This window comes from Gadus macrocephalus, chromosome 22 (genome assembly GCF_031168955.1).
Source record: "Gadus macrocephalus chromosome 22, ASM3116895v1".
Taxonomy (NCBI): Eukaryota; Metazoa; Chordata; class Actinopteri; order Gadiformes; family Gadidae; genus Gadus; species Gadus macrocephalus.
The window spans coordinates 18,011,765-18,083,853 of NC_082403.1; the positions used below are offsets into that span (position 1 = coordinate 18,011,765).

Here is a 72,089-nt window from a genome sequence, read left to right on the forward strand (position 1 = left end):
CCCACAATTTAACAGGTTGCCATCAACAAACTCAGAGCCTCAGCTCCAGTCCACTTAACATAACATTAAATACCACGGTTGCCATGGCAACTGTAGTGTTTGTGCATGAGTAAATATTGAAACATGATGCAAACAGCCGTTGTCTTTCATCGATTTAAAATATATATAATTTTCCGATGGAGGTTCATATATCTATATCTATATCTATATCTATATCTATATATATATATATATATATATATATATATATATATATATATATATATGTACTGTATATAATGGCAGTGTTGGTATGGGTGGTTTCAATAGTTTAAGTCTGTAAGGCTTTCTATATATGCCATGTATCTTTTTTCGAGGTATACGATCCCCCCCTCATAGATTTTATTTTGTGTCACTCCTAGACTACCCCCTACGAAGCCCTCCACAGCCCAGAGGTTGTAAACATGGTGTTGGTCCAGGTGTAGTTTGTAGTCTGGATCTCAGGCTCTTCTACATACACTCCACCTGGGGGATAGATGATCCAAGCTTACCCCTGCTGCAGTCTGGTACAGAAAGAGATCACTCCTTCAGACAAGATGGATATGGTAGACGCTGGTTTGGTATTTCTTCTTCTTGTACTGTTGTGGATAAAAAAACAACACTTAAATACTTTTACAAAATACGAGAGGTCAAGAAGGACAGGGTTTAAAAGATAAAGACTTTATTATCACTTACTCAGATGTAACAACAAAACTTGAGTTGCTTTGCAAGAACTCATGATCTGGCATCAGGCTCCAGGTTATATTCCTACACGGTGTGGCTTTTCCCTACATGCACTGGCCAATCACAAAACTCTTTGCTTCAGGCCTAGAACTTTTACACCTCTGTTTCCCCCATCCCAGTTCTTATTACATTACAGTGTAAAGAAGTTACGACTTAAAAATAATATCATATGTAGGGCAGCATCATACTCTGTGATTTAAATCAACTTGTGACCTTATTAATTAAACTGATTTAAAACGGACATAATAAACCACATGTGCTTATAAGATCATAACATGAATTCAAACAATTGAGCAGGCGGAAAATAAAGCTCCCAAAGAATTGTTCCTCAGTAAATCATTGCTCCAACTATATTTTTTTAATAATGTGATTGTCACATTAACTATCTTTATTTTCTGCATGCTTTCCAACTATTTTTGGTCTGTTGACAATAATTTTGGATGATATTGGTGATTCTTGTTTAGTTTAATGTGTCATAGAATTTTTGGGCAGAGCTCAGCGATTCCTCTCTATGTTTATCGCATAACCCTCCATGCTTTAATAAGGATTTCAATCCGCGATAAAAGACGCCTGTATGGTCGTAAACTAGTCTGCCACATGGTCATATTCTAGAACTGTTGTTGTTTTAACTCAAATTATTCAGTATCTTTCATTTCTATATCAGATTCATAAGTGCTGCTGCAATACGTGCACAGTAACGTTAGGCTATTAGCCTGTTCTTAATTCTTACTCATAATTAGTTTAGTTGTTTTAATGTTTTAAAGTTTTAATGTAGCAAAAAAAATACAGAATAAAAAAACATTGAAATTGTGGGTGCAGTAATAGAGTAATAAAGCAGGCAGTGTTTGACTAACTGTAGTATTCTTAACAACCTCTAAGTCAGTGTGAGTAACATGAGAGAAAGACCGCGGGGCGGTCCTCTCCCCCTTGTGTACGTCAAAGCCCTCCCCGCCTGCTCCTCTCACGATGACTTGGGCCAGGAATAGAGATAACAACTTTTTAGGGGCCAATTCACAGTCAGCTAAGTAACCGAGGTTCATCTCGGGATCGGCAAATGGGCAAATGGTGTGAATGAATGACAGGTGAATGTCGCTCAGGATGTATTTGTTGACCTTTTCTTCAAAATAAAAGCAGAGGTAACCATTTGACAGCCTCAATGGCTTTCTGAACGGATCAATGGCTTGTTAGTGGATTGGCCGAAAACAAGACCTCATTCTTTTAGAATTGGACCTGGATATCGTAGGTTGTGGCCCATATATTTGGATTGAGTTGATGATGAGGTGGGGAGGGAGAGGGGTGGTGCTGAAGGATTCAGATCCCAACAAGCAGCAGCATAGTGGTGCAGCAGCAGCGCGAAAGAGAAGGAGGAGACGCATCCCTGCTGAGCGATGGGAGAGATTTCTATTATCACACACTCGAGTATTGCTCACTGAACAAAAAGGAGCAACGATGTTCTTTGGTATGTACATTCAATGCTGCTCTTTCTTGTTAATTAAAGACAAAATGCCAACATATTGTGATTAATCCGAGTTCTGCTCCCTGTGTGAAACACTTGTTGCTGTTGAACTCAACGTGCAGTCAGTCACGAACTGTGGGACTCCAGATGACTGACGGTCTGTATGGTTAGACAGTCTGTCAGTACCGAGCAGTAATGCGCTCATATAGGCCTATTCAGGTAGCTATTGAATGTAAGCATTTTGTTTCGCTGATAGTCAGGTAGTAACATTTCAAATTCTTACTGGGAACAGTAGGCTGCCTGGTAACTGTAGCGTGGCCTATGAGGGGGGAATGTAATATAAAGTAATATTATGGACATCCTGAACGTGTCTTTCATCAAAAATAAATAGTGAGGACGGACCCGGTATGTAGTCGATGTGGACTGCTCCATATAGCTGATTTAAGGACTTTTATTTGGATAGCCCTAATGGTGGAGTGGTGCTATTTTGTTATTTGTATTACAATGTTGATTATTGTGATTACAAACCCGCTCTGCTCCTCCCAATCAGACTGGGATCAAACGGTAAGAAATGCGCGGATGTTTTGTTTTGTTACCACAGTTCTAAAAACGCCACGCAGCACAATCAGCACTAATTACCAACCACTTATTCATATTCCACTTATACATATACAGATTGCCCACGCACGAACGTTGATTATGCACGTGTTGAATGTGTGTGTGTGTGTGTGTGTGTGTGTGTGTGTGTGTGTGTGTGTGTGTGTGTGTGTGTGTGTGTGTGTGTGTGTGTGTGTGTGTGTGTGTGTGTGTGTGTGTGTGTGTGTGTGTGTGTGTGTGTGTGTCGTGATAAGTCTTCTTGGGACGCTCATGTCTCATCATAGTATCTGGAGCGCTAATGCTCATTCATTGGGATCATAGTGGGAGACAACAACCAGTTTACATGAGCCCAAAGTTCTCCAACTTCGGTTAAGGAGCTTGATGGCACTTGAGTTGAGTTGTTAAACGGTATTATTTTGAATATGTTATCTATTCTGATAATTTGACTCCCTCATAGTAGTAGGCTACTATGCGGGAACTCTGTGCCCCTTGGGGACTTTATTGTCCCCAAGGGGCAATTTGGTTTACAAACAGCCAAGTAGTCAACACAGACAAAACATCAAATAAAAAAAACATAAAAACATCAATATATATAACATACAGTAGATGTCATACTGACATTGTGTGTAAAATAGCAGTTCGGCCTACAACTTGTTTAAAAACCCAACAGCTAAAGGAACACATTATCTCAGGTATCTATCTGATTTGAAGTCCTTTTGAAAGTGTCTCCTCCCTGATGGCAGGGGTCCAACCTCTGCATGTAGAGGGTGTTGAGGGTCAGCAGGGATGGCCTCTACCCTCTGAGTGGCTCAACTTCATAAACATGGCCAAGATCATTGAAGTTGTTGCTAATAGTCTTTTGCAAAGTTTAAAGGGGACGTATTATGAAAACAACACTTTTCCTGGGATTTGGGGTGTTGTTTTGAGTCTGGTGCTCCCACACGCACACAGACTTTGAAAAAAGTCCTTACATGATTTTTTGAGTGACATATGCATTTCTGAAAGTACAAGATCATTGAAGTTGTTGCCAATAGTCTGCCAGAGTCAGTTTCGGTTCCCCCTCATACGGAGGAAGGGGGAAGAGTTGAATATTACCTCCCACTTCCCCACTTCCCCTCCAATCAGAGCATAGCTACGATTTTGTGGACCAGTGGACGAGCAGCTCCCGCGGCAGCTCAGCTCCGGGAGTACAATAGTGGTGGATTGAATGATTTGTTTCCGTGACCCAGTTCGCGTGATTCAGTTCGCCACGAGGAGTCGTTCGCGAATCGTTCGTTCGTTCAGTTGAGTTTCCGGTAGCACTAACTCCACTGAGTCTGACTGACTCAGCTGAGAACCGTGCAATGGGGTCCATTCCATGATGCGATTTACCGCTACCGGAAACCAGGCTGAACGAACATACGATTTGTGAACGACTCCTCCCAGTTCAGTCGAGTTTCCGGTGAATCGATTCACCGGAAACTCGACTGAACGTGGAGGAGTCGCTCGCGATTCAGCCTAGTTTCCGGTAACGGTGAATTGCATCATGGAATGCACGCCATTGCACGGTTCTCATCTGAGTCAGTCAGACTCAGTGGAGTTAGTGCTACCGGAAACTCGTTTGTTCGTTCAGTCGAGTTTCCGGTGAATCGAATGGTGAACGAGACGACCGAACGAACGAGAGAGACGAACCGGTTCGGTTTGTTCGTTTTAAAGACTCGTTCATTCAAACCGGTTCGCGAACGAACGAGCCAACACTAGAGTACAATCCCTTTCTCTGCCAGACTGCCGCCGAAGCTGCCGGACTGCCGCTGAAGCTTCGGCGGCAGTCCGGCAGCTCCAGCGCGGGGAGCTTGGCGGCGGGTTCACCAGCTCAGCTCCTGGGGTACAATCCCTTTCTTACCAATGTCACGGTTCATGGACTTCAGAGAGTCAAGGCCAAAGTTCCTTTCTCCCAATTCTTCTTAACCATTGCCGAGATTTCCCCCACTATGAGTCTTTACTTGTTGTGAAAGTGCCAGAGACGTCAGACGCAGTCTTTATGATTCATAATATCATCTGAGGCGCACATAGCTTTTGGCCTTGATATTAGATATAATAATATATAAATGCCCATACATAATATCATTATTATTATATATATATATATATAATATATTATATAGACATAGAGCTCTAGGAGTCCGCAAACGGCAACAATCCCTTCTCCTCCATGCTGTGGTTCAGTCTGACAGCTCATTGGTCAATGGGCAGCAGCTCATTTGCATTAAAGCTACATACACCAGAACCAGCGCATTCTGAAGGGACTGAAGCAGAGGGGAATAGCAGTAGGCAAGATCTTTTTTCCTAAAACCTATTTCCAGCAAACTGCTTCAAAAACATGTTTTCTGGAACTCAAATACTAAGTTTACTTGTTGTGAAAACGTTCACCATATTGAGGTTGACAAACCAACAATTCATTGCAAAAGTAGAAATTGACTCAATAAAAGATGAATAAAATATCTTCAAAAGCGATCTGTCAACGTTAAAACCCCTCAACTTCCTTAAGAAAAACAGTCTCTGATTATCCTTTATGCAGATAGAGGCAGTGTTGGCATCAAAGTCAAATTTATGATCCAGGACTTTCCTAAGTACCTATACTAGCTTACTGTCTCCACAACTATACATTGTTAAAAGTATAAGTCGGTATTAGTATCATCATCATCATTATCTCATGCTAAATGTTGACATTTCCATGCAAACCAGTAGGCCTATACTCTGAACAAATACATAACTATTTATAGACTAAAACAGCTGTGAACATGATTCATTTCTTATTTCCTGGCAATGTGTTAACAAACTGTTTGGTTTTATTTTGAATGCTCAAATTATGCAGAATATAATGTATTTTTGAATCCATTATGCTACATTCTATTTCCACTTAACTCTTTCTCTCTCTCTATCTCACTCACTCACTCACTCACCACTCACTCACCGACTCACTCACTCACTCACTCACTCACTCACTCACTCACTCACTCACTCACTCACTCACTCACTCACTCACTCACTCACTCACCGACCCACTCACTCACTCACTCACTCACTCACTCACTCACTCACTCACTCACTCACTCACTCACTCACTCACTCACTCACTCACTCACTCACTCACTCACCCACACACTGACTCACTCACTCACTCACTCACCCACTGACTGAGCCACTCACCCACTCACTCTCTCTCAAGGTAACATGTCCCACGGCAGTCTCCCGCCACTGGCCCGTGCAGTGCTGGGTGTGTCGCCGCCCTCGCCTGACCTCAAGTATCACCTTCCCCTGCGGCTCCTGCCTGTGTTCGGCAAGGTGAGTGACGTCCCCAGTCGCCATCGCCATGGTCATCACCCTCCCCCCAAACCAGTAAGACAGAGCGCTTTATTAAGGGGAAGCAGAGTCTGTAAGTCTACTGTTTGTTACTATTCCTGTGTGGCTTGTGTGAAACAGGGGCTTGTGTCCAGGTTCTCCAGCCCTCCCTCCTCCCTCCTCCTTGGAGCTGTCAATCACAGTGTCCTTATCACAGTGGAGAACATTTTTATTTTAGCAGCGTTCTGGGTACAGGCGACAACATGTGTGAAGGGCGTATGTGTCATTGTTTCCGTGGCGATGTCCACTCAGGGGCTGCGGTGCATTTGCATAAATCTTGGAATCAGGTAGCCTGCAGTGATTAAAACAACAACACACAATCATCACAATCACACAAAAACAATATTATGCTGAAAAGTATTTGGGCAAAAAATTTGGCAACACATTTAAATAATGTCTTAACACATTACATTCATTGAACACTAGCATTCAGCTCATCAACAATTACCTAGCAGTTTATTAACAGCCAACTAATGATCTAGTAAACATTAATTAATATTAGTTAATGCAGTATAAAGCATTAACATTTAGCCTTATTGTTATAATGTATAAATGAAAACCTCTGTTGACATGAACACCATATGTAAACCTGAACACCATTTCCTTATTTAACATGAACACCATATGTAAACATGAACACCATTACCTTATTTAACATGAACTCCATGTGTAAACCTGAACACCATTACCTTATTTAACATGAACACCATGTGTAAACCTGAACACCATTACCTTATTTAACATTAACAACATATGTAAACATGAACACCATTAGTAAAAGATTACTAGACCATTAATGCACTGTTAATTACTGCATTTTACTGAGTGTGTGTTTGTGTATCTCCATAATCAGTATCAGTATCACAGTAACACTATGGCTATTCTGAGCACCGCCAATGAGTACAGCTGCATTTGTTTGCAGTTTTCCCACCTTTCTACCAAAAAACCTTTCAGTCCTTTTTCCCTCGTCAGACTCCAAGAACCCAGAAGGAGAAGAAAACTGACTGAAGCCCTTCAGCCCCTCCTCCCCAGACACTCTCTCTCTCTTTCTCTTTGTCTAACTCACACTTTCCTGTCTCACCTGATAAACTATCTTAAAAAAAAGAAAAGAAAATCATTCTCCAGGCTCAACTTTCGTTCTACATCAGACAATGCAACATGTGTTGATCTGTCTGAGTGTGTCTCTGTGTGTGTGTGTGTGTGTGTGTGTGTGTGTGTGTGTGTGTGTGTGTGTGTGTGTGTGTGTGTGGGGGTGTGGGTGTGTGTGTGTGTGTGTGTGTGTGTGCATGTCTACGTCTCAGTGCTCCCCATCACCACACATTCCTCCTCTCCTCCCTCCTTTCCTCTAGCTCTCCTCTCACCTTAATCTTCTTACGACACCTTTGCAGTAAACACAGATATATTTAATTAGTATTTGACCGTATTTGACAACCTATGCTGCCTGGTGATTTTCACCCAAAAGAGTTTCCTTCTTCATCATCATCATCATCGTGACGGTGGGAATGAAAATAAGTCCCTATAAAATATATTTTCCTGTTGCGATGGGAATCCTCCTCAGTAAGAAATATGCATAGCGATGCTGATAACGCGAAGATGCGGGCGTTAAGTAAGTGGGCACGGACACATGTTAACTCTGAGCTCTCTTGAAATTCCTATTTTTTTCAAACGTGTAGGCGTTCGTGCGTTAGTGAGCAATGATTTGTGTACGAATGAAGATGCTATAAGTGTGCATTTGTTCCATTAATGCTCTTACCCTGATGTGCATCCCCATATGTATCACCATGGATACTGATGCATGTGTTGAATGTATGTGCTTGTGTTAGCTGGTGTGTTTGTTTGTCTGTGTCTGTGTGTGTACGGGCTCATGCTAAATAGTTTGGTCACGTATGTGTGTTTGTGTGTGCATAGGATGCAAACAAACTGTTATTTGGAGAGTGTCAAGGAGGATTTCATCTGTAGTTCAGCTCATTTTCATTTCGCTCCTCCGACATGCGTGTGAAAACATCACAAACACACACAAACACACACATACACACACACCAAGCTTTTAAAGCGGCTGAAAAAAAGCTTGTAGACACTCTCCCACACATCTTCAGGCTTCAGCCATTATTCTAGTGATGCGTTGGCATGCACACATATCACACATAAGCACATGCACTTAAACACAAAAAACACACAAAAACAGAGATGAGACAGGCACACACTTTACACACTTTACACCATGCACAACCGCACACAATGTTATTCGTCAAATAATCGTTGTATATCTTTTGATCTTCTACACATATGACAAAAAGGCTGGTGTCTAAATCAAGTGGTGATATCCATACTCAACACAAATCACAGATGTGTCACAGATCAAAGAGCTAAAGACATCGTGAGAAGATTCAGAAGGAGGCTGTAGACTGAATGAGTAGGTAGGAAATACAAATCAAGATCCACGGTCTTAAGCACGTCTAACGCATGGTCAAAAAACTGTGTAGCTTCAATCAACGTCAGACTCCAAACTAAATTAAGTTACACACGTTACCGTAATACCTAAAATATATGCCCGCCTTTTTCCTGCCATGGTCCGCGTGTTTAATATTATTTTTTTACTATTTTTTTTATTATATCTATTTATCATTACTACATCACTAAATTATGAATTTCAACAGTTTTTCACATTATGAATTAACATACTAATAATAATTAATAATAATAATAATAATTTTCAACCATTAGTTTAATCAACTAAATATTTATTATAAATCTAATGTTTGCATATTGGCTCTTTCTCTCTCTTTCGAGTTTTGTTCGAAAGTTCAGTGATTGAAACAAATAAAAGCCTGGGCTATTGAAGTTTTACAATAGGCCTACCACTGTCATGCACCTACCCGATGTCAAGTGGACCGGGTTGAAGTCACTGCGGGTCTCACCTCTTATTGTCCTTCTCAACACTCTCGGATCTCACTAAAACGCTAGCCGCACGAAATCGAAAAAGTGTAATTAATTGCGAGTTAACTATGACATTAATGCGATTAATCGCGATTAAATATTTTATTCGCTTGACAGCCTTAATTTACTTGAATTTAATTATTTTGAAATACTTTCTCGGAAAAATGTAGGTATGCGATTAATTTATATTAATTAACCACAGAGCCTGTAATTAATTAGATTAATTTTTTTAATCGCTTTACGTCCCTAATATATATATATTACGGCTGTCATTAATTAGATTACGTTTTTTAATCGCTTGACAGCGCTAATATATATTTATTAGGGCTGTCAAGCGATTAAAAAAATGCATCTAATTAATAACAGGCTCTGTGGTTAATTAATCTAAATTAATCGCATACTTAAATTTTTCCGAGAAAGTATTTCAAAATAATTTAATGCAAGCAAATTATGGCAGATGGGGGATTTAATGCTTAGAAGACATAATAGACTTTAAAGTTCAATGTCTCTTTTATTTAAAACATGTCTTTCATTAACGTACGGTGCATTTTAAGATCAAATTAATAACATTTCCATCTCACTCAAGATTCAATGCATCTGAGTCGAGTGTGGCTCTACGTGGCTGGCCTCTAGCGCCAGCTTCAGGGGCTGTGGCAGCTCGTACCTGCGAGCTTGCTACCAAATGTTTTGCGTTGAGGTGATATTTAAGGGTTGATGAACTCAGGTGATAGGAAAATTCCTTACTACAGAGATTGCAGATAACGGTGTTGCTATCTACAGTTCTGTCGGGGAGTCTTCTCGTCTGCCTCTATTTTGTTTCAACGCAAATGACGCAATGTAGACATGGGAAACAAAACACAGCGTTTCTCTTTGAGCAACCACATAGCCATTATTTATTTTCATACCATGCTCAGAAGAAAGTTATGTTGTAAATTTAATTAAGCAATTTTAACCTCTCCTTTTTAACAGAAACTCAACACTGTTAATCACAGGTGCAACACCACTCGCCATATTTGCATCTGATATAGAAACTACGAAAGATACGCGCAGAATAACATTTCTAGAATATGACCAGGGCCGTGGCACCAAATCCTGGGCCCTGTATATAAGAGGTACTGATGCCCCCCCCCCCCCCCCCCCCCCCCGAATTCCCCCTACCAGCCCCCTGCGCTGAATTGTTGACGAGGGGGGGAGGGGAGAGAACAATTGTTGACGGGGGGGACGGGGGACGGGGGAGACGTGGCCATGTGCGACTCCTAACACTATGGGCTGGTGGATAATTCAAATTTTTGTTTTTTTATTGCCATGGGCCCCCCTCTGCCTTGGGCCCCCCCAGGGCTGCCTCACTTTCCCCCGCAGTCCGTCGGCCCTGAATATGACCATGGGGCAGACTACTTTACGACCATATAGGCGTCTTTTAATGCGGATTGCAATTCTTATTGCAGCCTGCAGGGTTATGCGATAAACATACGGGGGAACACGATCGCTGAGCTGTCCTGCCCCACATTGCATGACACGTTAAACTCAACTAGAATCGCCACCATCATCCATAGTCGGAAAGCCTACAGAAACTATGTAAGGAATAATCACAGAGAGGCCGGGCAATAAACAGTTTGATATGCCCGGCTCGTGGACGGCTTACCGCCCGAGACGAAGTCGAGGGTGGTAACCTTCCGCGAGCCGGGCATATCAAACTGTTTATTGCCCTGCCTTGAGGTGATTATTCCGTTTATTCTACTTCGCGCCGGCCAACATAATAAATTCGTATTGCATTCGTATTGCATGCTTATTAAATGTATACTCTGTTTAAGTTCATCTCCCTCGAAAAGTAGTTCCCTTTAGAACTACGGTGAATAACGTTAGCTCAGCTGTAGGTAACTCGTTTCTATAGCAACCAGTGCCACACAAGGCTGGATCTGATCACTAGTTTAATAACGTAGCTGCTACATTCGTATCAAGTCAGCTTTAATGACGATCGATCAAACATGCACTCCTTGGTTTATTTTTACTATGGACCTCATCTTGGAAATGTATGTGATAGAAAACGATGCAAGCGGCGTATTGATCTACTGTGCTCAGTCAGCAGCAAGTAGAACCGACAAGTCAGCGGGCAATATGCCGGATTAATGCACCCCTCCCAGCCAATCAGAATCGAGCATTCTTAAATGAAGTAGAATAAAGATAGTTAATGTGAAATTCACATTATTAAAAAAAAACTTGAAGCCATGATTTACTGAGAAACTACTTTTTGGGAGCATGCCTTTGCAAGTAGTTCGCTGCCCCACCTGCCCATATGGACGGCACGTGCCTGCATTTAAATTCAGAGGTAACAAATTCAGATACGTTACTTCAATGCATAAATATTCAGTGCTTAAAATTAAATGGCTTTTTATTTTCAAAATCCGCTGAGACAGATTTACTTCCATAGAAGTGCCACTTTGTAAAGTTTCGATGTAGCTATATCCTGAAATTGCTGTGTGTTGAATTAGACCCTTCCTTTCCTGTGCTTCATGCATTTTAACTTCAGCCTGATCTTTGCTGTGAAGAGGTGGTGGTCAGATCCTGCATCTGCTCCTCTTCTTACATCCAGCAAAGAGTGTCTCAACTTCTGGCTTATGCAGATGTGGTCTATCTGATTTTCTCTGGTGTGGTCAGCAGACACCCAGGTGGCTTTATGGATGAGTTGGAGTTGGCTTGTCTGTTCATTGGCTCCACGTCATCTTCGACTATGACTATGTTGACTGTTACTGTGTTCTTGACATCCGGGTCGTCTTGAAGGCTTTCCTTCCTTTGCACAGGTTGTTTGGGACAATCATATTCACTTTGCAGCAGGATGTTTGGTACATTAATCCATGTTCCTTCTTGCATCAAACCTTTTGGCCTTCAGTACCTTGCTGGCTTGATCTGCAGGATTTTCTGCTGTTCCGAGGTAGTTCCTGCCGGACGGCTTGGAGGGCTTCACGAATCAGTGTAACTCTGTTCGCAACGGAAGTTTTGAATCAAGCTGTTTCATTGTCGATATACCTGAATATGGTAGTGCTGTCTGTCCAGAAGGTAGACGGTTAAAGGGGAACTTGAAGTTCTTGAAGTTAAATCTTGTCTATCTACCCCGCCACGACTGCCGCAGTCAACTCAAGCAGGGGAATTGTGACCTGCTTGAATGGGGCCACTCTTGATTTCCCCATCGGGAACAAACAATGTTCCCTGCCTGGCTCGTTCTCTAGCAGCAGATAAGTCACAGTGCTGTATGCATACTTTGAGGCATCAGAGAAATGATATAACCGTGCTGCGGCAGTGCATCCGAAGTCTGGAGGTTATAAACATCTGCTCACGTGGAAGTCAGTAAGGTGAGTAACATCTTCTTTCCATCTTTTCCAATCTTCAGCATGTTTATTGGCAATGTTCTCATCCCAACCATGCTGCTCCTTACAAAGCTCTTTTAGCAGAAGTTTGGCCGGCAGGACGACCGGCGTAAGAAGACAAGGGGGTTGTAGACAGAGTTCTTGACGGATAAAAAGCCCATCCTCGTCATCGGCTTGTCTTGCATCTTCATGATGTAAGTAAAAGCATCCATGTCTGTATCCAACAGTATGCCAAGAGTCCTTTCGACTGGCAATGCATCATGGCTTAGATCCAAGTCTTTTGCTTCTCTGGCTTTGTGTACTTCGGGGATGGCCATTAACAGCCAGCTTCCAGCTGTTGCTCACTTCATTAGATTGAATACTCCACTGGCAGACAAGGTGCAGAGGTCACTTGCCAATGTTATGGCATCTTCTACTGTAGCTACATTCTTTAAACATTTCTACGGCTTCTTCTGGCACCTGACTTCATAAAACAGTGACTCGATATCTGCCATCATGGCTATTGGCTCCTCACAAAATCTTAGAAGGACACCAACCAACTTGTAGGTCAGATCGGATCCCTGTAGTAATTCAGCATTCAAAGACCGGCCTTGAAACAAGGCTTTGCAGTCGATCATATATATTATTTCTTAGGGTGATACACCCCATGGTGTGGTATGTAGAACACCCTGTTTTCACCAAGGTTCAGCTGAGTTTTCGGTGCAAACTGGCTATGTGCTGCTACGCCACACAACGGTCATTAGGCATTTGGAGCTTCTTATTCCTGAGCGGCAATCCAATGCTGTCCATTCTCCAGAGTTGCCATTTTCTGCACAGACTGCATGAAATATTTATCTTCTTGCGACAACTCTTCCTTGTCATCATAGTTGCACTCTTGGAAATCAGTATTGTACTGTTGGACAAGAAACTTCTTAACTTCAATCAATGAGATCCTGTTCACAGAGCTTCAAAGGGGTTTGTTCTCTGTATCCTCCAGTTCCTTTCTCATTTGCCCCTTCACTACCCATCCAATGGCAGTCTAAACAGCATAGGGGCCATGGCTCCATAGCCTTCGGACAGTTTGCTCCAATAAGTACGCGTACATCTTCTTCCAGTTCTGGCAAACGCACTCCACTGAGATAAGGCCACCTGTTGAATATCTGATTGCCTGGGTATGTTTTCTTTTCCATCTTTGGTTGCTCAATATTCCGGTGTCTTCCAGTCTGCACACTTCCAGATCAAATATTACGTAGCTGCTTATGAGCTTTTGTTCTCAAGGTTTGTCTTTACCCATGGTTCTGAGAAGTATTTGTGTTGGTATTCCTTTAATGTTTGTGTGCAGATTATTTGGCTGGTCTCCCGTGCAGAACATTGCTGTGCTTCCCGGGTCTATGAAGGCGTAAGTTTCAACATACTTGTCACTCTTCTTTGATTTAATCTTCACTGGTACAATTGACGGCACAGATTCTGCTTTTCCGGCCCCTGTTAGGTCACAAGCCTCTTGCGTGACAGAAACTCAATCAGTCGTTCATTGATGCCGATGGGGGATACTGGAATGCGCTGCAGCAGTTTAGACTTCATAGCAAAGCCAACTACATGATTACGGCGTGTGCCTTCGGGGACCCCCTTCCAGAAGAAAGTGTACCCAGCACCACCCTCTGACAGGGAGTTCTCTCCATGTAGTCTTGTCTCGCTGAGAGCTGCTATGTCAATGATGTATCTTCGCAAGCTCCAGGGCCACCAGTGCTGTCCTGCGGTCGGGCCTGTCAGAAGTTCCAGCCAGGTGCAGCAGTGTGCTAACGTACCACGAAGCAATGCTTAGCTTATTTTTATCTTTTATTTTCGACCGCGAGGGGGGATGCTCCGACGGTTGCGGCTTACCATCTGGAGTATGGGGAGCATAACATCTTTCAACCACCTTTTCTAGGTCCTTCCCCATCTCAGGGGTGAGCAGTGTGGGGCTGCTCCATAGCAATGGAAGCTGCCGAAAAGACGCGCTGCTCCATCCAACAGTCTTAACGACCATCACTCCATTGCCGCCTGTGTGCATGGTTCAGCTAGATACTCCCAGCCACATCCTTGGCCTGTACCCACCACCATTCCACAACGCCACAGGGGGGGGGGGGGGCAAGAGGCTTGCGCATAGGTGAGGATTAAGGTGAGGGTGTGGGTGCGCAGACCTCACTGCCACCATCTTCACACTTACCAGATGGACCTCAAGTGGCATGAGGGAACCCATGACGACCTTCGTCTGGCAGGAGTTGCAGGGGACTGCCGGTGGTCCGGTCAGTTGGACTCCGCCTGTGCCTGTCCCCAGGTGCAGGTTTGTTTTCTGGGTTTGCTCCCCTAGCCACTGTACCCTCCTGAGTTAACCCACGTGGCTATGGGGTTGCCTTCTTCCGCCTTCCCAGCCGTTGTGGTGGTTCTCACACAACCATCTTCCGCCTGCTCCGCCGTTTGGGTCTTCACTTTACCCAAGCTGGGGCTATTTACCCATAACTGGGACAGCGGTTGACGGGCAACAGGGAATTTCCACTCACCGATGGGCCTGCATACCACGTCTCTGGGGCCCACTGCTGATCCGAGATCCTGTACAACTTAGCTTGGGACCGCAAGGGACCAGTTACCATGTGTGCCACCTGGAGGCGTGTACGAGATCTTGGCAGTGGAGAGGCTATGTACCGGCTGAGGAGACTTATGCACTCGGCTCCTCTTTTCGCCCCTGATAACAAAGGGCTATCCGGTGGCAGCAGCTGAAAGCAGAGAGTAGCAAGTAGCATGCAGCATGCACTAACTACAAGCACTACTACTCCAACACTACTGCACAGACTCATCACATGCCCTGTGAACACACACACACACACACACACACACACACACACACACACACACACACACACACACACACACACACACACACACACACACACACACACACACACACACACACACACACACACACACACACACACACTCTCTCTCTCTTTATGCTGTTACTGTTCATTGTGAATCTAATTTATCTATAGGTTAGACTTACATACTGATTCATTGCATCTGGAAGCAGAGATCAGATAACTGTCTGGCAAAAAGCTATGCATGCAGCAGGGCACTGTGTCATTATGGTGTTTGTATCCTAATGGCATATTCCATTGTTTGTTTCCTTTGATGGAACAAGTAAGCTGTAATAGTATTGTGTTGTTCAGTAGATCACTTGCTCAGCCAGCACAGTGAAGATCAATAATAGTTGAGGTGAACCGTATTGTGCTTATAAAGAATGACCTCAAGGCACTAGAATTCTATACATTAAGATGCAGTTAAAGATACTCAAGGACAGCAGGGCAGGGGACACAGGGACAGGGAGAAAGCTGCATCCACTTTAGTTTTGTTTTTTCAGAATGTAGAATCAGCTTTAGTGTATACTTTAGTGTCACCTTTTGTTTGCTCTGAAATCTCACAGGGCAAAAACAAACAACAAAGACTTCGGCATGCATGGTTCCAATCAGGATGGGATGCAATGATCACATCTGTCATGTTCTCTGACACACACAGCGATCGGTGTTCAGAACCTTAATCAGCATGTGGAAACAGTCAGAGTACTGATTACCTGTCTGGTATACATCTTGCGTTACCTTACCCTTATCCTAACGGGGCTGCCCTCGGGTTACAGACGGACTCCCTGCTGGTGCCTGGTTACACGCTCACCCTGCCCCTGAAGAGGACACACAGTTCCTGCGGCGTCTGCAGACTCAAGTTCAACTCTGAGGTGGGTGGGGTTGTAATATTTCCCTTTTTCCGTGCTTTTACATGGAAGGATTCTTAGGGCGGGGAGGCTAATGCTGTACTGGCCATGTTTTACTTGTTTGATAAGTCAGTTCAGAGAAAAGTCATTTATTTTGGATCTGAGCGAGCACCCAACTGTATGAATTGTGAATTTGAATGTCACCGTTGAATGATTATTATTTTTGTACACATATTGTTGTGACTCTTGCGTAGGGTTGCCAACTTTCAGAAATTAAAATAAGGGACGCCCACCACGGGCCCGACTCCTGTGGGGCGGGGCGCCCGCAGCAGTGGTATGTTTTATTTTGTGCTGGTGTTTTTGGTAAAGGGTTGATCAAGAAAGGAATTAGTCATACTTAAATCTTGAAATGCTTTATTATCACATAACATTCTCTTATAAAGTGCAGTCAATTAAATCTTGAATGAAATCTCTCTGTGTGGCGTGTGCAGCAATGAACTTTTAAAATATAAACTAAATAAACTGAGAACTTCATGTTACTTTTTAAGTGCATAACTATAGGGACTCTCTTTGAACATTTTTACAAAAAAAACCAGTACAAATAAACAACAAAAACACAAATAAACGTATGTAAAAAAAGAGTGCAAAACATTACTCCTTCCCTCAACATTACTCCTCCCCTCAAAACTGTTACTTATTTTTCCAGGTGTACTTCTTGTTACTCCTTGCAGCACTGAGTAACTCTTTGTCTTTCAAAGCGCTGTTGTAAAACTCTGAACAGGACTGCTCAAAGTTGAGAGTGATCAGCAGCTCACTTCTCATGAGCTCTGTGGAGCACCTATTCCTGCAGTCACTCCATTTGTTGGCCATTCTGGAGAAGATCCTTTCCACACATCCAGTGGATGCTGGGATGCTCAGGATGTGTCTGGTGATAGACAGCGTGTTTGGCAGGTCAGCTACTCAAAAGAGAGCCACCAACCTGGCAGCCACACCTTTGGACTTCCATTCATCTTCAGCATCTTCTTTGAGCCTCTTCAGAATGGGTTTTGCTGTGGAGCATTCATCATAAAGTTCATCCATGTTGACTTTATGGATGACGTTGAGCTTGGTGGTCACCCTCTCAATGTCAGTAAAGGTCATGGTGCCATGGTGCAGAGAGAGAGGTTGCTGTGAGAACAACCAGTAGTCTTCCGAAAAGTTGAACCATTTCTCAACATATGAGAGTGCTGTGTTGAGGAATACAGTAAAATCTGCCCTTGCCATGTCAGCATCAAGTGGACGGAGACGCTGCAGCTTCAATTTAGTTAAGTAGCCATAGAACTGTTAATCTCGTCTCTGTGTGAGCTTTTGCTTGAAGTTTTCCATGATGGAATATAACTCAACACAGGTGGTTTCATCACTCTCCAGCTTCTTTACAACTTCCTCAAAGAGAGAGAGGATATTATTGCAGAAAAGAAGGTAAACCTCCACAATGTCTCCATCTTCCTCACTGAAATTTAACAATGCTCAAAGTTGTTTGGGACACTCCTCCCCCCAGGCTGATGAAGTACGATTTCAGTGCAATCCAGGTTTGCATTAGCCGGGTGATGGCTGGATTAAGGGAGAGCCACCTGGTTGTGACATGTCGCAGAATTTCCTGGAACGCAACATCACAAAACCTACTAAACTCTTTGAGTGATTCTCTTCGTTTGGCAGATGTGGAAAAGAAGGCATAGACCTTCAGCACAACATTTTCCACATCTACAGTGAGCTGGTCAAGAGCATGCTTCACTGAGTTGTGCAAAATATGGGCATGGCAGTTTCCTTGCAGCAGATCTTTTTATTACTTCTTCCAGTTGGTGAAGACAGAGTCTTGAATTCCATAATTCACATTTGTGTTGTCTGCAGTGCACTAAATGCTGTCACATGATCCAACGATAAGCCAAATTTGTCAAGCGACTGCTCAATGAGAGCTACAATCCCAGCAGCGGACTCATCTGCATTTTCAATGAAATCCAGCATTTTGTTGGTGACCCCGCATTCTGGACTGAAGTATTGAACAGCAAGGGGGAACATCTTCCTGTTGCCTTTATTTGATGCATCTGTCTGAATGGAAAATGGGAGGGGTTTATCTGATGTTAGGGCCTTGAGAACATCAGCCACTGCCTTTGGAGCAAGGACATCTTTAACCACTGCCTCTGCCTTTGTTCTCCCTATACATTTTATTTACAATTTTTGAATCCAGGAGAATCTTTAGATTCAGTTTATGTGCACAGTCAACACTGTTGTAGCTGAGGTTGTGTCTGACTGTGTGGTACACCTGTGTCACCTCAGCTGCGGTAATATAGAGAGGAAGAGTGGGATGACATATTGTTGATTAAATTGAACATTTGTCTGCTGCCTGTCTTGTCACTCGAAAAGAAGTCAGGTCATCCAAACAGTTAAACCACACTAATAATATAATTTATGTAATGATCACTGAACACTGCATTCCTCAAAAATATAAAAATTGTGACACAGAATACACAGAAAGCTCTACAAACATTTTTAATCTAGGAAATGTATGTATATTAAAGAATAAAGGTTTTCTTTTAACAAATGTACTTTTTTATTTATTAACTGTTAATCCATTAGTATGATTTGTTCTTTAAATGGCCATATATAATATTTATATACTTCTGTATATTAAATAAATGGTCGTTCATTCGACTTTTAAAACTCAACATCCTAAACAATCAATCAAACCACAACAGTTTACTAAAATAGGCTCTGCCCATGCACTGCGATGTTCTGGCAAAAGCACAACCAGATAGGAAATCAATCACAACATAATGTCCCATACCGTATCAACCTCAGGAGATGATTGGGGTATGAAGAACTGTGACACTGACGCTTGGGTCTTCTGTGATCTTTCGTGTCTGCAGTGTTGCTCTCCTGTTGCATGCTGTCTGATGTCAGACAGCCCACCGTGCGCCACTGAAAACACTCGCCGACATATTTTACAACTTGCCTTGTAAACATCTCCATTGACGCTGTCCAGCCAAGGATGTGCGTCTTCCCACTCACGTCCGTACTTCTGCAAGCGTTTACGCTTTTGAGGACGTGGTGGAGTACCGGGTGTAGTGGGCATTTTTAAAAGGCGCGGGTTTTGTGAGCAGCGCCGGTGTGTGGTGTCTGTCGCTAGGCAACCGTGACCACCACACGCATGCGCAGACACACAGATGACCGGAGCGGGTCTTGCGTAGATCCCGCCGCGACAATTTTGCTGACCGTAGTATTCCCTATGTTTTGTTTTGATCATTATTGTTAGATTTAGTATTTGTGTGTGTGACAGACATGTGTATTGGACATTTATGGAAATACGGAACAAATTGCGTCCCGTATTGGTTTAATACGGGACGCAACATTTAATTGCCAAATAAGGGACGATTCCGTATTTTACGGGACGGTTGGCAACCCTTCTTGCGTGAAATAAACCTCCCGAAAGAATATGTGGATGTCGGTAGCTATGTCGGAAAGACATCTTATCTGACGTCAATTTCTAACTTTTACTACATCCTGGGAAAACTGTTTCTGGACAAATCCAAGCCAGTAGGTTTGTTTGGAGAATCGAATGTTCTTTCTATGTATCGACAATGTCCCTATTTAAAAGTTTTGCTTTTTAAAAGCCCGGGGGTGTCAGCTGTCGATGAACTCTGAGGTAACCATATGGGGTGTGGACTAGATCTGAAACACACTTTGTTGACGTGTGTGTGCAGATGCAGGCCTCGTCCCATTACAGCGGCACCAAGCACGCCAAGAGGCTGAAGGCTCTGGACTCCATGGACACCAAGAAGACCTGGACCCCTGAACCGCTCATCAAAAAAAAAAAACACCCCCCAGACACAGAGCCCTGCAGCTCAGAACTGCTAGGTAGTGTGTTTGTGTGTATGCATGTGTGTGTCTAAATGTATGCATGCTTTTCCTTGCTCGCGTGTGGTCTGGCTGTCTCAGCTCCCCTGACTTTAATGTGTGACTTCCAGTGGTGGCTGGTGGATTTTAAAGTGAGGAAGGAAGGACTGTTCGCTTGGTTGCCATTGGCCTGCTTGCACTGTTAGTGGCGTATGGTGGCATAAGTATGTGAGACTCAAGTTGTTTCAGGGTGTTTTGGTGAACTACAAAATAGAAGGGAGGGATAATTATGTGAATAAAATGTATACAAATCCACCAGTGGCAGCATTGTACTTTGAAAGTAGGTGGGCAGCATGTCTTGGACTACAAGGAAAGAAGGAAAGGATGTAAAGCCAATTCATCAAATCAGGCCTAATCTTGATTCGTAAAACAATAAAATTATCTGGGATTATTTTTGCCCTCAATGACTGAAGCTATTGGTTGTAATTTGGCTGTTTATTTTCAGCTACAATTGTTTTAAGAAAAATTAAGACAAGACCAAAGGTGATGCCATTTAAAATGCACCATGCTCTCAATCATTCACTAACATCCTTTCCACAATATCAAACAGTCAATCCTCCTCTCTGTTTGTGTTTCAAAATCAGTTACCTGGACATACAAAAGGGAATATTTTTAAAGTGTTTTCAGAATAACGGCGTGTGTAGCTCCACGTTTTCGCCACCCTTTCAGACAGCTTGGTAACCCAACGGAGGAGTGTCGAAATATTTGCTCAACTTTTGGCGTTAGAAACGCCAATATAAGCGAACAGAGCCGCACTGTACCGCAACGAACAGTAGCGCACCGCTCGGTGGAAATGAGGCATACGACTGAGCGGGTTTGTTGGTTCTCATAGAGACTTGAGGGAATAACCCCTCCCTCCGGGCTGTATCCTGCTTATTGGTTCATAGCGCAGCCAGGGCTCCTGCTTATTGGTTCATAGCGGAACTCGGGCTCCAGCCTATTCGTGAATAGACGTTGGCGCACTCCAGATCCCTTAGCTAGTCATACCCCCTCAGAGGAGGACTTTCCTCCTCTCTCCAGTTGAGCCCCATGTTATTCACCGGCCGCCAACACTTTCGGGGAAATGAATGAGAGTCAATGGAGGCTGAGGGAGGAACGTCCTCCCTGAAGTATTTGTCAATAGGCAATAGGGGGTGCTAATGTCCCTTTACCCAGGGAAACGAACATTACATATACAAAGGCATTAAAGTAGTCATATTTAAAGGCATTCATTCATTACAGTAGTCTGGCCAAGCTAAATTTTTATTCTCAACAATGTTAAGAAGGATTCTTCCTCCCTCTCCTCACTGGAGAAGCCTCCACAGGTGACTTCCCTTCTGTCGCCTGCAGGGATCTCTCACTGTACTGTAGCCACTTTTCAACAGATCAACCCCAATGTACAGAGCACACCATGAAAAATGTGTGCATGTTTCTATTTGCATTTATAGAGAGGTGTACAGTAAATGTGTGTGTGTTACGACCCCTACTCGTTCAGGGGGAAAAAGGGAAGTAACACACACACAACCCGGTGGATTGGGGTTGTAATTATAGTGTTTATGATAACCCAACAAAGGAATAGAAGGAAACAATCATCAGAAATGGGCCGCTAGGTGCTGTCAACGCAAAGAAACAAATATAACCAAAAGAGAACTCCTTAAAATAAAATGGAGCTACCTGTCTAATAACTAAATACGAATGGTCCTAAAACAAACCCTAACTGGCTACTCTAGCATAACGAAAACAGAAATACAAATGACCAGCACCCCCTAAACCTAGTGTGGCTAAACAGTGACAAACCTAAATGAGAGTGCAAATGAACAACATCAGTACAGAGGATTCTTCTTACCCTGGCCCAAATCTTGGAACACACAAACGTAAACTCTTGCTCTCAAACGAATGCGACTACGCGCCTAGATTCCCTACAGGTGTCTGCCCCGCTTGCAAGGCGCATCAGGCTTTTATACGCCTCCACGGCGCCGTCGCTCTCTGGTTGGTTCCGGGGACGGAAGGACCCGCCCACTTGAGCTGCTTTGGGGAAAAACAGGAGGGGTAGCGCATGTAGAGGGAGGGGAGACAATGCGGTCGGCTCACGGCCGTAACAGTGTTTAAAGCCATCTCTAGAACAAGGCCCAGGGCCGTCGTAAAGGGGTGAAAGGTGATGACGATTCTAGGGGCCCACAGCCCAGGGGGGGCCCACAAAAAAAAAAAAAATAATAATAATAATTCAACAACCAGCCCATAGTACTAGCACATAGTCGTCGTCCCCCCCCCCCCCCGTCAACAATTCAGCGCAGGGGGGCCCATCAGTACCTCTTGTATAGGGGCCCAGGACTTGGTGCAACGGCCCTGACAAGGCCTACAGATGTGTGGGAGAGTGTCTGCAACATTTGTCAACCTCTTTGAAGCCTTGGTATTTGTGGTGTGTTGTGTGTGTTTGTATAGCTACACACAAAACGAACGTAGGCGTGATGTGCCTATGTTAGTTTTTTTTCTCCATGCATGTAGGAGTAAATTTCATATGATAGAAGCAAAGCCGTGATGAAGCGGCTGCAGTTCGGTCTATTTGCCAAAGACAGCACAAGATATATATTATTAGAAACACACACACACACACAATGAAGGAGAGACTATTTTCAGGTCGTAGTCACTAAACAAGGCAGCTCTTCAGATTACGAGAGAGAGAGAGAGAGAGAGAGAGAGAGAGAGAGAGAAATATCGCTGCGTTGTCTCTGTTGTAGAGACAACCCAGCAACACCCCTACCAAAGTCCAGCCCCTGGATCCGCTCAGTCGTCTAATCACATTTACATCTAAATGAAACCACCAATATGTGTAGGGTAAATTGGGGTGCGAGATCAAGCTGGTTTATTAGAGAGAGAGAGAGAGAGAGAGAGAGAGAGAGAGAGAGAGACACACACACACACATCAGTAACAATAATAAAATAATGGATTGAATTCATATCGCGCTTTTCTAGACACTCAAAGACGCTTTACAGTGAAGGGGGGACCTAACCACCACCAATGGTAATGGTTGATATTATTGCGCAGTGAACATCTAAATCTGAGTATTTTGCTCCCAACAGATAAAGAGTTCAGATTTATTGACCGTTTTTAAAGCAGTTCTATATAATACGGAGGTTGATGGGGCTCATAATTGCCTGGCTCTTATGTGTCCACTGTCCAGTGAAGCCTCACCCTTACGCTTGCTCGCTCTCTATTCATTTTCTCTCCATTCCCTCTCTTTCTTTGATCTTTTCTGTCTCTCTTGCTCTCCCCTTTCTCTCTGATTCTCTCTCTTGCTCGCTTCCTCTCTCTTCTTCTCTGGACAAACGTTTGTCTCTCTACTTATACCTCCCACCACTTTCATTTGGAGCCGGTATTTCTTGAGCCCAGACACAAACACACACGAGCACAGACGGCGCACAAACAATCAACAGCACACTCACAATCAAGCACCACTTTACTCCGTCCTCCCTTCACCATCTTTTCTCTTGATGTCTATTATCTCGTGCCTTTAGATTGGGCTGCTACCCCTTCCACCCGGGAGGAGGTGGAGTCTCTGGGTAGCACCGGCGTGGCCACCCTGAAGGGGGAGGGTTCTGACCCCTCCACCACCTTCCCTTGCCCATCGGGGCCACCAGCACCACTCGGAGATGGAGAAGGCCAGACGGCGGTGGGGGAGGTGGGGATGGAGATTGTGGAGGAGATGATGGCAGCGGGGGAGGAGACAGAGAGTGAGGATGACAAAGCCATTCGTCTGCTCTATTGCTCCCTCTGCAAGGTGGCCGTAAACTCCGCCTCCCAGCTCCAGGCCCATAACAGCGGTAAGGAAGAACTCCGTCTGTTCAGCGTGTGGTCAAGGGTAGTGAGCTGTAGCGTAGTTTAGTGTAGTTTAGAGTAGTCTAATAGGATGGTGTTATTAAAGATCCCATATCATGCTTTTTTAGGGTTAATATTTGCTTTTGGAGGGATTGCTAGACTAGGTTTATATGCCTGTATGTTAGAAATACCCCTTATTATTCTCACACTGTTGATTTCCGCAAAACCAATTTCACTGTCTTTCAAAAGCGTTCTGTTTTGTGTCATATCGCCTTAAGGCCCCCCTCCCGAGTAGCCCACTCTGCTGTGATTTGTCTAACGCTTTGCGATGGTGTCTGCAAATTCACACCCCTAAGAAGTTGTAAACATTGTTGATACCTGGGAGGTGAGATTTCTGCTCTACAGCAGCGTCCACTGCACAGTCTGACGTCACACTGTTACGGAAGTAAAGTGTGAGTGCAAACGAGCTGTTTCACGCCCTTATTGAGGGGCGTTCTCGTTGGGCGCAAATACTCCCCCTGGCTCAGACTTAAGGCCCCGTTTACACGAGGACGCTTGCGGGTAAAAACGACAAAATATTTTATCGGAAGTGCCTTTCGTTTAGACGGTGACGGCGTTTTTGGGGCATGAAAACGCATAAATCTGAAACCACCCTCCAGAGTGGAAAAGTTGAATACGCTCTGCCGTAGCGTTTCCGTCTACACTGCCAAGACGCTGCTCAGATCTGCTCACGTCTCGTACGCGTTTACGTCACATACATGTGCCAGTACAAGGAAATAAACAAACATGTCAGATTATTTCCATGCGTCGGACCTTCAAGCTGCTCTGGCAGCTCTAACAAGCGTACAGGATTCTTTTCACGAGATGTACAGGATATGTACAGATAGAATTAATGCACAGAGAAGGATCTTTTTGTTTTTTGCGGCACGGATAAGAGAAGAAGGAAGATTCTACGCATGCGCTCAGACATGGCGGTGTTGTGTGATAGTGTATCACAGCACCACCTAGCCGCCTGACATGCATACCCAGTCGAATTCCACGCGAATTCAAAGTGAATACGCGACGCCACTTTTGCGTCTTCTGTTCAGACCGTCATCGTGTAAACGTAGCCTTAAATTTCTCTGGCTTAGCAGACATCTGCCACTTCTTCCAATATTAGACCTTTTTATAACACAGCAGAGGAGGCTGAATAGACGGTGATAGCAATGGGGATGTCATCAAGAGTACATTAATTCGCATTTTGTTTCACACATGTTCAAATTATTAAACTAGAAATGAGTTTGCTTCTGGGCTGCAGTCGCCACCATAGTTTTCCGTAACAAGCAGAAAAGCTTTCTGCACTTTCTGCAAGATGATCGGATGTGGGAAAGTGAGGAAAAATACAAACAAAACCAAAGTTGTTAATTTTATGTTGCACTGCCCTTGAAATTCCTTACCATCCATCTACAAGCTTTTTAGAATGTTTCATAATATTAACGGTTCTTTTGGTGTTTTACAGATAGCAAAGGCAAATACGGTTTTATTGTGTATGAGCTAATTTTACAAACAAATTTATATTTACCAACGTATCATTGAACTCTTTCCATGGGCCGTTACTCAGTCCAGCCATCACAGTGTACCGTATCGGGTGTTTAATAGAATCCACAACAAGCACTGTACAGGCTTTTCTAACAATAATAATAATGATAATGTTAATTTATGTTCAGGTTCATTAAAATATAATAGTAATGATAAAAAAATCCTGTGTTTTAAAGCGTTGCCCACAACTGGATAATAAATAAGCATTGTGTTGCTGCTCAAGCAGCTGATAATTATCTCTTAGTTTGGTGTCAATGCACAAATGCAGATTGTACACAATAATTTAAATCAGAAATATCTCACCTGCATTTCAAAAATGCAGGTGAGATTTACATTTACATTTATTTTTTTGTGTTTATTTCCATAGACTGAACTAGGACTAAACCTCTACATGGGTCTGGGATTATTCAAGTAGCTTTTAATTTTTTGCACAAAGATTAAAGCCAGGCAATTTATCTTAGTAAATCTTTGGTCATATTCTGACAAGATTTCCACAAGGCTCGGAAGACTCATTGCTAAAGCCAGCACGCTAGTCAAATTTTTTGGAGGAGTTGCTTTGAGGGAGGCCAGGATTTTTTGGTGGGATAGATTTTAAACTTTCACCACATTGTCAACTCTACGGTATGCAATGTATAGAATGGATGGATGTCCATGGATGGAATTTAACGGCTAATCTTTTAAAAAAAGTGTAGATGTACATTAAAAAGATAAGCCGTTAAATAGTGTTCCACTACTACCACCACTGAGAAACTCAATCTCAAGCATTGCATCCATATTGCGCTTTCTATATAAAATAACAAGTTACTATAGATGCAACTTGACCATGGTCCTTTCTCTCTCTCAAACAAAGGCAATCAAATGTGTTTTTATCGGGCAACGCCCTTCTCTCGATCGTGTTCTGAAGCTGTCCTTCGACGATGTGAGTGAGAATCGTGGCTGTTGTTGGTTGAGTGTCAGAGTTGATGTGGCTCCCCCTTTATGTGTATTGAGATGTCTGCTTGGTGAATGGTGGCACAACGCCCACGCCTGAAAGAAGAGGTCCAACTATAGTTGAAGAACTCTCTCTCTCAAGGTACTAAACACAGCACCATGCTGGAGGCAAGGCGAGGGGGCGGAGCCATCAAGTCATTCCCCAGATCAGGGGTCAAGGCCAAGTATGCGGCTCCTGCGACTGCTGCAGGCCCCACTGTGGAAGCCTTGGATGCATCCACGGGACTGCAGAACATGACGTTCCATTGCCAGATCTGTGACGTGCACGTCAACTCCGAGACGCAGCTCAAACAGGTGTGTGGTTGGAAAAAATATCAGTTGGAGATAAATCGAACAAAAACAAAACTATTTGTGCTGCCATCACATCACTGTAACAACCTCAAAGGGTTTCACAGGCTCTGGCTTTGCCAACAAACTTACCTTAGAGCTCATTGATAGGGTGTGAAAATGTGCAAACTACTGCAAATAAAGTATGCCCTCATTTCAGGATAACACTGCATACTGGTCTTATTACGATCGGGGCAACTGATATCAAAGGCCACACCTACCTTGTGAAAACAGAATACATATTTTTGCACAGAAAGATCCTTCTTGGCTTTTTATCTCGTCTCGATGAGGGAATTTCTCAGGCCAATGAAAATGTAATTTTTAAAAACCTAGACCAAGATGTATTTACTTGCTTTCATAGAATAAACGAAAGATGCATACATTTTAGACATCTTGTTCCACAACCCAGTCGCCAAGAAAAAACGTTGACGGTGTACGTTTCCATGAACACTGGAGACGTACTATTACAACGTAAAAACAGCGTGTTATACCTACAGTATCCACGCGTGCCGCTGTGGAGGCGGGTTTCGGGGTTTGGGTTTCACGGCTTTCGCGGCAAATTGTGGTCACGATTGTTTAGGGGGGGGGGGAGGTAGACTGTTGTTGACCGGGGAGGGGGGGGGGAGACACGTTTGTTGAGGGGACGACGACGACACGATTGTAGGGGGGGGGGGGGGGGAACACGTTAGTTGAAGGGGGACGACGACGACGACACGTTTGTTGAGGGGGGGGAGACACGTTTGTAGGGGGGGGGGCACGCTCGACAACGAGAGTTGGTTTTTATTGAATGCTCGACAACGAGAGTTGGTTTTTATTGAATGAGACTTCAACACGGAACAGCTGCACGAAACGATGGTCACGTCACTCTCGGTGACGGTGTCGACAACAATGAACACACAAACAATGTTAATAGAACAACACACAACCACATAACATCCCGAACCCATCAACCCCACTTAATCCTAACAACAAAACAAGTTAACAAAAGCCCCATTTGTCAACTGACAACCCCAATTCCCAGAATCCCCCGCGGCTCCGGAACACGGCGTAGCTTATATTAATCTTTATTATCCGAATGGGAAATGCAATATTTTAGGACAGATACACCATTAAACGCGTTTCTAATGACATTTCTAGCGAGAAATGTACATTTTCCTTACATAATCTTCAGTCAGTGAATGTGTATGATCTTTAGTTTTATAGTTATTAGGATTTGATCGGATCGCTCGCATGTTTCAACGTCAGGTTGTTAGGCTGCTTTTGCTAAACTAGCAGCTCACGTGCTTCCTGCGTTTGTGTTATTAAACTGTTACTTTATGTAACTTTTAATGATATCATCTTGTTAGAAACACGTATATCTGAGAGGCAACCCAGTCGCCAAAAGCATTCGTTGACAGTGTACGTTTCGTGAACACTGGATTACGTCGCATTTCAACATAAAATAGCGTGTTATACACGCACACACGCACGCACGCACACACACACACACACACGCACGCACGCACGCACGCACGCACGGACACACGCACGCACGCACGCACGCACGGACACACGCACACACACACACACACACACACACACACACACACACACACACACACACACACACACACGCACACGGTGCATTTCGCTGCTAAAACAACAACAACAAAATATTCCCTCAAATATTATTACTAAAGAACCGTTTTCCAAAGAACGAAATGTAAACCAATGCATTCTGAATGGGAGTGTTTCTCCGATTTTTCCATGCTACACAGAACGAAATGTAAACCCATGCAAATAAAGACTTCATGGTCATAATAATTTAAATATCATTAATCTCCGTGTGTTGGGTGGTATTCTATTTTTTTCAACGGGGCTGGTGCCGTCTCCTTTTGACCTTTTGACCCCAGACTTCTGGGGGAATAGCTGAATCAATTCATTAGTCAATCAGAAGCATGTAAATATCTTCCCGGTGACGTAGGAGGGCGAACAAGGTGTCCTCCAACATCTACACTTCCAGGCGATTGCAACGGTGCCATGCATGAGCATATTCGAACATGTTTAATGGTAGTAATTAGCTGTCGAAATTGGAGGCCTTAATCAATAATGAGCAGCTATTGATTTGCTTTCCGATAGAAAATTGTGACAAATGACATGTTATTTAGCATCTACACGTTGAGCTGAGTCCAATGACACCAAGCATGACACTCTAGCTAATGGTAACATGTATTTTACATGGTACACCTAGGTCTAGGACATGATCTCGGTGTAGCAAGAGGGCGAGCTTGATCTCATTGGACTCAGTTTAACGTGTAGATACTAATTAACATGTAATTTGTCAAAAATCTCCATCGGGAAGCAAATCTATAGCTGGTCATTATTGATAAAGGCCTCCAAAATGTGTGGCACTGTTGCAATCGTCTCGAAACGTAGATGTCAAAGGACACCTTGTTTGCCTTGTTGCACGACCGGGAAGATATTTTCATACTTCTAATGGATTGATTCATATTTTAAGGTTCTCGGAGTGAGACTTTAAGCGGCTGCAGCAGAAGTGTTGAGACGAAAGATGATATCAAGACATTAATAGAATATTCCCATTCACATTATGATTCTTCGTCATAACATCCGACCAAACATCCTTTACATTCACCGAGCGAAGATTATGAAAGTCCAGGCCCCCCCTTCCTGCACTCGGGGTCGGACCGGGCCAAGTTTCGGTGCGGGGGTCCCAGTTAGGCCCTAGAATATGGTATTCAAATTTCAGGGCGGTAGGACCTTCCTATCTCAAAAACTGTTTTTCCACCACATTCTGAACCATTAGGTCTCGCAGGCAACACTTCTGAAGGGGCTTTGTCCAAATGACAGTCCATTTGGGAAAACTTTTTTTCTCTATGGGCTAGAACTACAAATCTTGGATATGTCGTTCTCGGGGCCCCGGGAAATGTGTGTAAACATTTTAGCATCCCTAGCTATCTCGAAAAGGCCGGAAAAGGGGCGTGACCTCCAACAGTACAGTCAATGTACATAAGACAGAGGTTAGTTTCTAGGCCCCATTTTTTGCGGGATGGAGGTGTACATTTGTGGCTTAATGTGTGTAGACACAGCTGGCCTGTGGCCACGTCTTTGAAGTCTGGGGTCAAAAGGTCAAAAGGAGCCGGCACCACGCCGCTTATGAGATAACAAAAAGTGAATCTGTATTTCTCTCATAACATTTTGTCATTATTGAAGAGAGGCCTGATTCTCAGATATGCATGTTGGACTGTTAGGGTATAGGTCTGGGAAGAACTTCAGGCCAAAATCTTGCAAGCGAGCCGCTGGGTGCAGGTGCAACGAGATGGAGCACTTGCTGAGTCATTTCCTGTAGGGCTGGAGCCACAGGTTGAAGCGTATGCGTCCTTTGAAACCCCCTTTGATATATAAGAGACCCCAAGGTACAGTTTACTTAAATGTTCTCGCCTCAGTCACCTATTGCATCACTTCCTTTAGGGCTTCGGCCTTCTAATTGATAATTGTAGTATAATTGAATGCCCTCTTTCATATTATATGATACTTCCACCACTGGGACGTGGCAACAACTCTCCAAATCCATATGGGGAGGGGGGGGGGATGCTTTTGGACGGTAGGGGTGTACACTAGACATAAATAGGAAGCAAACTCAGGAGAAGGAATGACCTCTCACAAATATTTATTGAATAAATTGTTTCAAATAACCCTGCCTCGTTAAATCAATGAACTTGGTGTTTTGCTTTCAAAAATAGGTTATAGAAGAAGTCTAAACTGCAGAAAATAAAAACATCCAAGCTGGCTTTTAAGGATACCTCGGAATATCTGTCTATTTTTTAACCGTCGGACCCCAGTTTACGACAAAAACAACACAATTTACGGCAGCTCCTTTGCCGCGTGGTTTTTAGAGCCATGTAAGGATTAGAGGGGGCGGTCGATAGCAACCACCATAGCAGCATGACGGTCAAGTGACTGGATGCAGCCCCGTTGAAAAAAATAGAATACCACCCAACACACAAATTATTATGACCATGAAGTCTTTATTTGCATGGGTTTACATTTCGTTCTGTGTAGCATGGAAAAATCGGAGAAACACTCCCATTCAGAATGCATTGGTTTACATTTCGTTCTTTGGAAAACGGTTCTTGAGTAATAATATTTGAGGGAATATTTTGTTGTTGTTTTAGCAGCGAAATGCACCGTGTGCGTGTGTGTGTGTGTGTGTGTGTGTCTGTGTGTCTGTGTGTGTCTGTGTGTGTCTGTGCGTGTGTGTGTGTGCGCGCATGCGTGTGTGTGTGTGTGTATAACACGCTATTTTATGTTGAAATGCGACGTAATCCAGTGTTCACGAAACGTACACTGTCAACGAATGCTTTTGGCGACTGGGTTGCCTCTCAGATATACGTGTTTCTAACAAGATGATATCATTAAAAGTTACATAAAGTAACAGTTTAATAACACAAACGCAGGAAGCACGTGAGCTGCTAGTTTAGCGAAAGCAGCCTAACAACCTGACGTTGAAACATGCGAGCGATCCGATCAAATCCTAATAACTATAAAACTAAAGATCAGACACAATCACTGACTGAAGATTCTGCAAGTAAAAAGTATATTTCTCGCTAGAAATGTTATTAGAAACACGTTTAACGGTGAATCGGTCCTAAAATATTGCATTTCCCATTCAGATAATAAAGATTAATAAAGATCATACACATTCACTGACTGAAGATTATGTAAGGAAAATGTACATTTCTCGCTAGAAATGTCATTAGAAACACGTTTAATGGTGTATCTGTCCTAAAATATTGCATTTCCCATTCGGATAATAAAGATTAATTTAAGCTACGACGTGTTCCGGAGCCGCGGGGGATTCTGGGAATTGGGGTTGTCAGTTGACAAATGGGGCTTTTGTTAACTTGTTTTGTTAGGATTAAGTGGGGTTGATGGGTTCGGGATGTTATGTGGTTGTGTGTTGTTCTATTAACATTGTTCGTGTGTTCATTGTTGTCGACACCGTCACCGAGAGTGACGTGACCATCGTATCGTGCAGCTGTTCCGTGTTGAAGTCTCGTTCAATAAAAACCAACTCTCGTTGTCGAGCATTCAATAAAAAACAACTCTCGTTGTCGAGCGTGCCCCCCCCCCCCTACAAACGTGTCTCCCCCCCCCTCAACAAACGTGTCGTCGTCGTCGTCCCCCTTCAACTAACGTGTTCCCCCCCCCCTACAATCGTGTCGTCGTCCCCCCCTCAACAAACGTGTCTCCCCCCCCCCCCCTCCCCGGTCAACAACAGTCTACCTCCCCCCCACCTAAACAATCGTGTCCACAATTTGCCGCGAAAGCCGTGAAACCCAAACCCCGAAACCCGCCTCCACAGCGGCACGCGTGGATACTGTAGGTATAACACGCTGTTTTTACGTTGTAATAGTACGTCTCCAGTGTTCATGGAAACGTACACCGTCAACGTTTTTTCTTGGCGACTGGGTTGTGTTCCATCACCAATAAACTGTTCCAATCCTAACCACCTGTTGCTGCAGGTGTTGCGGCCATTTCAGCACACACAAGATAGGTTAGATAGGAACTTTAATAATCCCTCGGGAAAGTTTCCTCAGGAAATTGCACTTCCAGCAGCAGCCAACACCAGGTTACAAAATAAAAGAGTAAAAAACTATAAATGTGCAAAATGCTCAATGCTAAATCGAAAATGCTAAAAATGTAAATGCAGGGGAACAATATACAAGAATATATTGTGGTAACCCGGTTCTATCAGCCCACCTCCGATCAATGAACAAGAGTCTCTGATGCTCAAACTGCCAACAAGGCACGTTTATTAAGTCCAAAAAACAGAAAAAAGGGGAATCACCCGTCAATGCAAACTATAACTAAAAAGAGTCTGGGCTCCGTGAGCCACTGGGGATGCTGTGGTCGTATCTCACGCGCTGTTCTGGTATCCAGGTGAGGAGGTCCTTCCGTGTAGTCCTGTGGTCTTCTCTAGACCGGGTCCTGGGGCCAAGGTCCGTCCAGGTAGGGAATCTCAGTCCGCTCTCGGCTCCTACATGGGTCACATACCTCCTGCCTTTAGACTACGTCTCAGCTTCTCTTATATAGCCCTCACCTGGGTCTGATTGGCCTGGTACACAGGTGTCTCCCGTTGGCGTTGAGTGGGACCGTGCCAATGCGACCCTTGGCGCCCTCTGGGGGAAAAGGATGGTAGAGTGCTAGTATTACCTGCCCCCTGGGCTTCCAGGGCCGCCGTGTCGGGGCCAGGTTGCCACAATATACAATAGTATTCATAGTATACAAGCCAATATTTACATGCAGGAGTGCTTAAACCGTGCAAAAACACAGTGCACGAAAACTGTATCAAACAGCGAAGTTGTGTTTGATATAGTGTAATGTTATGTAGTGGGTGGTGGGTCAGGCCTGGTGCTCCACCCTAACCTCTATCCTCCAAAGTTGAAAGGCAATGGGGGACAAAGGAGTTTTTCAGTCTTTTGGTGTTTCACTTGTGGAGGAGCACCCTATCGCTGAACGAGCTCCTCTGATTGCTGATAACAGTGTGCCGAGGATGGCCGACATTGTCCAGAATAGCCAGCAGTTTGTTGCCACTGTCACCAGAGATTCCAGCTTCTTGCCGACCACAGAGCCGGCCCGCCTGATCAGCTTGTCCAGCCTTGATGAGTCCTTCTTAGATATGCTGCCCCCCTAGCACACCACCGCGTAGACAGAACATTTGCGACCACAGACTGGTAGAACATCCACAGGAGTTTCCTGCAGATGTTGAATAATCAAAGCCTCCTCAGGAAGTATAGCCTGCTTTAGGCTTTCCGGTACAGATGGTCTGTATTAGTTGCCCAGCTCAGCTTGTTGTCAAGCCACAGTCCAACGTTCTTGTAGGAGACAGCATTCTCAACTACAGCCCCCTCAATCTGAATGGTCTACGACGTAGTCTGAACTTCCCATAGTCTATGCCCACCTCTTTGGTTTTTCGAGGTGTTGAGCTGCAGGTGGTTTGTGTGGCACCAGATGACAAAGTCCCTCACAAGGCTTCTGTACTCCTCCTCACTATCACCTCTTATGCATCCCACAATGGCCGTGTCATCAGCAAACTTCTGAATGTGACACAGCTCAGAGTCCTAACAGAAGTCAGAGGTGTAAAGCGAGAAGATTAGAGCGGCAAGTACAGTCCCTTGTAGTGCTCCTGTGCTAGTGGGTTGGCATGTTGCACCCGCCTGAGCCTTACAGGCCATCTATTTACAGTGTACCTGTGTGATCACAACAATACACTTAATCTGCTCTCAGGGTGGTTTAACAGCGTAAATATTTGAGCCAGGTGGTCATGAATATTCATCAGTTGATCTGGACTGGAACCTGTGAACTCTATTGATGTCCATCTGTATGGACCTGTCAATCCAAACTCGCTGATTCTTTTAAAAAATCTGCTAACAAATATTCTGACATTGATAAATGTGGAGGAGGAAAACATCAACATTCCAGATGGAGAACTTTGGTGACATTTTCCTTAATTTCCTCTCTTCCCATGAATACCCAAATACAGCAAATTTGTTTCGGCTTGCTTTCCGCTCTGGCGCTGGGCCTGTTGACATCTGTCTGTGTCTGTGTTTCTATCCCTCTCTCTCTCTTTTATATTGCTCTCTCTCTCTGTCCCTCTCTCTGTTTATAACATTCCAGCACATCAGCAGCAGGAGACACAAAGACCGGGCAGCAGGCAAGCCGGCCAAGCCCAAGTTCAGCCCTTACCCCCCTACCCCACGAGAGCACGGACTCCAGGCTGTGAGTACCCCTCCCTCCCTGGCTTTATGCGGTCAGAAATCCTGTGAGAGCCCACCACCTCCGTGTGTGTGTGTGTGTGTGTGTGTGTGTGTGTGTGTGTGTGTGTGTGTGTGTGTGTGTGTGTGTGTGTGTCTGTGTCTGTGTCTGTGTGTGTGTGTGTGTGTGTGTGTGTGTGTGTGTGTGTGTGTGTGATGTTTAAGGGCCCACTCCATGGAATGCATTTATTTTCTTATTCCTTGGTCTCAGTGTGTCTTTGTGTGTCTTTATATGTCTTGGTGGGTCTTTTTGTGTCATGGTGGGTCTTTATATATGTCTTGGTGGGACTTGGTGGGTCTTTGTGTGTTGGTGGGTCATGGTAGGTCTTTGTACGTCTTTGTGGGTCTTGGTGTGTCTTGGTGTGTCCTGGTGGGTCTTGGTATGTCTTTGTGTATCTTTGGCCCTATCCCAATGCACCCCTTCACCCAAACCCTCACCCATACCCCTTTAGCCTACCCCTTAAGCCTATCCTGTCGCAAATTATTTTCCGTCAAGGATTGTTGTCCGTCATCACAGTGAATTTCACCGCGTATAAATAATCATGGAACTTATCCACAACTGCCTACTTAAGGGCTAAAAACTCAAGCTGGGGAGTATGATATCTCTTTTCTTCAGCACTCAAGCCTCTACTATCAAATGCGATAGGCCTAAGGCCGGCAGAATACACCTGATTTAAGCCAGCCCCTAGCGCTGTAAAAGCCGTATTGCAGGTTAACTACCACTGTCGATGAATGGGTACACAAAGTACTCAATATATGTATGTCATTTTAAAAATGTCTCCAAAATGGTGTAAAAGTCCAGTGTTTGTAGTAACGGGTGTTTTCTAATGAAACTCGCGATGACGTCACGTTGGTGAGACGTGGTGGAAGGTAGCCTCAGCCTAGCATTAGAACTATGGCCTAAGAGGTGGCAAGAACCAGAAATACCATGTATGATAATTTCGAACCTGGCGGTGTCGCAATTTAAACCAACCACCGCAACTTTCCCGCAAATTTGACCAATCAGTGGCGTCGTCTTGAACTGACGTCGACAAACTACCTTCCGCCTTACTTCCGTGTTTACTACTTCAAGCGATTCAAGCATTCATGTTGCATGTGCGCGTCCAACGTTTGACACTTGCCAAACAAAATAACTGCAGAAGATTACTAAATACTTAGACCTATAATACTAAATAGGCCTACTTTAAATCACCACCCTCCATAACTGCACTTGGTTATACGATAATATGATAAAAATACAAACGAGCTAATCTCCCGCTATTTGTTCACGTTGACGTTGATGCTATGATTCGATTGGTGTGAAGCCAAGGGCTCTGTGGTTTCCCTTGGCACCCTGCTGACTAATCACAGAAGGGCTTCCTCGCAGTGTGCAATATCGTGTTTTACAGCGTATTCAGTATTTAACATTTAGAGGGGCGCTGTTTTGAAATTGAAATTTATTTTGAAATGCTCAATGAGACGAGAAAATGTGGATGAAATGACAGCAACACAGCACCAAAGAATAACCAAAACTCTCTCCATTCCCTAGAAATAGGAGAATCACCAAAATCAATCTGACTGGGGTCCATCTCTTCTGATATCTCACCAGTCACTGGCGAACTCACCAAGTCAGCTACTTGCATTTTAAGTAGTGGTGTGCCTTGAGGTATCTTCACCTCTTTCTTTGACTCATCCTTCAGTAGCAGAGAGAAACATTTAGGATCAATAGCCTTACCTGGGGCTACCACAGGCTGAAACATCACACCTTGAGGCAATGGCGTGGCATCACTCGCCTCCCCCACAACTATGCCTTCAGGCTCTGACTGGCAAAAGTCCATCCATCCAATCAAACCGACAGTTTAATCTGAGTCCCCTTCGCTAACACTTTGTGAAACCATCTCTTTCTTGAGCCCAAAACTGCTGATATAGAGTACGAGCCAGAGTTTCACTCTTTTGATGGCTGCATAGAGCAGCAAGTCGGTGAGACAAGCTAGCGTTGGCGCCTAAAAACACTGGAACTGATATGGCATGTTAGGCCAAGGAAAATCAAAGCCAACACTGACAATGTTTCTGGTTTCCCAACAAGCTCTTTAGGGAACTGCATGTTGACTACAACATATCCAAGTATGGGTAGCTTGTATCACTAAGGGCCCAAATGGCCAAGCCAGACACTGGTTGGATGGTTACATCCGATAAGTGTTTGTCATACCATTTCTCAAAAATAATGGTCCATCGTTGTACAAGGGTGACCATTCAACTTCACCTGCACAGTAGACAGCAGACCAATCAGACCCTCAGGAAACGAGGCAGTTTTCATGGTTGCACAGCTTGTTTTCTGACCGAACAATGCGTGGTTTCATCCTTAAAATCACTGTCAGGAACAGTTTCCAGCACTTGTTGTTTGCGATATGACTGTCTTCCCCACACCGGTAACAGAAGCGGTCACCATCACTCCTAAAACTCTGCTTCTGTGCAGAAGACCCACGATCAGCAGTCTTCATTGCAACAGCAGCTGCTGCTCAGCTACATTACCGCCTATAGACTTCATCTTCTTCTCTAATCTGTTAACTTTCTTTCGCAAAGCAACAGCTTCAGCTCCGTCCTTGCCTGACTGGAATGACTGGGATGTTAACGCGCGAACATAAGCTTCCTCTTCAACGAAAGAAGGCCTCTTATTCATCTCTGACACATGGGTTTTAAGAGCTTTGAAGTCAGCCTTCAGTTCCTCATCATGTCTGTTTCAGTCTCTGCAGACTCATCTCGTGCAGCAACACTTTAAACACGGGTATTCACTCTTTACCGTGTCCACTCATGTTCTTCATCCATTCTGATCTCGGTAAGTAAATTATGGAAATTAGGAGGGTATAAGCCTTTCTTTCGTTCAACCGCAGTCTTCCAATCAGAACCAATTGCTCCACGAAGCAGCTGTTCAACTCTCACTCTGTCCTTTATCTCGGGCTGAAATACCACCTTTCTCAACCACCTTGGCCAGAATAGGTCCAAGGCTCCAGACATAGTCAGACAACTTCTGCTGTATAAGGCGAAAAGAGAAATAGAGGTCCTTGCCAGACTCTGCAGACCCAAACGCATTATCCAGTGCATTCTAATACTCTTCAGAGCTGGCACGGGTTAAGACCCCTCAAACACTCAAGGATTCTGCCTCCGTTTTCCTGCTCAGGCCATTCACTTTCTTGTACCATCAGTGTCGCCTGTTCTAACCAGTAATCCTCCCCAGCTGAGCTGCAATGATACCGGAGAAAATCCTAAAACGGCGATATCTATGATTCTAAGTCTGGCCTTTATTAGCTCTACTGATAGCATAAATTAAAGACTGGAGAACTGAATGTGAATTCCCTCCAGGGGGAACAGAAGGAGTGCAAAACTTAGTAAATCGGCTACTGATTTACCCTCAGTTGCTAAGAAGATTTTCAACGTCTCAACGAAAAATCATCAGGAGCAGGGGGAGTTTCATTAGCTTTCACAATCTCCCATACTGCCTCACTATCAGCAGGCCTCACTTCAGGGGGAACCCAACTTGAAGCAACCGCTTCTTTGCATTCGGAAAGAACAAAAAGGCCACCAGCATAACTGCTGAATTTCCTTCCACGTCCCCAACATCGCTAGGACATTCTCCATTTGGCCCACTGCAAGATCTTCATCTACACCGATAACCAGTATGGCATGATTAGGTTCAATGCCCTCACCTCTGCACCACTGCAAAAGCTCTGTATGCTGCCAGGCTTTATAAGCTGATTGATCCTCCAAAATTCCTTTATGGGCAAATTACATGCTAACCTAACAGTAATTTTACAACAAGACTACGGCAAAGAAAAGGGTTCTAAACACTACAAACCATCTGAGATGAGACACCATTTTAAGTAGTGCCCCCATGCCTTGACTATTTGCATGTCAATCAATTTCCGATATGCTGCCATTCCGACATGCTGCCAGTCAGACATGCCCCCATTCTGACATGCCCCCATTCCTAACCCTTACCCTTCCCCTAAACCCTAACCTTAACCCTAACTCCGACAATGGAAACAGAAATTGTCGGAATGGTGGGACGTTTGAAAACAATGAGACGTCAATGTCGGAGTGGGGAATGGAAGGCGGACCCCGTCAAGAACTATCACTGTTATAAAGTTTGTTAGTTAACAAGTTTGCTAACTAGCAATCAGCGCATAGTAGCGATTTGGTGGTTGTGCTTGTAATAGAGACAATTCCTATACTACATTGAAACGGCATAATGATAATGCGATGGTCATCATCATTTATTTAATGTTTCGCCCGCCATCTTGCCTAGGATTTTTATTGATTTTCCATTTTCTCCCTAGGTATTGCGAGAGCAAGTCGCAACCCGCGTTTGCTAGTCTGGCCATCGAAATTCTTACTTTCAAGGGGTTGTAAGCCCTCCCCCTTACCCCCTACCCCTCAATAAAATGACAATCGGGACACCCCTATCCAGTGCGTGACCGCGCAAAAGTGAGGGGTAGGAGTATGGGTTTGGGTGAAGGGGTGAATTGAGATTCAACGTTAGTGTGTCTTGGTGGGTCTTAGTGGGTAATGGTGTGTCTTGGTGTGTGTGGGTCTCTGTGTTTCTTGTTGGGGTCATGTTGTGTCTGGTTGGGTCTTGGTGTGTCTTCGTGGATCTTGAAGGTCTTGGTGTGTCTTGGTGGATCTTGGTGTTTCTTGTTGGGGTCATGTTGGGTCTTGGTGGGTCTTGGTGTGTCTTGGTGTGTCTTGTCGGGTATTGCTGTGTCCCTGTAAACAGTGAGTGAGAGTCAAGAAATCGGGGGGCGTCCTTTGAACTTTATTTTTATTTACTTTTAAGCTTTGACAATTTTCTTCCCTGTATTAAGGGGAAGGGATGTGAGATAGAAGTGGCCGGGACAGCTTAAGTGTACAATGTTCAACATCATTTTAACTGAACTTCCATGATCTCTACAATGCCAATCCATCCACATCCCATTTCAGCATGGATAAGGTTGAAGCAATTGTGCTATAGACTATATAGCCTATACCATCACTCCGTCTTTGAATCAGTAGCGGTTCCTGGCCGAGCTCACCAGGGAGGCAAACATGAACGCAACTTTAGAAAAAACATACTCGCGTGACGCATCGTTTGGAGGCGTCGTTAGAGAGAATAATAACTAAAATAAACTAGACACTTAACAGTGTATCAGCAGAGCACAATGCTTCAAACTTTTAATCAAACGTGCAGACAAAGTTCAACTTCATAAAGTTAAGTTCATTCTTGGTGCGAGCGTGCTGCTTAAATGTAATGCATGGCATGGCAGCCTACAGGGTCAACGACACGTATCTTCCAATCACATAAATAAAATATTGTGGAAATTGCATTAAATGGAAAGAGACAATTCCTCACGTTGGGCACACGAATGCGCGTCTCGTTTACTTCGTTAGAAAACCAAAACAGTAAACTAACATTTAATGGGACAGCCATCCCTGAACAACCAAGACAGAGTAAACGATATGCATACAACAGTAGATTATATTAATTCCTCCTCCAGATTGTACTTTCTTAATGTTCCCGTTACAACTTCAGTTAAAGCCGCGGCATCTCTTTCTGCACTGACATCCTCAAATCCTAAGAATCGTTCGCACGCATTCCCTTTCTCATTCACATATCTAAGGATGACAGAGATCTGACACTGGCAGGACACATCAGTTGTATCGTCAGCTTGCACGGCGATGAATGGAGCTGCACTAATTTCGCGATCGATGTCTGCCTTAATCACCATTGCTATGCTATGAATGATTTCGTTCTTTATGGCTTTTGATGTCCCTTTGAAAACTGTGGCTGATTCTAGATGTTGAGCTAGCAGGATCTACCTCACAGTAAGACTCCACCTATTCAACGTAATTCCCCTTATTAAGGCTATTCAGCTTACTCATTGTGCCCACGGAAGGCCTGCTCTTGCTTCCCAAGATATACCACTGCAATAATTATTTTACGTAGTATCTCCCGATTTCTTCTCACAAGTCCATTGTGGCGCTGGGTAGCGATGCTAGCTGCCTGGCTGAGGGCTTCATCCATCCGCACACGTCCAAACAATTTCAACTTTAAATTGGAATTAATGTGGCTATTGGACTTGCCATGTCTCTCCATGGTTCTTTGCAAGTTCTTCTTTAAGTCATCAAATCCAATGCTAATCCATGGGTTAGGTGTAGGTGATTCATTGAACAAAATGCAAGGCCAACAGAATAATTTCCGATCAGAGCCAGCTAGCCATTCCGTCCGAGCGTAGTTCTCCTCCTTGAAACTTCGTGAGCCACCTGCTTTTGTGGTCTGGATCAAGTTCAGTCTCGGTGTTGGTCTTCCATTCTCTTTTATGCTCAAACTGTAGCCTCGAAAATTGTGTTCTTGTAGATATTGAATTATATTCTCCTCCATGTTGATATCGTTGTTAGTCGTAATCTTTGTTAGCCGCGGCAACTGACTAGAAAGAACGAATTTGCTCAGAACATTATTTAAAAAAATACTGATTTGTGATTGGTTGCAAGGAGTAGATGAGGCTGGCCTCCCTTCCTATGTTTAACATGGTATAGATGATTTACCTCGCAACAGTGAAACTGAATTGTGATTGGTTATTTTTTATTCTCAAAGGCGGCAAAAGTGGGTTTTGGCCTCTTTGCCGCCGCTCCCTTCAGTGGCCAACCCTGGACACAACATGCTGAGAGTAACGTCGGCCAGCCTCCGCGCCTGCAAAGGCACTTCGCAGTTGTTGTTTTTTAACATTTTCAACATTTTCATGTAATTATTCAGTAATAAACACACATTGCACATAGTTAATTTTGAAAAATAAATATCTTTTAATAATAATTTATTTTAATTTTTTTTTTACGAAAATCACGATGCGTTGCCTCCGTTGCCTCCTCTAAGGAACCGCCACTGCTTTGAATGCTCTCTCCAACTTTATTGCCATGGTTTTCTCACTTTGCCACGTGCATGCTATGTGCACTGTAATGCTTAATGCAATTTCCCCTCAAGCTCTGACCGTTTCTCCCCCCTGCTTCTTTGGGATACACCTTAGTTGGTTTATCATTGTAAAGCCCTTCATTCTGAAAAGAAGAAAGACATTCCCTTAATTTTGAGGGAAGGGCGGTCTGTGATGAACCTCCTTAACACCGTGGCATGACGTGTTCGTTCTGTCCTCTCTGCAGGTCTGTCTTGCACTGCGGAAGGAGCCCGACCTGGCCAAACCCCTGACCAGCTCCACCTGTCTCCTCCACCGACACCTTAGCGCTGCTTCAGTGGCAGCCATGGTCCCCTTTCACCTCCGGCCCGTGTTCACCTCCAGCCCCGCCCTCTTTAAGAACCAGCAGCTCCAACAGGCTCTGCTGCATCCGGCGGTCACGCCCATCTGCTCCTCCACACACACGCCGCTTTTGTTCTCGCCCTTCTGACCCGGATTACAACTCGGACAGCAATAAAAACAAACTGGAAGTTCCTCTCATTTTGATTATTTGTTTTGCTTATTCCTTATGTCTGTGTTTTCTTTATGGGGGTTTGAGCTTATGCCATATTTGCGTGAGCCTAAGGCGGCAAGGACCCGGGGCCTTCAGACAATAACCTCCCACACACACAGAAATCCCGAGGCCATCTGATGTGATAGATATTCTTGGACTAATCTCAAAACAAAGCCCTGACTACATATCTTTGGACTTTGGCGTAATGTAAAACCATCAATCAGGATTGCGTTGTGATCAGCTGCAGATAGTGTGTGTGTGTGTGTGTGTGTGTGTGTGTGGTGCGTCTCCTACAGATGTAGTCTTTTTAGGAGTACCGCAGTTTACTGCATGGTTGCTGTGCTGACGATACACATAGCAGAAGAGGATGAAAGAGTTTTGCATTAAAAAAATATGCCATCTTTTTCTGTTCATTGGAAGACCTGCTGTATTCATCACTTATTTAGTTTCAAAGGATTTACATTTTCTATAACTTAACAAAGTTGTACCTCTGTTCCCTGGTCAACCAAGTCTTTATGAATCAGTAAAGTATTTATACCGCAAATTAAAACCACATGTAAGAAGTCTTCCTTGGTGGCTGAAGAAGCTGTAGGTTATTTTCCAGATGTATGTGACTATAAACCCTAGCATGAAGGATTTCAGATTTGTATTATTTTCTAATAGTAATGGTGTTGAAGTGTGAATGGCAGAATCTTAATGACAATCCTTGCAGGTGTGTGTGTGTGCCTGAGAGTACCTCAAACATCTATCTATATTTTTGATAGATCTTAAATTGTCCATGTATTGGATTTTAAGATAAATATAGAAACAGTAAATATGTACCAGATATGGTCCTGCTGAAGCATATAGAAAGAAAAAGAAAAGTGATATATAAAATGAATTAAGTACACATCTCTGCTGCTGTGGAGGCATTGTCACGCTCAAAATGAAAAGCCCCTTTGCTCTCTCGCTCTACTAATGTGTGTGTGCCCCAGTAGTCACAGTCTGGAATCCGTGGATAAGACAACCCATCTAGATCAAAGTAAACATCTCCTCTTTCCAGAAGTCATTCCTCTGCCTCTTCATACTCTCTCGTCCTCTGGGCTTCATGTGTGCAACCATACCCAACCACGCTCATCCTGCCACGGTTCCTCATACTGTTGCCAAAATACGATGAACGATAGAGGACATCCAGATGAAGGCTCTCCTTGATTATCTATCTGGTAGCTCTACTCCTATTCCTCAGCCCCCTTCGTCTCTATGGAAGGCAGAGCAGGAATGTTGAGCGTTCTTTCATCGTTGCCTGGAGGACATTAACTTTTACTTCTTTTAATTAACTAGCTCTATTGTTGTTATGTACTAAATCTCTATTATGGTGGGTGCAATATGGTAGATATTAGAGACTGTTATCCAGCCACGGTCGAAGAGGAGTTGTTTATTCGCAAGACGCATCCAAAGGGCATTTTAGATATCTTTGTCTCTGTCTTCCTTGCGTTGAAGAAGTCAGAGCACAAGCTCTAAAGCCCTTTAGGGATGAATGTCTTGCTTAATAGCACCCCTAAAAAGCTTTATCGGCATGAGAAACAAACATTTACATTGCCAAAGCAGTTGAACAATAAAGAGGTCAAAGTATAAAACATTCAATACAAAACCTACATACATATCAGATATTAGAATTTATTTAGTCAACCCGGGGAGACAACAAAGTGAGAGTTGTTCTTGTTTATGAGGCGTTCACATTGAAAAATGGCTATTCTAAGAACAGCAAAGCCATTTCAATTGGTTGCTTGAGCAGTGTACTTGCAATCACCACCAGTTGACATGGATAAGTAAAATAAGGTACTTTGATTTGAAGGAGTGCAATATTTCATTAATCAATTGGTTGCAAACTTTTCTTCTAAAACTACCAAAAAATTATCTATATCGTTATGTAACATAGTTCTTGTATTTTCAGATCTGGACGATAGCAACCAAACAAGATCCAACCATCATCTCTGCATTCCAGTTTACCTCCAAATCATATTAACATCCTTAAGAACACACAGGAAAGGAGGTGGAGTCGCCACCTTTTTCAGGGATAGTTTTAATTGCAAGCAGATATCATTTGGAGAATTTTTATCATTTGAATATCTTTCAGCCATTTTTAAATGCTCCCCTCGAATACTTTTAATAATTTTATATAGACCACCTCAATACTCTGCTATGTTCTTCAACGAACTATCTGAATTTCTTTCTATTATTACTACTGAATTTGATAGTTTAATTATTGCTGGTGATTTTAACATTCATGTAGATAAATCAGAGGATAAGAGAGCCAAAGAACTCTCGGCCTTGTTGGATGTTTTTGGCCTTCAACAACATGTGAAACATCCAACTCATAATCGAGGTCACATTTTGGACCTTATTATCACCAAAGGTCTAAACATTTTTAATGTTATTGTAACTGACATTGCCTTATCTGACCATTCTTGCATATTCTTTGATATGTCTATCTCTCCGGTTACTCAAATCCTATCGGAAACAATTACAAAGCGACATTTCAATGAAAATACTAATGCACTGTTTATGGAGGCCATCTCCCTGGCACCCACTACGACTCCTATTTCAACCTCAGTCAATGACCGTCTACAGGATTTCAACTCCAAAATCCAAAAAGCTATTGATGCTATTGCGCCGATTAGGGTTAAATCCATCTCGGGCAAGCAAAAAGCTCCCTGGAGAACTGCTCCAGCTGTAAAGGAACAAAAAAGGAAGTGTCGCAAAGCAGAGCGCAGATGGAGAAAATCAAATCTCCAGGTCCATTATGATATCTATAAAGAGAATCTTCAAATATATAATACAGTAATAAGAAGCGCCAGAGAATCCTTTTTCTCTAAGATCATAAACAATAACATCAATAATGCACGCATTCCTTTTTAGCACTGTTGATAAGCTAACAAATCCTCCAGCTTCAATTGCTCAGGAAGGAACTCCTGTCGACTAATAAATGCAATGAGTTTGCATCCTTTTTTAGCAATAAAATAGAAGGCATTAGACAAGTTATTAACTCCGCCTTGTCCGGTACGAAAAACATGTCACCTTTGTTCCCAGAAAAGGATAATACAATAACTATGACACAATTTAACACCATCGACTATAAGACTCTCGATGAAATCATATCACATCTTAAACCTTCCACCTGTGCCTTCGATGTTTTACCTACAAGTTTTTTTTTTAAGAACATTTTTAGCTGCTTGGCGAGTGAATTAATACAAATAATCAATAATTCCCTCCTATCAGGACATTTTCCTGAAACCTTGAAAACTGCAGTTATTAAGCCTTTATTAAAAAAGAGCAGCCTAGACCCATCTTCACTTAACAATTATAGACCCATATCAAATTTACCCGTCATAGGTAAAATAATTGAAAAAGTTGTTTACCAACAACTCAGCAACTATTTAACCGTAAATGACCTCTTTGATAACTTTCAATCAGGCTTTCGCCCCTTACATAGCACTGAAACGGCCCTCATCAAAGTCCTAAATGACATCCGTTTAAATACAGATTCCGGAAAAATGTCCGTTTTAGTTTTACTAGATCTTAGTGCTGCTTTTGATACTGTAGACCATAATATTTTAATAGACAGACTCGAAAATTGGGTTGGGCTTTCAGGCACTGTCTTAAATTGGTTTAGATCCTATCTACAGTACAGAAACTACTATGTCTCCATTGCAATTTTGTATCTAGTCAAATTAAAATGACATGTGGAGTTCCCCAAGGATCAATCCTGGGCCCTCTTCTATTCAATCTCTACATGCTTCCATTAGGACACATTCTAAAAAACAACAAAATTGCGTACCACAACTATGCGGATGACACTCAAATTGATATAGCCCTGTCACCAAACAACTATAGTCCCATCGACAATCTCCGTCAATGCATTGAACAGATAAACAGCTGGATGAGACATAATTTCCTCCAGCTTAACAAAGATAAAACTGAGATAATTGTCTTTGGTGCAAATGACAAAAGATCAAAAGTCAGTGCCTACCTTGATTCTCTCTCTCTTCAAACTAAAAACCAGGTTAGAAATCTTGGTGTAATTCTAGACTCTGATCTAAATTTCAACAGCCACATAAACTCAATAACCAAATCAGCCTACTATCACCTGAAAAATATAGCAAGAATTAGAGGCTTCATGTCTAAACAAGACCTTGAAAAGCTCATCCATGCATTTATTTCGAGTAGGCTTGATTATTGTAATGGTCTTTTGACAGGCCTTTCTAAAGGAGCTGTTCGTAAATTGCAACTTGTTCAAAACGCTGCTGCTAGAGTCCTAACAAAAACAAAAAAAATTGAACATATTACACCTATTCTCAGATCTCTACACTGGTTACCAGTCTGTCAGAGGATTGAATTCAAAGTACTCCTAATAGTCTATAAATCGCTAAATGGTCTCGGGCCAAAATACATGTCAGTCCTCCTTTCACCTTATACTCCAGCTAGACCCATAAGGTCAGCTGGGACCAGTCTATTAATCACTCCAAGAGTGAAAACAAAACACGGTGAAGCAGCTTTTAGTTATTCTGCCTCGTGCAAGTGGAATAAACTCCCTGATGAACTAAAACAAGCCGAAACTCTAAGTACCTTCAAAACCAGGCTTAAAACCTTCATGTTCTCCAGTGCCTTCGACTAAACACTAGCACTTTGTTTCACTCTTTTATTTTCGACTACAACACTAGCACTTTGATTCACTCCTTTATTTTGAGCTATATTCTGATTTATTTTTATCTTTTATCTTTATATACCCTCTATTTTTATTACTGTTTATCTTTTATGCTCATTTGTATTCTCTTATCTATTCTCCCTGTTTTGTATTTCTTATGCTCTATGTAAAGCACTTTAAATTGCCATTGTTGTATGAAATGTGCTATACAAATAAAATTGCCTTGCCTTGCCTTGCCTTGCCTTGCCTTGCCTTGCCTTGCCTTGCCTTGCCTTGCCTTATGGAGTTCCAGGTGCAAATTCATCCATGTTCTGATTCCTTAGGCTCACCATCACCCACCAGAGCTCTCAGCTACTACATCGTACTGGAACCAACAGTAGGCTCCCCGCCATTAAACCAAGTTTCCCTCTAGCCGACGTAGCGATGTGCTCTCGAGCCGTAAGGGGGAAGCTGCTAGTTGTGTGATGTGCATCTCCAGTTCCTCCAAAGCCTGCGATGGCCCCGTAGTGACCTCCTGCCACAGGAGGAAGGACGGCAGCCATATCTGCATCGATACTTCCTGTCAATCAGCCACCCACCCTGAGAGCTGAGGTGTAAGCTTCAAAGGGAATGCCTGATTGAGAGCTGTGTGCAGGCCCTTCTCTCCCTTGATGGGTAGGCCAGAGGTTTGTACAGTGTTCCCTGTAGCTCTGTTGCTGTTGTTGCACTCAAGGCATATAGTTTGTTGAGGTCGCTGCTGTTTGGTCCATTTGAGGGCCTGTTGGAGCAGCCAGGGGACTGAGCTGAAAGAGAAATGGAGAGACAGAGAGAAAGAGAGAGGACGAAAGAAATGTCTCCATGTGGTTCTTCATAGGCATAGCTGGAAGGTACAATGCCCCCCCCCGCAGAGCTGTCTATCTAGAGCCCTGGAGATTATGTGATTGGCTGGACTGGAACAACTCTTCAAACGATCCAAATCCTCAACCTTGTGAATATTAACCCAAAAGTATTGTGATGGAAACAAACAAATACATTTATTTTATTTTGGCTTTAACTATCATTAATCACAGAAACAGAGATTACCTAACAAGCATGCTCTGTTGTTGTGATATGAACGAGGAGGAGCCAGGCATTTGCTGTGGCTCATCCCACAGTCTCAACATATATCCAGCTCATTACAAACACTAACCCACTATTTTCCGAGACAACACCCTCTTTGTTATTATTCCATTACACTCGATTTGGATTTGGACTCATTAAGAGTTATTAGGAGTCTGGTACTCTGGAGCCTGTGGTACAAAAAAACCCTAATGCTCTTCATCTGGAAACAACTGAGGACATGAGCTCACCTGCCAGGATCTTAATGATAATAACACTAATAATAATAATCATTTCATTATTATTATTATTATTATTAATAATAATAATATCAATAGGTATCAACAGATACTCTGAGAATACCTAATAACAATAATTATAAACAATTTATAACGGTTTGTGAGTAGCGAAATGAAATTGCTGAATTTATGCCAATATTGTCTTTGTGTCATTTGTCTCTGGAGAATATAGAATATAGACTTCATCCATAATGAAGTAGGTAGTAGGAAGTCCGTTTTCATTACCTGACTTCTGTTTTATACTCTGACATTGAAATCAATCCCTTTTTGTGTGTCTCATCTGTCTCTCTGTCTTTCTGTCTGTCTGTATGCCTACCTACACCTACCTGCCTGCCTCTTTGACTATCCGTCAATGTCTGTGTTTACCTTCCTGTATGTCTGTCTGACAGAACAGTTGCGCTCTGTCTTTTTGTATCCTTCTGAGCCACCACTTGGGGTGTCACCATGTTTTTCCCCCCATAAGGAGCCTGTGTTGGCTGATGGCTCCCCTACCTCTACTTATGGAATCCAGTGACTGAGGGGCACTAAATTCAATTAAAAATATAACCGCAAGCGGTGATTAACAGGGTCTGAGCAAAATGAAAAGTCAAGAACACATTAATGGAAGATATATAAATATGACATATAATTATGAAGAAAATATGTTGATGTTTCCCTTAATGCCATACTGTGCCTTGGCTTTCAGGTGACTGGGCTGCAGAGCAATGGCCGAATGTCATGTTCATAATTGTCTAATCGGAATTCGAACTCTTAAACTAAGCATCCCCAGTACAAGGCATTATCCCATTGAGCTACTGACAAACCTGAAATGTAGCCTCATTCACATGGTGAAAATGTCTATTGATAAGCACACAACATCCAGAAAGCTCCAAGCAAACATTTCTCAAATGAATTAAGGGTTTTCTTTTAAGCTGCTTGGACCCCTCAAAAGCTTTATAGGCATGAGAAACAAACATTTACATTGCCAAAGCAGATGAACAATAAAGAGGTCAAAGTATAAAACATTCCATACAAAACCTACACACGATATGAGAATATTAAGTACTTGATATATAAAAAGTAAATTGTGGGATATTATAAAAATGGAAGTATCTCCTATTAACAGATACATTAAAGATATTCAGTATTTACAATATGGAGGATGCGTGCAATAGGGCAATCATTGTGGAAAATGTCAGTCGAGGGAGATTAGTCTACTTATGGGGAGTTTGAGGTCCTTCTCTCATCACAACTAGGTCGGTCACGGTGTTCAGGTATTCTGCAACTGTGTATTCTCTGTTAAGGGACAAGCATGCAAACTGAATCTGGATTTTGGTGTTCTCTTTCCAACGTGCCAAATAGTTTTCCTTTTGTATTCTGATCATTTGGTTTTGCCTGATGTAGTGGTTGTTGTGTGTGGGCCAGCGGAGTCCCAGGACAAGCTGGCTAAGGAGACACTTTTCTGGATGTAACTCTCTGTGGGTCACCCAGTTGCTATCGTGATTTGACAAAGGTTATTGCCAATGCCAGTGTCAGTCATCATTTTTGGATGGTTGGTGACATATAAGAATGTTAATGTTGATAATTCAATGTGATTAAGTTAACTTGATTATGTGAATCAAGGTTTCAATTCCTTCTCAATGTTTTTTTACCCCCACAAATGTGGGGTCGTCCTCAACCTTTAGAGGGGATAGGACTCTGAAGTCCTTTGAGATGACAGCCCAGCACATACATATCTGTCAATCTTTCTATCTGTCTGTCTGTCTGTCTGTCTGTCTGTCTGTCTGTCTGTCTGTCTGTCTGTCTGTCTGTCTGTCTGTCTGTCTGTCTGTCTGTCTGTCTGTCTGTCTGTCTGTCTGTCTGTCTGTCTGTCTGTCTGTCCTTCTATCTATTTGTCTATCAATCTATCTGTTTATCGGTCCATCTATCCTTCCATCCACTCATCCATCGTTCTCTCTATTTTGGTTAAACTTTTTAAGAATTCCATTATGCCTTATTAGTTAACAGATATTTAAGTTATGCATTTATGAATAGTTATCTAGTATAATATCTAGTATTAAATTGTATTATATATAGTATAATATCTAGTATAATATATCTAGTATAATATATTGTATAATATCTAATATTATACATAGCATTATGCATAGTATAATATCTAGTATAATATTTAGTATAATAAATAGTATTATACACAGTATTATATACAGTATAATATATAGTATAATATATAGTATAGTATGTAGTATTCTATATAGTATAATATATAGTATGATATATGCACTATAATATATAGTGACTATAGTATATTGTATTATATATAGTATATTATATAGCATACTATATAGTATAGTATATAGTATTACATATAGTATAATATATTATAATATATTATATTATATATAGTATTATATATAGTAGAATAAATAGTATTTGGCTCCATCTCGTGGCCATCGTCGGTCAGTACAGGGGAAGTGACGTAACACTTTGCTGTGTGCCAATCATCAGTCGCAGCGGACAATTTGAATGTGAAGCAACAGAGAAAAACGGAAGCATAACTGAAACACGCTACTTCTTTATCTTATTTACCTTCTAAACGAATTTGGATATTATTCATGACAACATAAAACAGGTACGGTCTGTTTGCTGTTGAAGTTAAGGAGCCTTTATTAGACAGAGTTGGTCGGCGGTTAAGTTAAATCCAGCATGCTAGCGTTAACATGAAACCTAGCCCTAACCCTGTGGGTCTCTAGGCCTCCTCCTGAGGATCACCACCACTGATCTATATTATCATTGTCATTATCATAAGATATGGCGAGGGAAAGGGGGCAGAAGAAATCCTTCAAGCAAAGTCTGGACGACATTAAAGAGAAGATGAGGGATAAGAGGACCAAACGGCTGGCTGGTGCCTCAGCCCCAAGAGGAAAGAGGATTAACAAGACAAATGGTGAGGGACGACCACTCAATAGACAATGATCGTATGTTCGGTTGATGTTACAGCAGTATTACGTTAATAACAAGTATATAGGAATGCGTTTATTGCAATATACCAGAATGTATTGCAGCTCATTGCATATGCTCAAGCAGACCGTGGTGAAGTTAGTTTGATGTTGCATATTCGACAGATTTTCGGATATTCATTTCCTATGGAAAATTGCTTTTTGCTCAATAGCTTCTGAGTTATTGGACCCAGACTAATGCAGACTTGTCTTTCTATGTAATACTAACAAGACACACCTCACTCAAACACTAAACACCCCAGACCAATGCAGAACTATTTTGCTATGATATACTAATCAAACACACCTTATTCTATGTTTTCCCACTACAATTTTATTGCAATTTTATTGCAGAAAAATGCAGAGCCCTTCTTGTATATGTGTATTTTTTGGTTAATTTATTCATTAATTGTACTTTTTTGCACCTACTATTTCATTTACAATATTTAAATAACCCCCTTCTTCCAGATATCAGAAAACAGATTTTGGCTTTATCTTCCACCAGGGGCACCAGCAGGAGCATTGGAATGGAACAAAGTATTTTTCCATTCAGCATTTTGTTTCTGTATTTCAGTGATCATTTCATTATGGGGACTTGCCCAAAGAACATTTAGACGATGCATTATGGGGCTACAAAAGCCCGGAACTGTGCCTACGCTGGATGCAACAATATTGAACAAAAAGCCATTTTCAATATTAAATGAATGGTTTGTCTTTAAAGAGGCACTATGAAAACATTAAAATAGGAGGTGCAAAACCAGTTGCCTTGCAGTGCCCAACTCGGTACACTTGGGGGGAGAGAGCTGAGAGTGGTGGGGTGTATTAAGTCAATGGTAGACTATATACTTCATGTAATATTGACATCTCATACACCATTGGAAACCTGTGAGGCTCAGGATTCGAAAGGTACTCAGCATTCCATGTCAAACTGTATGGTGTGAGTTACAATGACTGATATATGCTGATATGCCCCCCTCCACAGATGACTACCATTAATTTAAGACCTTACTTGTGCTTGTACTCAAAGGGGTTCTTATTTGATTACAGTATGGATTGTCGGTGAACAGGCCTTTTTTTCCACTATCTTCAAAAATACAATGAGAAAAATTGACATACTTTTACATTTACATTTGTCAAAATGTAATTTATCATTCTATATTGATCTACTTTGACAAAGACATATGGGGCTAGGGCTCAGTGGTGCTTCTAATATCACAACTATCCTATATTACCCATATTACTAAAATGTTTAAACTGTGTACTAGACACAGTTATTGTGTCTGTTATAATCTGATCTACAGAGTCTCAGCTTTCAAAAGAGCCCATGCACGTGATTATGAGTATGTGAGAACAGTGCAATACAATAGAGAAGTCAAGACATGTCAGGTTTATTTATATAACACATTCAACACAATTTTAAATTGACCCAAAGTGCACACAAAATAAAATACAATTAAAATATATAGAAGATAATAAAATACAAATAATTAATTAAAAGTGAAAATAAGTGAATGAATAGAATAGTGCTAAATAGAAAAGATAAAAAAAAAAAACATCAAATGAATAACAAAGATAAGAATTTATGTCAAAGGAATAATGATCTGAATATGATTATTGACTAGGTGAAGAAATACTACTAGGCTGATGATACTGGTGATGCAGTTGATAAAATAAAGATCAAACAAAGACAATGGTGGGGTTGGGGTAGGTAGGGGGTGAATGAATAATGCTGATGAAGAAAATAAAATAACAACCAAATGGAAATGAATGAATGTTAAAGGCCAGGGAAAAAAGATAGGTCTTTAAATTATTAGTTAATCTAAACCGGGAAAGAGGGGCGCTGCGCCTCCTTGTTTCAACCCAGCGCCTCCTTGTCGAAAATTTTAAATTACTTAAAATCTCCCGGAATGGAGAGCGAGCGAGCAAGACCGCGCACAGGAGACAGACGTGCTCCTAACCGTGTTCGCATCTGTGTAGCGAGCGTGCAGCACAACAGAGAGGGATCTAGAAACTGTGCATGAGGCAGTGTGCACGTGAGCCTCAGGCGCCTCCTGATTGGCCTGGATCGGTAAGTCAACCAATCAGTTTACAGTGTAGGCGGGCTTTTATCTCTTCTCCCGAACCAAATTTATCAGTTCAGTGTATATTATAAAAAACCCTGAGAGTTTTACTAATTTAAATAATAAAGATAAAGTGTTCTTCCAGCAGGTTCCCGAAGTACGTGTTTTTTTTTCTATATACATTACTGTATGTAATGTTCTGCATCTATGGTAACTTAGCCATTTTGAGTAATTTGGCCTTACTATACGAGTCAACATACTGGTCCTTCACAAGCCTCAGAATGATCCATTTCTACCACAAATTTGATAATGTTAGTTTTTTTCCAAGGGAAGGATAAAAGCATCGAAAGAGGTGAAAACCATTATAAGTTGGCATGTGGAGGGTTTCAGTTATGGCGATGGGGAGATTGTCTGTCTTGTCCACGCCAGTCGCAAGGAGCGTGACGGCACATACGAGACATGTAGTCTTTCTCATTGTGTTTTTCGCTACAGCCTTTAACTGTACAATCGCACAATAAACGGTCGAACTCTTCGAATGGTTTTCACCTCTTTCGATGCTTTTATCCTAGACTGAAAAAAATATATAAAGACTGACAATTACTTTCTCTCCATTGGAACCCATTCATGTTTTTCGATCTTATAGGTCCCATGGGCTCTACCGGAAGGGGTGTGACTTCGCCACTCTATGTATAGGGAGGTTATTCCAGAGGCGGGGAAAGAAAGCCCTATCAACTTTGGTTTTTAGGCAAGAGTTTGGGACAGATAGCCTAGTAGTTAATGAGAGGAAAATCTTAAAGGCCTAGAATGACAGTAAGGACTTAGTAGGTCGCTTAAATAATGGGGTGCCAACCCATTAAGGGCTTTAAAAACAAAAAGCAAAACTTGCAAATCCATTCTAAATTTGATAGGTAACCAGTGAAGTTGGGCCAAGACAGGAGTTATGTGCAACTGATAAGGACAGTAGGCACATTGCAATTTTGGGAAAATGGCGTGCAAGACATATAGTGTGGTGTGTCTTATTAGTGCTACTTAGCAGAACAGATTTACATCGGTCTGGGTCCCATAACTAGGAAGCTATTGAGCAAAAAGCCGTTTTCCAAAGGAAATGTATGGGATTCTTAAAATATTTAAATAAAATAGGAGGTGCAAAATATGAATTTTTAGTGAGGTGTATTTTGTTAGTACCACATAGCAGGACAGGTCGGCATTGGTCTGGGGTGTCTAGGTCCCATAACTCGGAAGCTATTGAGCAAAAAGCAATTTTCCATAGGAAATGAATATCTGAATATCTGTTGAATAGCCAACATCAAACTAACTTCACCACGGTCTCAAGCAGAGAGTTTATTTGGCCTAATAAGCTACAGTTTAGTTTAGTTTAAATGTAAAACATGACATCCGTATATTTATTCAAATCAAACTGCTCCTGTATAATATGCTGCCCAACCAAAGTAAAATAAAACATTAAACTACCGGATCTTCCTTGGTCCATCAGTGTGTAACTCGAGCGGCAGCATCCTTCAGGGGGTGCAGCAGAACAACACAGCGCTGGCGCTGGCCCTGCAGGCGGAAAAGGAGAAGCTGAGGCAGGCCTACGGGGTGGTCTTGCAGCTGAAGAGGGAGCAGCAGGCGCTGTTCCTCCACCTCTTGCTGCTCAAGAGGAGGCTCCGGGACCAGGAACTCACGGACCAGGACGCCACGGCAAGGAAGGTGAGCGAGTCTTTGGTGTTTTGATGCCTCCTAGTCCTAGAAGAGCAAGGCATTCATGTTAGTTAGTAAGTACGTTAGTCCTCCAAGGTCAGGGGTATATGAGGTCTCAGCAGCTGTTGCCTGATCCTAATGTGTTACAATGGAAGAACGTTGAGTTCGGTTCTATGTGTTTGTAATTCCTTCCTGAATTCCATTCTCTTCTTTTTCTTTTAGTGTGACTCCACTTCTATTGAAGCTGCCTCCCACAATCCTTTGGAATTGTCAAGGTAAAAGTCACAACTGAAATAATTAATCATCAATAACAATTATAATTCTTTATCATATACTGACTTTAGTCATGTAATACTTGTTCTTTTTACCATATTTCAGGCAAACACAGATTACCTCTCACAAATCCCCTGTATCAGAAGAAAAGCCAGCTGTAATTCAAGGTATTCACAAAACTAGTAATACAATTTAAGGGACCTCACACAGCTTTTAATTTGACACTTAATGTAAAAAAGTTAATATAAATGACAACCATTGCAATGTCTGTCTGGCAACACGAGTAATAACACGGATGTGTCCAGGACCCCCGGCACCTGAAGAGGCCGGGGAGAGTGCCTTCGTCTTCACCCTGCCCTCCACTGTGGGCGTGAGGCGCCGGAGAGCGGAGAGCTGCACCCGGAGACGCTCCCAGCAGACCCAGCAGCGGCGCTCGTTCAGCAAACCTGGGGGCTCTGTGGACACAGTGGCGGAGGGTATGCTGGTGGCGGGGGGGCTGTTGACGGCGAGCCCCATACACAGTGACTGTAGCGCACAGAACCCAAGAGCATCACCTCCAGGAGGAGCGACAGCAGGGCCCGCCGACCCTATCGGCTCCGATCGGATCCAGCACTCCACCCCCGGGCCGTTCCCTGCTAAATCCACACACCAGCCGCAGCCTCGCAAGAAACACCCCCAGCAGCAACAGCCACAGCGGGTCAAACAAGAACCCGCCGCGCGGAACACCGAGAGATCTCGCAAGGGGGAGCGGGCCCCTTTGAAGAAACCCTGGGAGAACACCAAGGTCAGCAGAACCCGCTCCAAGAGTCGGGACCGCTCAGCCAGGCCCCCGGCCGCACAGGGGCCGCCGGCCGACAATCTCAACACCTCACTGGGCTTTAACGACACGTTCGACTTCGACTGCGAGGAGGCGGTCCACCTCACCCCGTTCAAGGCCAAGGCCGAGGCGGCACAGGCCGAGACGGCCGTCCACAGAGACGGGGAAGGAGAGAGCCCGCTGACGACGCCACACGCAGGTACCCCAGGGGAATCCCCCACGGGGGAGCCCCCCCTGTCCTCGCCTGAGTCGGAGGGGGAGCTGTACGTCCCTCGGAGGGGCCGGAGGAAACGCAGCTCCCCAGAGAAGAGCAGGACGCTGCCTGGGCGCAGGGGGAGAAGGGTCACCAGGGTGGTCCTCCACCCACAACAGGAAGTGTCCGGTGAGCATTTCAGAATAATAACAATAATTGTTCATTTTGTTTATAAAGCGATTTCATTTACACAATCTCAAAGTGCTGTACAGTGAAAAGAATGTCCAAGTAGAGCTAAAACAATAAAACGCAAACTCAATACTTAGTGCCTTCCTAATAAAATGGTATTCAGGCTTGTTTGTGTTTTGTTGTATTAGGATGTTGATCTATAGAGTTAGTCACTAACTTCGATGTACATATGGTGTGTGTGTGTGTGTGTGTGTGTGTGTGTATAAAGTCTTTAGAGACAAGGAAACAGAAAATACGGCTATGGTGCAAGAGAGTAAGGCGCCTCCTTGCCCTGAATCCCCTGATTGGATGTCCTCCAGAAGCCCCGCCCCAAAAACGGCCAACCAGGAAAGCCCATCAGGTTAGTCTCGAGGAATAGGCCTGTCCTTTGTTTCCTGAGGGCACCTCTACTGGTTAACATCCTCACTGATGGATGGATGTGTGATCATCCCTTCAGGGAAATTGAGGCATAACCGCAACATCAGTACAAGCAAATAAGAATAAAAAAGGAATTTAAAGGAAAAATTTAATTTGGTTGACTCTGGTGACCTCAGTCAAGCCAACTTATGAAGAACTCCCATAGCACTCCTCAGAGCAACGTTAATAATAATAATGCATTGAATTTGCATAGCACGTATATATATATTTTTTAACGCTTTTAACGTTAGCGTGTGTGCGTGTGTGTGTGTGTTCGTGTGTGTGCGTGTGTGTGTGTCTGTGTGTGTGTGCAGAGCTCCAGCAGGTGGGCGTGCTGGTGGTGACGCCAGGCCTGAAGGCTGAGATGATGAGGATAGACAGCGTCCTGTCCATCTCCATGGACCCTTCTTCTTCGGACCCCACGACCCCCGCCTTACCCAGCAAACGCCCCCGGAAGACCACCAACATATGCAAGAAACGTAAGCCCCCCACCCCCCCCCCCTCCTTGGCACCCTGGGGGGTGTAGGGTGTCATCTGGGTGTAGGGCAGTGTTTCAGTTTCCAAACGCTTTGGTCGTCTGAAACAGGGTTCAATATTAAAGGTCCCATGGCATGCTTCTTTATGGATGCTTTTATATAGGTGTTAGTGGGCCCCTAATACAGTACTTGAAGACGTTCAATAAATTCAGCCTTGGTGCAGAATTACAGACACTACAAGCCAGTCCCACAATGAGCTTTCCACATGCGTGCCGTTTTTTAGAGGCGGGTCAAGGTGGAGGTGTGGCCCTGAGCAGCTTGCGCCCACGCTGCGCTCGTGTTTACAGTAGATGTAACGCAATGGCGAGGCGCACCCAGCTTGTGGCCGTGTTCTGTAAATATCTAGAACACTCCGTGTGCTCCGGCGGGAGTCCTTGAGCTCTATATTTGAATAATATCATATTATACATAGATATCATATAATATATATTATCACGCCGAGTTCCCCCCGCCGGAGCTGCTCGTCCACTGGTCCACACAAAAAAAAAGTCCCCTTCAACAAAACACACACACACTTGGTGCTTGTACGTCGTAGCTCCTTGGCAGGCCAAATTCCCCGGGGCAGAGAAAGGGGAGGTAACGTGGCCCCATATGACGACATATTGGGCTAAATTCGAAATCGGAGGGTCTGAGCTTTCATTTTTCAAAGGCGGAGCATGATACCTAGAGCTCGTTTTACACCTAACGTCATCTCTAGCCAATGGGGGACCATAAGCAGGCTAGGGGAACTCATAATAATCATGCCATGGTACCTTTAAGATCATTTGAGGTTTTACTTTTTTACCTGCCATGGCTAAAGAATCTAATCTGATCTTTGCAAACTGAGAGAATTGCCGATACATTTTACACAAGATTGATAGCCATATATCTTTGCTGTTTATTCTGCACAGGTGTAGGCATTCCATTTGTCCTTTCAAAGCTTTGTCTGTGTGTTTTTTCTCAGTGCACAAACTTCCCTCCACTTCCCTTGTACATGAGTACATCCTAATGAACACCCCTTCCTCTCTTTCTCGTTCACCTCTTCACCTGCAGGTGGGTTTGGTGTGAAGTCAGTGGGGCGGGGCTTGAGTCTGTGTGATGTGACCAACATGTCCCCCACAGCCTATTTGAAGGTCCCAGGAGCGGGGTCCCGCCCCTCCGACGGCTCCACACCCAGCCTCAAGAGACGCTGCACCTTGACGGTGGACTACAAGGAGCCGTCACTCGGCGCGTGAGTAGTGCCCACGTAGATCGCAGCACTGATTGAGATGCCTTTTTAGATATGTGTGCTGTTATTGTGGCATTAGATATCGAAATAAACAATATACCTCAATTCTCAAATGGAAATGAGATATTGGAGATTAGATCAGAACACTTTAGGGTCCAATAACAGTGACGTATAAGTATCTACTACGACCAGTAAGAAACAAAAGTTTAAACAGATGAAGGCAACGGGTATTTGGTTAGGTTCCATGGGTGCCCTTAAATCCTTCAGCGTATCGCCAGGGTACGCGTACCCCACTTTGACCACAGTGGGTCTAGACGTTGCAGTTACAGGGGGTTTCCCATTCTTGGATGCCTAGAGCATTTATGTTAAATATCTGTTTCCACAAATCCTGTTTATTCCCACCAATCGGTGTCTTGTAAACAGGTTTGTGGTTGAATGGTGCTGTTGTGTGCTTATAATTGGGTCCATTGAAATTCTTGTGACGAGGCAAGGGGCATCGACTTGCTACTTAAATGCACATTAGGGACAATGCATACAAAAAGCTCAAGTAAAGCTAAGAAAATAAAATCTAAAATGTCAGTTGCGTGTTAACACATCCTGTATTAACACCGACCACATCGGGTTGTTGATGCGTTTTTCGATTCCTGCCAGGAAACTGAGACGCGGTGACAAGCACACAGACCTGCAGTTCCTGCGGTCCCCGATCTTCAAGCCGAGCCCAGGGGCCCGGCGGTCTGTGAAGGGGGCGTCCAGGAAGAGCCAGCAGCCGCTGCTCAAGTACAACGAGTCCTTTGTGGGATGCCGCTGATGCTTCCGGATCTGCGCTTGTTGATTTTATGAGCAATGTTTTTATGTGATTTGGAGCAGGCGGGATTATTGTGATTAGAAACTGAAACTACTTTTCCAACCAAAAACGTAGTGAATTGTACTTTTTTAGGTCATTTCTTTTGTAAATGGTTTCTGTGACCTTGAACTTCATGTGGGCCTTAACTAATGGGAGCGTCAGAATCCCTAACTTGAGCCTTTTATCGTCGATGTCTTCATTTCATTTAACATTTGTTTTTTGATTTTTAATGATAATAAACATTGAGATTATATATACATGTAAGGCAATACGATCCCCATTATCTAAATATTATATCCAAAATTGCTGTGGCCAAACAATGGTTTTCAAACCACACACAGACGACACATCGTTTCACTTCTATTTATTCTGTCTATAAAATAAGCTAATGCTATTTCATTAAAGCAAGTTGTAAAAGAGCATGAAATATTTTTCAGACGATACAAAATTCAGTTTTTTTTTGTTCTTTAAGCTCGAAAAGTACAAACATTTCCTTTTATACAAAACAGCAAAAACGACATAGTATTGCACAATCTTTCATTTATCTCCAAAGTACAAAGGTAGCAATCTCAATCTGCAGAAGAAAAAGAATAAATTAAGACCTTCCATAAGCACTATTCCTTTTAAATTAAAGAACATAAATAAGAATAAAACTAGATAATTAAATGAGCTGTAAGTCAACGGCGATAGGCTTTATAGTTAACAAAAATAGGTGAAAAATTTGCCTTGTTAAAGAATGCTTATTATAAAAACAAAAAAGTGCCTTAATTATTCAAAATTTGCCTGATGCAGCTTATCTAGAGGAGCTTCAAGCCCTGAAAGTAAAATAGACCTACACATTCGAAATACACAGGCTAAGTGCTTAAAATGATTAAAATGTTCCATTTTTTTTGGCAGGATAAACTTGGTGTGAACACTTAATTCATTTTCGATTTTTTTCCGTGGTCAACGATAAATTTGATATGATTGACATCAAACACATCAGCTTATTTTTGTTCAAACAAACAGGAACAAAAGAAACAGAAGATCCTCATTTCTAAAGTTCTCCAGTTCTTCACAGGGAACACTAGTTGAGCGATGATTCCGATGGTAAAACATAAGGTTTCTGATCTCTATACCTGAGTCAACAGAGAGGTACAGTGGAATGGAAGGAGTCACTGATAGACTGACACAAAGAGAGCGTAAGGTGCGTCTCTGAAACTTGAATTTGTTATTCGTTAGTCTCGGAGTTCAGCGTCTCTAAACTAACAAGAAGGCGGGAAGCAGAGAGCCTTATTAAAACATTACCTAAACGTAGTATTTTTGCTGGGGGAGGGCGGAAAGGCTGGTTCGATTTACCAACATCGCTCTGACAACTTGACATGGCTGAAATGATTTCCACTTAAAGCCACTCTTCACTTTTTGTTTCGATGGAAAGTACTGCTAGCTGCATGGCCATCGGCGCATCAAATCACACGGCTTTTCGTCATTTGTCCTTTTCCAATTTGTTCTAGGCGTCACATGGCAAGCAACATTACTAGTTTGGCAACAATCCCAGCCTACTGGAGACAGCCTTGGCCCCTGAGAGGGGGCTGTCCCTGCTGTGTGAACTTTAGTGTCTGGCTCCTATTAGCGTAAATGCCACTTTAAAGTAACGGGTTCTGCATCTTGTAACAGCATGCATTTGATATCTGTCATAAACGCTGTGTTCTGAGACCAAAACATGAGAAACCCTCTCATCTTGTCGATAACCACAAAACCGTTTGAATGCCAAGATCAGTCCTCAGTCTCTGGATAGAAACCAGTCCTGGTGAGGGTCTAGAATTCAAGATAGTTTGTGTTTACTTCTCAAGGAGACCCGCGTCCTTTAATTTGGTGTAGAAAAACTTTTCCAGTAAGTTGGCACACTTGTAGTACTCGCTCTCGGGCGGGTTGTACTCCCGACAGTTGGTGAAGATGCGCTGCATGTCGGCCATGAAGAGCTTGCGAGTGGCGTAGTATCGGCTCTTCAGACGCTCGCTCATCGTCTTCAGGTCTGTTGGAGAACAAACACCACAGATGGCTGCACTTTCTAATGAGGCTCTCCAGTCCGATCCTACCCACTGAACACAAGACATGGTGAGCTGTGTTAGTTCTGAGCAGACATGGCGGACTATCCCGTACGTACCCATGGGGAAGCGGATCACTTGGTAGTACCCAGGAGCCTCCGTCTTCTTCACAGGTTCCATGAAGGGCCAAGCGTTCTGGTGACTCTAGAACACAACAGAACATTTGATTTGTGTAGCCCTTGATCATAATCAGTCTGAAAGGGCTTCACCGACCACCGTAAGACAGCCACCCAAAGAGCAGGGTAAAAGCTGTGGTTATCTACTTACAACTAACTACAGGGTGTCTGCGCGGTAGTAAAAGGTAGTAAAAAATAAAATAAAAAATTAAGGCACTTGAAAGGTAGTAAAAGGTAACACGCAATTTGACTTGGTAGTACATTTTTCACCACTTTTTTAGAGCTGTCAGTTAAACGCGTTATTAACGGCGTTAACGCAAACCAAATTTAACGGCGTTAACATTTTTATCGCGCGATTAACGCAATTATTTTATTAACAAAAAAAAAAAATCGTTATCAATAAAAAATCATTTGCCCAAGGCAAGCCGATGTACTTCACCATGTTGATAAGAGAATTAAAATGAGAAGAATTATGGGACAAAAAAATCAAGGGATATATAGCACAGAAAAAGAATTTGCGATTAATCGCGATTAAATATTTTAATCGCTTGACAGCTCTAATTTTTTTGCTTAATATCTGTTTACATGTTTTAACTTCATCTAGCCTAAAAAATACAGTATACGGTGCTAACAGGACCTGAACTAGGGATGAGTCGGTCGCGACCGATTCGTTCGCAACGAACGAATCCCGAACGTGAACGACAAGAACTGGTTCCCCAAAACAAGAAGAACTGGTTCTTTGATTCTTTTTAACCAAAAATATGGTCACATAAATAAAATATACAAACGAACAGAGCTTCCGTCTCCCCGCGACTTATATTGATTGAGTCTACAACGTTCTCAAAGATTCAGCCAATGAGAGGTAGCAATGGTGTTGCAATGGCACCTGGGTAAACAAATGACAAGGCGGTACCGTCGAATATGCGCGCTTTCTCTCTGACGTATCTTGGGTCATACCATTCGACGTGGGGCCCCTCATATATCCCCCTACATTTTTTCGAAAATAGACTTGACCTCCATCTGTTTATTGGATAAGCGCATTTCCCAATCCCAGGAGTCTTTGCTCCATTCTACGTCAATTTAAGAACAAACAAAGAAATTAAAGTGCAGTTCGTATTTTTTATTTATGACCATGCAAGTTCTGTAATGCCTGAATAATGAAGAATTAAATGTAAAGTAAAATAAAATTATAAATGTAAAACCATGAATGTAATATAGAGAGTAAGTAAGTGGTATAAATATTGGTGGGACGTTCGGTTTTACTATATAATATATCTTCTCGATTTTCACGGGGGTTAGAACCTGGAAGTCGTTTACGGCCGTCTCGCGGGGGGGGCAGACACCAAATGACGTAACGAATCAAACAAACGAATCGTTATAGTGAACTGAACTGAAAGAACTAGTTCCCGGAAAAGAATCATTTTGCCCATCCCTAACCTGAACTGAGTAGCCTGGTCGCCATAATTCATTAGGCTACCAGTATTGGTAACATAATTATTGGTAAGCCTGCATGTTTTCAACCATACAAAACATTAAATAGGCCTCAGTTACTGAAACACGAAACGGTCACATATTAAAAAAATGAAAGGTAAAAGAATCAGCTGCTGCTTCGACCATGAAGGAAAAGTTGTTGGAAAAGTAGGTTTTGCTTATTGATGAGGGCTTCATGATAATTTGTATATTTTACTTTACCCTCATATTTAATTTGCGGGAGTGCAGTGTATCATCCGGCACCCGCAAATGCACCTCTATCATCCCGCCCGCCCCCGCAATGAGCTTTAATTTTTTTGTCCCGCGCTTCACTATTTTGCGTCGCGTCCCGCAGGAGTGCAGACCTCTACTCTCTATGTCGTTGTTTTGCGGTGCTAGCAGCAGCAGCACTAGGGCTACAGGGATCGCGGCAGTGTCACATTTAACTTATAGTAAGTAGTAAATGGTGCTTTGCATACCCCCCGCCCCGCGGGCCTCTGCTTGATGTCGTGTTGATAGAAAAAAATATTGTGGAGGTAGTAAAAAAGGTAGTAAAAGGTAGTAAATTCATCTCTATGATTCCTGCATATACCCTGAACTATTTAAATAAGAGCTTGTCTGTAAATTATCTACAGTATAAATAAATGTGAAGCTCCCTCACCTTCACATGTTGGAGGATGGTCTTCAGAGTGCTGTACAATTGGTCTGGATCCTTCAGCTCCTTCCTACAACAAACCAAAGCAAAACGAGTCAGATTGAAACATCAGCTGAATATGGGAACGGTTATATCTACATGATGTTCTGAACAAGTAGAGTGTCTACAGGTGTATAAACTCAAATCCCATTTACCCTTGGCCTTTGCCCATGGGTTTCCATCCAGTTTCACCTGTTGGTTTAAATAATTGAATATCATTGGCACAGCCTTCACTAGATGAAGAGTAGTCACAATACACAATGCATGAGAGGAATAGGGAAGCTCACGTATTCCTGGGATGCTCTCGATAGGAATCTGCCGGACTCCTTCCTTAAAACAGGAAAGCCCCGGATACACCTTCCTGATCTGCACCTGTTTCCTCTCCATCAGCTTCTTGATGATCTGAGGGATGGAGAGAGCCAGTGTTTAAAAAGACAGGTGACACAAAGTTCCATCCAAAAAGAGCGGAGAACAGTTGGGAGGTTTATTCCGCCGACCCATGTACATACACACACACACACACACCTCTTTCTGTTTCTTGATGATGACAGAGAACTCTGTGTAGGGAATGCTTGGGTTCAGCTCACAGCCCATGAGTGTGGCCCCCTCGTAGTCCTTGATGTAGCCCACGTACTTCGCCTTGGGAACCTTTATGTCTTTAGAGAAACCCTGATGACAGAGAGAGACAAGGTAGAGAGATTGAGAGAAAGAGATAGAGAGAGCGAGAGACGGACAAGTCAGAGAGAGACAGAGTGGGAGGGACAGAGAGACAAGGCAGCGTGAGCAAGAGACAAGGCAGAGAGAGACAAGGCAGTGTGAGAGAGAGACAGAATTGTATCTGTTTTGGATGAGCAGACGTGTGTGTGTGTGTGTGATCAATATGCATTTGATGGATAGGATCCGACCTGCTTCTTGAAGTATCCGATGGCGTACTCGTCTGCGTAGGTGAGGAAGTTGAGGATGTCGTGCTTGATGTGGTATTCCTTCAGGTGGTTCATCAGATGGGTGCCATAACCCTGCACAACAGAAAGGTTAACAACAAGTCCAAACTCACCAATCAGAGATGAACAGCACAGAGGGCGGGGCTTCGCCTCACCTTGACCTGCTCATTGGACGTAACAGCGCAGAAGACGATCTCGGTGAAGCCCTGGGAGGGAAACATCCGAAAGCAGATCCCTCCGATCACTCGGCCATCCTTGATCAGCGACAGTGTCTTGTGCTTCCTGTGACAAGAGGAAGTTAAAGTTCCTCTTTATAATGTCGACACATGGAGGTATCAGAAGATACATACGAGTATGGCAAATCATATAACTGCTGAACCGCAGGAAAATAAATGACATCCTTGAGATGTTAGCTTAGGGTGTGTGGGTTTTAACTAACCTGTTTCCTGACCTTGGAATTATATATTTGTTTTAGAGATATAGATAAATAGCTTAAGATTAAGATGGACAAATCCATAGACCAAGATAAAGTCGGCTTTTCCTAATGTGCAACGCATACAGAGAAGTCCTGTGTGGGATGGATCCAGAACTATCTGTTCTTAACCCCTCACAGATGAGCTCAACGTGAAATTGGCAGTCCACTCACGGGTCGAACACCAGCCGGGTGATGTACTCCTTGGGCATGCGGGGCAGCTGGTGGGAGAATACGTTCTGGAGGCCTACCAGCCACATCAGGATGCTCTTGTTGGGCTTCTGGTTCAGCGAGTTCCCGATGACATGGAACTCGATCACCCCCCTGCGCTCCTCCAGCCGCGCTGCCTCGTCACGCGCAGAGTGCGCTGACAGCAGGTTGGTCTGAGGAAGAGGACGTGTTCTTCATGACCAAAACCGGGCGGGCCACTGTTCATCCACAGAATCATTTACTATTGTAGTCCCATATGGTTATTGGTGTTTATTCTGTGACATGTGGGTGTTTGGTCATGTTGTGGTCACTGCACAATATCCAAATGGTCTGACAGTAAGGGTTGCGATTTGAAGTTGTTCATCATGATGAATGGTGCAAGTATAACAAGTTTCATGCATATTGCAGCTTCCTAATGGTAACGGCAGCCTGTTGAAATTATGACCTTCCAGGCCTTGTCATAGCGCCACCTATGTGTTATTCTGGCCCATCTTTTGATTCCCCTACTAATTTCACGAGTTCTGAAAGTTTTAAAACAAAAAGTCAGGTTCAATCAATAATAACACTAACGAATACAATAGGGTTCCTATGGTTTCGTAGGACCCCTAATAATACTAACGATTACACAAGGGGTTCCTATGGTTTCGTAGGACCCCGAATAATAATACTAGCCATTACAATAGGGTTCCTACGGTTTCGTAGGACCCCTAAATAAAGTACCCAAAATATGGGGATAGGTTATCTGGAAGGGAACAAATTATGGCTAATCAAGGAATAATACGTATTATTATATGTATTGCGTTGAACGTAGTGAATCAACATCATCAATAGTTTGGGCAGAAACAAAACAAGGCTTTGGTTAATAAATGTAATTGTCAAAGGAGCTAAGGGAAAGACCCCAGTCCCTGGTTACCTCTGGGATGGCGGCGGGGTCGGCGATGGTGGCCATGACCTCGTTGATCAGCTCCTGGGGGATGTCTCCAACCACTCTCTGCCTCTTGGCGTCCTCGTGGGGGAGGGGCTCCGAAGGCTTACGCTTCTCTCCAACTACACAGAGAACAAAACAGACACAACATCTTTTTTCTTTCTTAAAAATATAAGGAGACGATAGTTCAAGGCGCAATTTGTAAGATGGAGCCCCTCCCAATGAGTAGGTGGGACACAGATTTAAAATAACTCAATAAAGCTCACCTGCTGGGTGGCTAACGTGGGAGGGGTTTTGGCAGGGTCGATAGTACGATTATATATCACAAAGACAGAGGTACTGTGGGAGGCAGTAGCTCAGGAGGTAGAGCGGGTTTACTGGTAACCGCAAGGTTGCTAGGTCGAACCCCGGCACCTCCTAGCTGAGTGTCGAAGTGTTCCTGAGCAAGGCACCTAACCCTTATAGCTCCCGGCATGGTTGACTCCGCCGTGAATGTTTAGCAATATTGTAAACGCAGTCCATTTACCAGGTACTGATGGCAAGCCTTTTAGCATCACTGTCAATCAGCATTGACTACAGATACATCCAGCTTTTTAAGCTATAAGCTAGTTGTTGCAATATGAGCCAACAAACAAACTGGAGAGAGTGTGAGAAATGTATCAGTTCACAAAAAACTACTGATGGAAAACAATTAAAAGTTTAATGTTGTGCCCACGCTTCAAATATTTCTGAATCATTAACTCATATGTATGTTCGCCATAGCTCCTGGTCATTACGAGTACCTGTGCTCATCTCCAGTAGAGACACCATCTTCCTCGCAGGACTAACGCTGCCACAGCTCGCAATCTCCACCTGGATGGGACTGGGACTGTAGTACAGCGGTCTGGCCACCGGGGATGCACTGATCACTGCAACACAAGATAAGTCTGTTCAAGTAAGTGTTAAAAATTTTGAGGAACCAGCCAGTGTAAGCTAGAAAGTCTCAAACCAAAAACTCCTACAGGCCTCTCCCAAAGTCACTCCCTTGAAACACATGAGATCACCCTGCCTGACTGGAGAACAGGTCCAGAGTCAGTGTTGGGGAGAAGAGCACAGTGCCCGTGCGGGCAGAGTGCTTGCAGGTCGAATATACCTTAGATATAACGTGCATCGATCTAACGCGACTTCCACTATAATGCAGGGCTTGCTTGGACCCCAATTTTGGGGCACGATATAATTAGAAATGTTTCCCTAGAGCTTAAAAATATTAACCACATTCACACAGGTAATATTATAGGAAGAACTGGGCCTCCCCGAAAGTGAGGGAAGCAATAGAGGGTTTGGAGACTGGATTGAAATGGCTGGAGACCAAGGACTCTGATCCAGGTTTTCCATCTACGAAATGTTGCTGATTTTGCTCAGAATATACGCAGTATGAAACAGCAGTATGAAACAGCAGTATGAAACAGCAGTATGAAACAGTGGAGCATAGCGTCTTTTGTAGATTTTTGTAGTGCCTTTTTTTTTTTACGTCGACGCTTAATTCATTTAGATGTGTCGTACTTTCTATAATAACATTGTACTGCTTGCAACCGGCTTTTTCCGCGTAAACTGTAATTAAACCAAATAAATATGTACTGATGTGCCCTTCGTTAATGTTTATTTTGCATATGGCCTAATGTTGAGAAAGTACCACACACTTAATCGTTTTACAGACATAGATACTGGCTTTAATTTGTCTGTATAGATCTCAGTGCTGACCCTTGGACACAAGACTATTTTAACACTCACAGGATCATCATAAGGAAACTGTTACAAGATAGCATAAGCAATCAACATAGTAGGTAGGGACGTCCATTGTTAACCTGTTGACCGTTAAGAAGATCTTTAACTGGTTAATACTAAAGGTTAAACATTAAATCATCTAAATGTTTCTTATATCCGGTTATTACTCCAAGTATGCTACTGCTGCATGCAGGTGGTGTGTGTATCCTCAGGAAATACATCACACAGTTCAGTATTCAGAATCAAGCTTTCTTGTTTTTCTGTTCCTGATTGCATGGGGTTGTTGGTGCAGGTCCGACCTGTGTGGATAGGGATCTGTAGTCCAGTGGATCCCAACAGGAATTCTTGGCTCCAGATGGGGGAGCTGTGGCTGTACACCTCCTCCTCCAGCATAGACAGGAATCTAGGCCAGAGGTAAACACAATAATGTCGTCGCAGCTCCACAATGCATTCCCTTGTTTTAGAATAAAACAGTGACTCTGCTAGAGTTACCTAAAAGTGACCTCAACTAAACTTCATAGCAGCTGGTCGTACTTGAAGTAGTTCCCGTTAGTCCACAGATAAATCATTTCAATTTGTATGACACTGCTAAATAAAGGGAAGATGTGTGACCTGAGAATACTTCTCAGAGCTTGAGAAAATTATCAAATAAAATACATATTCCTAACTTATACTGTTCCATAATTGAAAATAACTAAATTAGATATGTACAAGCCGCCTATAACTTGTAAATAATCAACAAACACCAGGGTTGGCTGAATGAATGATATGAAATGACCATTTTTCATTGTCCTGTCTGAGTATGTGTGGGATCTCCTCCTTGGGGAAGAGTGAGAGGAAGTGTGTGTGTGTGTGTGTGTGTGTGTGTGTGTGTGTGTGTGTGTGTGTGTGTGTGTATGTGCGTGTGCGTGTGTGTGTGTGTGTGTGTGTATGATATCCTACTTGGGAAGTGTGTGAAGATGTGTGCTTGTGAGATTGATCTCCTTCTTGGGGAAGTGTGTGAGGATGTGTGTGTGTGTGTGTGTGTGTGTGTGTGTGTGTGTGTGTGTGTGTGTGTGTGTGTGTGTGTGTGTGTGTGTGTGTGTGTGTGTGATCGCCTTGGGAAAGTGTGCAAAGATGTGTGTGTGAGTGTGATCTCCTACTTGGGAAAGTGTGTGAGGATGAGGGTGCGTTTCTCGGGAGGCAGCTTATCCTTCTCCTGCCGGGCCTGCTCCAGCAGCTGCTTCCTCATCACGGTGAAGACGGAGCGCAGCAGTGTGCAGCCAAAGATCTGCGTGGTCTCATAGCGGGGGAGACTGTCGCAGAACTGAGGCACGTTGCAGTAGCACAGCCACCTGGAAGGAAGAGTGCATCACATAAAAAAAAAGACACATATATCGATTTATATATATCGATTTTTATAAAAAGATTATACTTATGTTATAATTGAATCATTTATATTTATTAAAAAGGAGGTGGTCTTGATGATGGTTGAAAGAGATTAGTCATTTGGCAGACACTTTTATCCAAAGCGACATAAGGTGCGAACATGCACCTTATGCCTGCGTTTGACATGTCAGAGCTGCAGCTAAAGGAAGTCAGGGAGGTCGTCCGCAAAGCAAGGGCAAGCTCCGCTCCAGGACTGAGTGGCACTTTATACAAAGTGTATAAGAACTGTCCCAAACTCCTGCTGCGTCTGTGGAAAATCCTGCAAGTCTTCTGGAGAAGAAGGAGGATCCCAGATCGATGGAGAGTAGCTGAAGGGGTGTGGATCCCGAAGGAGGAAAACTCCACCCAACTAGACCAGTTCCGCATCATCTCCCTACTGTGTGTCGAGGCAAAGATGTCCCTCAGCACTGTTTCCAAACGGCTGTGTACCTACCTTGAACAGAACATCTACAGTCCCTGATTAAGGAGGCAAGAGAGAACAAGGGGAACCTGTTACTACTGTTGATTGACCTGGCAAATGCATTTGGCTCCATTCCACACAAGTTGATTATTGACAAAATATCGTGTCCCAAGCAAGTGTGGAGACCTCATTGCTAATTACTACACCAATTTCAGGATGAGGGTTTCTTCAGGAGCAATAACATCACGTTGGCACAAGGTTGGGATTGGTATCATCACAGGGTGCACGATCTCTGTGACACTATTCTGCCTAGCCATGAACATGCTCACCAAGTCTGCTGAGCCAGAGTGCAGCGGGCCCCTATCGAAATCAGGTCAACGGCAAGCCCCCATCAGGGCATTCATGGATGACCTCACAGTCATGACAGAATCAAGGTCTATGGTGCTGAGGAAAGGAAAGGTGGAAGACAAGTTCCGCTTTAACATCACAGGCACAGCCATCGCAACCATCTCAGAGAAGCCATTCAAGAGCTTAGGCAAGGTTTTTGACAGCATTCTGAGAGAAACAACAACTATTCAGTCGACCTGCACTGAGTTGGATGGCTGGTTGAAATCCGTGGACAAGTTAGGCCGACCTGGAAAGTTCAAAGCATGGATATACCAACACGGCATTCTTCCAAGGATCCTTTGGCCCCTCCTTGTCCATGCAGTCCCCATCTCAACAGTGGAGACCTTAGAGAGGAGGGTAAGTAGCCACCTCCGGAGATGGCTTGGATTACCGAGGAGCCTGAGCAGCCTCGCACTCTACTGGAACACCAATAAACTGCAACTGCCCTTCAAAACCTTGGAGGAGTTTAAGGTAACAAGAGCTAGAGAAGTTGTTCAGTACAAGGACTCATGTGATCTGAAGGTGGCTAAAGCAGGGATCCAAGTGAGGAATGGAAGGAAGTTGAGGGCAGAGGTCGCAGTTCAAGAGGCAGAGGCAAGGATGCGTCAAAGGAGCATGGTGAGAGTGGTCACATGAGGCAGAGCTGGGCTAGTCTCCTTTCCAACTCCCCAAATGAACAGCAGCGTGAAGGAAGGGCGCCGCCTTGTTCAGGAGGAGGTGAGAGCTGCAGTTGAAGGAACAAGAACCGTCAAGGCAGTGGGAATGAAGCAACAGGGATCTTGGACAAGATGGGAGAACGCAGTTTAGACAAAAGTGACCTGGGCTGAGCTTTTGAAAGCCGAGCCTCACCGCATTAAATTCCTCATCCAGGAAGTATATGATGTACTTCCAAGCCCATCAAACCTGCACACATGGGGCTTAGCCGAGACACCAGCATGCCCGTTGTGTTCCAAGCGAGGAACCCTCAAACACATCCTGCTGCTGCACCAGGGCACTTGGAGATGGACGGTACCGCTGAAGTCATCAGCGAAAGGCTTGTGTGGGCGAAGCGGTTCCGACCCTCCAAGAAAACCATTGTCTTTGTCAGAGCTGGGGAGCAGAGATGAGAAGACCGCCTGGAAGAAGCCTTTGAGAGGAAGCTATCCAAGTACGCGGGACTGGTCAGTGACCTTCAGCAGGCTGGTTGGAGAGCAAGGTGTCTCCCGGTGGAGGTTGGATGCAGGGGTTTTGCAGCCCGACCAGAGCCTTCAGCAGTTTGGGCATCGAGGGAGAGAGAAGGAGGAGAGCCATCCGCCGTACCACCGCTGCGGCAGAGAGGGCCTCAAGATGGCTGTGGCTCAAAAGAGGAGAGCCATGGAGTCATGGTAGCTATCTCGCCACCTCGACACAAGCTGGGGTCAGATCAGCCCCGGCTGGGTCACCTAGAGGAGGGCGTACTATGTTGAAAGACCCGAAACGTCAGATGATTCCACGCAGATCACTGATGATGTGTCCAGAGCAGGGATTAAAATTAACGACGTCCCGTCGTCCCGGGGACGTAATTAATTGTCATCGGGAGGATTTTTATTCTCTCTCGGGTCGACTTCGGGACGAAGAGAATTTTGCGGGCACTGACTTAATTTTTCTGTTTAAGTTTTCAACACTTTCTGCGATGTTCGCGATCGGTGGAAAATACTTATTTAATGGAAAGGGCTTCGTTCAATTGGCTGGCGCGCTCGCGTTTGTGTTGTTCAGTGAGACAGCTGCGCACGGAGTCCAAAAAAAAAGTG

General features: G+C 43.4%; 3 protein-coding genes across 4 annotated transcripts in view; 2 read left to right on the plus strand and 1 right to left on the minus strand.

Annotated features, from left to right (window-relative positions):
- The first annotated feature begins 2,114 nt into the window (after positions 1–2,114).
- LOC132450808 (zinc finger protein 385D-like) lies at positions 2,115–42,108 on the plus strand. Its single transcript, XM_060042908.1, has 8 exons — positions 2,115–2,221; positions 6,024–6,139; positions 16,142–16,237; positions 19,951–20,104; positions 23,639–23,944; positions 26,590–26,801; positions 34,512–34,613; positions 41,810–42,108. Exons 1-8 carry the CDS (start codon positions 2,212–2,214, stop codon positions 42,050–42,052), a joined length of 1,239 nt encoding a protein of 412 aa, XP_059898891.1. The 5' UTR covers positions 2,115–2,211; the 3' UTR covers positions 42,053–42,108.
- An 8,525-nt stretch (positions 42,109–50,633) lies between these two features.
- On the plus strand, positions 50,634–59,685 carry sgo1 (shugoshin 1). 2 transcript variants are annotated; one of them, XM_060042900.1, is made up of 10 exons: positions 50,634–50,786; positions 50,964–51,101; positions 54,706–54,920; positions 55,134–55,186; positions 55,290–55,351; positions 55,490–56,383; positions 56,652–56,783; positions 57,154–57,318; positions 58,408–58,585; positions 59,234–59,685. In XM_060042900.1, the coding sequence occupies exons 2-10, from the start codon at positions 50,966–50,968 to the stop codon at positions 59,388–59,390; spliced, it is 1,992 nt and encodes a 663-aa protein (XP_059898883.1). In that variant the 5' UTR covers positions 50,634–50,786; positions 50,964–50,965; the 3' UTR covers positions 59,391–59,685. The 2 variants fall into 2 exon arrangements, with proteins under 2 accessions (XP_059898883.1, XP_059898884.1); XM_060042901.1 differs by having other exon boundaries at positions 50,651–50,786; positions 58,477–58,585.
- A 90-nt stretch (positions 59,686–59,775) lies between these two features.
- LOC132450801 (histone acetyltransferase KAT2B-like) overlaps positions 59,776–72,089 on the minus strand; it is a 21,015-nt gene continuing 8,701 nt past the window's right edge. The window contains exons 6-18 of the mRNA XM_060042898.1: positions 69,248–69,439; positions 68,405–68,508; positions 67,124–67,249; positions 66,330–66,463; positions 65,381–65,589; positions 64,890–65,016; positions 64,699–64,809; positions 64,319–64,462; positions 64,081–64,195; positions 63,949–63,985; positions 63,761–63,824; positions 61,573–61,657; positions 59,776–61,440 (exon numbers count right to left, since the gene is read on the minus strand). Of these exons, the coding sequence (XP_059898881.1) occupies positions 61,247–61,440; positions 61,573–61,657; positions 63,761–63,824; positions 63,949–63,985; positions 64,081–64,195; positions 64,319–64,462; positions 64,699–64,809; positions 64,890–65,016; positions 65,381–65,589; positions 66,330–66,463; positions 67,124–67,249; positions 68,405–68,508; positions 69,248–69,439 (1,642 nt within the window). The 3' untranslated portion in view covers positions 59,776–61,246. The remainder of the gene's footprint in view (positions 61,441–61,572; positions 61,658–63,760; positions 63,825–63,948; positions 63,986–64,080; positions 64,196–64,318; positions 64,463–64,698; positions 64,810–64,889; positions 65,017–65,380; positions 65,590–66,329; positions 66,464–67,123; positions 67,250–68,404; positions 68,509–69,247; positions 69,440–72,089) is intronic.

Bases quoted from the DNA above. Each gene is read 5' to 3' on its own strand.
- LOC132450808 (XM_060042908.1), top strand. The intron at 6,140-16,141 runs GTGAGTGACGTC...CTCGGGTTACAG, and splicing joins TCCTGCCTGTGTTCGGCAAG to ACGGACTCCCTGCTGGTGCC. The intron at 16,238-19,950 runs GTGGGTGGGGTT...GTGTGTGTGCAG, and splicing joins GACTCAAGTTCAACTCTGAG to ATGCAGGCCTCGTCCCATTA.
- sgo1 (XM_060042900.1), top strand. From the start codon at position 50,966: ATGGCGAGGGAAAGGGGGCAGAAGAAATCCTTCAAGCAAAGTCTGGAC. The intron at 56,384-56,651 runs GTGAGCATTTCA...GTGTGTATAAAG, and splicing joins CCCACAACAGGAAGTGTCCG to TCTTTAGAGACAAGGAAACA. The intron at 57,319-58,407 runs GTAAGCCCCCCA...CTTCACCTGCAG, and splicing joins CACCAACATATGCAAGAAAC to GTGGGTTTGGTGTGAAGTCA.